Raw genomic sequence first — 61,315 nt, 5'->3', positions numbered from 1 at the left:
GGCATAAATTTATGGACTATTTGAAAAGTAATTGTGATGACCAGATTACATCTGTAGGTTTGCAGGAAGTTTTGTAGGGGGAATAATTTGAATTATTGCATTATTGAATGAAAAGGATGACGTTAGTTATGATGCTTAAAGACAATATGAATTTAAGAATTGCAGGAGAAATTATAAAAATGGGAGATCATCAGAGGTGCTGATGGAAGTCCAAAAGATTGTATAAGAGATGAAAATTTGTGGAATGTATGACAATTTATATGTTTTAAAATGAATAAAAATTATTATAAAAAAGAGATAGAAGATAAATTGGGCTCAATCAGTAGTTGTGCCACTACAAGGAATTTTAATTGGGATCAACTGATTCTATCGATAGGTCGTAACAGATGTTAACTGTTATGCTGATCTAAAACGTCAAATTAACAGCAATATTGTAATTATTTGACTGAGAGTCTTTTCTTTTGCAGCTGCAATGCAGATGTGGTGAGTGGATGGAAACACCCCTTTTTCAGTTGGGGAGCTGGCAATACTTGAAGTGGATAAAGTTTGCTTTCCCTTCTTTTATAAATCCATAGTACATACCACTCCAATTCCTTTTGTCATTGGCGTAAACATGGAAAATGGGGTCTGGAAATGACTACATGATATTGTTTGTACATAGCTTTGATCTGCTAAAAATATACATAATGATAGTGTGGCATTTGCCTCCTAGGTGGGTCATAAGGAAAGGGTTCAATGAGTGTGAAGTGATTGGCCAGTGGGAACCCAAGGGGAAGAGTTAGAGTTAGGGTTGGAGTTGTGTGGAAGTTAGCTGGGAGTTTGGAGTTTGGAGAAGGAAGAGGGAGGATATGTCTGTGGGTTGGACAAGCTGTGTTGTGAGAGACTGAGAGGAACTGTTAGGTGGAGTCAGATAGATAGTTGGGATAATCAGTTTGAAGTTGTTAGGAATGAATAAGTCAGTAAAGAAACTAAGATTAAGAAACTGCCAAGAAAAAATAACTGAAACCATAAACTTGTTCATGCCTAAAAAATAAACTTGATTATTTGTTAATGTTAACAACTGTCTGGACTCCGTGTGTACCCGAGGGAAACAGGTTGGTGGCAGCGAAGAGGCAATCACAGTGGTGGCACAGGGATCAATAGACCGTCAAACGTTTAAGAAATAGTGCAACAATACAGATGCACATCATGGTTCCTCGTTTTTATTATTATTGCTACAGCTAAAGCATTAAAACAAGCAATGTAAAACCATTCCAATGAACACATGGAGAATACTTGAGGAAACCATGCATTCTCATTACACACTCTGGAAATAATGTTTCTATAAATGCCAAACATATAAGATTAATTACTACAACAGATTTGCAAGGTTAACAACAACAACGCTTTAAACCTTGAAGACAGTCAGTCATGTGATATCTACAGTAAATAAAGAAAATCTGTAACAGTCCGGTATAATCCAGGATAACATACTAATTCAAAAAGAAACGTTAACAGAAAATGGTCCGAGTTCTTACGGTGAGGAATTAATGAAATAAATTAAGGGAGATAATAATAATAATAATAATAATAATAATAATAATAATAATAATAATAATTTATTATTTGTACCCCGCCCATCTGGCTGGGTTTCCCCAGCCACTCTGCGCGGCTTCCACAGAAACCAAAAAACACTAAAATATCATACATTAAAAGCTTCCCTGAATAGGGCCGCCTTAAGATGTCTTCTGAATGTCAGGTAGTTGTCCATCACCTTGACATCCAATGGGAGGGCATTCCACAGGGCAGGCGCCACCACCAAAAAGGCCCTCTGCCTGGTTCCCTGTAGCTTCGCTTCTCGCAATGAGGGAACCGCCAGAAGGCCCTCGGCGCTGGACCTCAGTGTCCGGGCAGAACGATGGGGGTGGAGACGCTCCTTCAGGTATACTGGGCCGAAGCCGTTTAGGGCTTTAAAGGTCAACACCAGCACTTTGAATTGTGCTCGGAAACGTACTGGGAGCCAATGTAGGTCTTTCAAGACCGATTAGCAACGCTGCCTCTACCTACTCTGCAGTATTCCTCATTTTTGATGTGAGATCACAATCCAGAGGGACTGCCCAGTTGGAAGATCCTTCAGATCATAATAAACATTCAAAAGATAATTATAACCAAGTGTACCTAAAATGAGATAAAACACATGTAACTGCTAAATGCCTGAATACACTGCTAAAACAAAATTGTTTTAAGCAAGTTCCTTAAGTGCCTCCAAGTTGTAGGTTGTAAGGTACTTAAGAGGGAACACTGATCCTGATCTCATATAATGATTATTGAAGAAAAGTGGGTTTATCTAGTTGTTCGTCATGTTCCGTATTTAGGGTTTGAAGTCCACAGTCAGGCAGGTTCTCCAGATCAATATAAAGTTCGGTCAAAGAGGGATGCCATGTAACAGTGAGATTAAAAGGCTGAAGAAGAGCACAAGGAAGGAAGTTAAATCAAAAGGAACAGAGGCTTTCCATTTCTTTGGTATGTAACTGTAGGTATAAAGGTAAAGGGACCCCTGACCATTAGGTCCAGTCATGACCGACTCTGGGGTTGCAGCACTCATCTTGCTTTATTGGCCGAGGGAGCTGGCATACAGCTTCTGGGTCATGTGGCCAGCATGACTAAGCCGCTTCTGGTGAACCAGAGCAGCACACGGAAATGCCGTTTATCTTCCCGCCAGAGCGGTACCAATTTATCTACTTGCACTTTGACATGCTTTCGAACTGCTAGGTTGGCAGGAAACTGTAGGTATAAATAAGTACAATATCTAAAGTATATATATTGTATGTCTCTTTCAACAACCATTCATTGTAAACCAAAAAAGTAGAGGGGGGATATCCAAACCAATGAGAAAGATTCACTCAAGGGTACCACATGTGGATGAAGGGTTAAACCAGCTCCTCTCTTCCACCCACAACAGATTTTTCAACAAATGTTCCACCATGAACTCTTTCTTCAGTCTCTCGGTGTTCCTCTCCCTGATACTTCTGCTGGCTGATCCAGGTAAGATATGCATGTGTCTGGCAGGATGAAAAAGACTGCTGGGAACCTGCCTCTCAATAGCCCCACAGGGAGGGTTCCAAAGATGACATCTTAGAGCCCAGAGCCTGGTGGTGGGACACTGAGGATAAGTAAGCAGAGGGGACAAGCAGGAGACTTGAGCAGTCAAGGGGGGTCAGGAGAAGGAGGGTCTTCCAGGACAGGATTAGAAGCTGAGAGTCACAGCATGCACACAGACTCTCTCAGTCCTGCTGACTCTCTGACTTTCCTCCTACTCTGACCCACTGCTTGAAGCAGTGAGCCAGATGAGTGCAGAGAAGCAGCTCACCACCCTCAATGCAACCTTCACCTGCTTGGTGGGATCCAGAGTGAGAAGCTAGAGGGAAAAGGCATACCTAGAGCTTAGTTTCAGCAATGCCTTCATTGAGTTACGACGAACCAGGGACATTGCTGTATTGTTGTTTTCCACTAATAAAACACTAATTGCATCCCGTGCTTTCTCTGTGTGAGCCTGCCCTGTGGATGACATGGCTCATTGAGAGCTCCTTGACAGCATGGAATGATGGACTTATGGGGGTAGATGATTCAGAGACATGTAAAAAATAATAAATAAATAAATATAAATAAATAAATAGGACTGGTACAGCAGGAAGATGACCAAATTCTTTAGCAGACATCTGAAGGCAGCCCTGTTTTGGGAAGCTTTTAATGTTTAACAGACCACTGTATTTTAATACTTTGTTGGAAGCTGCCCAGAGTGCGCTGGGGAAACCCAGCCAGATGGGTGGGGTATAAATAATAAATTATTATTATTATTATTATTATTATTATTATTATTATTATTATGGCCCAACCCTTTGGAACCCTGAACATACAAATTCACCCAAAGTCTTTCTTCATTTCTGCAAGGTATACACACACACACACACAGAGAGAGAGAGAGAGAGAGAGAGAGAGAGAGAGAGAAACCAATATCTGGAGCATTCACTTCTGTTTTCTTGGTGGAAGAAGGTGCTGCTTAACACCACTACTGATTGAGGACCATCAGGGTCCTCAAATATATGAAATTCCCTCCTCCCCAACATTCAAGTGAATGTGAGTAACAGGCCACTGTAGATCTTCATCACTTAAAACAGAGGAGGTCAGGGACTGACCAGCTGGGGGCAAAACCCAACAGGACATTGGAAACATCACCTGAATGCATGTATGGGTCCCCATTCATGGGCCGGGCTTCGTGTCTTCTGGCAAATGTGTAGCATGCCTACTCAGAAATCATTTGTCATATTTGTTGCTCTCTACAGGATTCTCTACCATTACGAATGAAAAGCACTGTTATCAAGCCAAAGGACAATGCAAACCACGTGAATGCGATTGGCCCTCTAGTTATTATGGAGGAATGTGTCATATGTATACAATAGTCTGTTGTCTACCCACAAAGTAGAAAAATACTAAGATAGACTTGAAGCATATGTCTTTGTGCAAGACCTATTCTGTATAGGTATTTGCTTGAATCAACTTCAGGGCTGTCAATAGCAGCAAATTGTGGGGCGGCTTTGCCAACCCCAAAATCTAGAGGAGCTCAAATCTCAGCTTGCAATGAAGGTAGATGTAGCTAATATTGCAGCATTAGGGGGGAAATACCAGAATCAAAGAAACCTGAGAAACCTCCATTGCTGTTATGAATAATCTGGAAGAATCTTCTTAACATTTGCTGGTTAACTGACATTTGACATAAACATCTCATATTGGAAGATTTGGTCATAAGGGTCAAGCATCTGACAGCAGGCATTATGCAGCCTCCAGAACTGGACTTCTTAGAATCATAGAATCATAGAGTTGGAATAGACCACAAGGGCCATCGAGTCCAACCCCCTGCCAAGCAGGAAACACCATCAGAGCACTCCTGACATATGGTTGTCAAGCCTCTGCTTAAAGACCTCCAAAGTAGGAGACTCCACCACACTTCTTGGCAGCAAATTCCACTGTCGAACAGCTCTTGCTGTCAGGAAGTTCTTCCTAATGTTTAGGTGGAATCTTCTTCCTTGTAGTTTCGATCCATTGCTCCATGTACGTTGCTGGAGCAGCAGAAAACAACCTTTCTCCCTCCTCTATATGACATTCTTTTATATATTTGAACATGGCTATCATATCACCCCTTAACCTCCTCTTCTCCAGGCTAAACATGCCCAGCTCCCTTAGCCGTTCCTCATAAGGCATCGTTTCCAGGCCTTTGACCATTTTGGTTGCCCTCCTCTGGACACGTTCCAGTTTGTCAGTGTCCTTCTTGAACTGTGGTGCCCAGAACTGGACACAGTACTCCAGGTGAGGTCTGACCAGAGCAGAATACAGTGGCACTATTACTTCCCTTGATCTAGATGCTATACTCCTATCTTTTCAGACAGCAGTTGACTGTATCTGACAGCTGGCATATAGTTGTGGTCTATGCAGCAATCAAAATATCAAATTCTCTGTATTTGTTTTCAAAGTAGTAGCAGAATTCAGTAAATGTCCCCTTAACTAAATTTGGTCAATAAAATTTGTTGATTCTGAATTCTTCAGTCATATTGTTTAAATGTTGTATTTTGTGATTGGCTGGCAATATGAAACACTGGCTTTCACATAAACTGTTGGAAGCCTCGGGGATTTGGGGCATCTTAAAAAGCAGAGACATCACCTTGCCTACAAAGGTCAGTATAGTTAAAGCCATGGTTTTCCCAGTAGTGATGTATGGACCATAAAGAAGGCTGATCGCCGAAGAATTGATGCTTTTGAATTATAGTGCTGGAGGAGACTCTTGAGAGTCCCACGGACTGCAAGAAGATCAAACCTATCCATTCTTAAGGTAATCAGCCCTGAGTGCTCACTGGAAGGACAGATCGTGAAGCTGAGGGTCCAATACTTTGGCGACCTCATGAGAAGAGAAGACTCCCTGGAAAAGACTGTGATGTTGGGAAAGATGGAGGGCACAAGGAGAAGGGGACGACAGAGGGCAAGATGGTTGGACAGTGTTCTCGAAGCCACTAACATGAGTTTGACCAAACTGTGGGAGGCAGTGGAACACAGGAGTGCCTGGCGTGCTCTGGTCCATGAGGTCACGAAGAGTTGGACACGACTAAACGACTAAACAACAACAACATGAAGAAGAGGAGAAGTGGCAAGAACAGGAAAGGAACCGTCAGCTTCTCCACCACCATGGCTGTGGTATAAATCAGCCTCACCCTAAATCAGCTTTTCTTTTAACAAAATAAGGGTTTTGGGGCTTCATTACACACATTTCTATGGTATAGCTGGCTTATGAAATAGCCAGGATTTCAGAAAAGCCAGATCTCTTTATTGATCAGAGATAATATTCAGGCTGGAATATTCAGCTGACCCCCTTTATTTGAGACAAGGAACTCTGCAGGCCAAGACTAATCCTGGCAGGTCAAAGTAAACCTTTCAGAGAAAAGCATGCCGTCCAACATTTCTCTGATGAAAATAGGGACATCCTATTCCATGATGATGATGATACCCCACATATCTGGCCGGGTTGTCCCAGCCACTCTGGACAGCTTCCAACATATATAAAAACATAATAAAACATTAAAAAAACTTCCCTGTACAAGGCTGCCTTCAGATGTCTTCTAAAGGTTGTACAGTTGTACCTCAGGTTAAGTACTTAATTTGTTCCGGAGGTCCGTTCTTAACCTAAAACTGTTCTTAACCTGAAGCACCACTTTAGCTAATGGGGCCTCCTGCTGCTGCCTGAGCATGATTTCTGTTCTTATCCTGAAGCAAAGTTCTTAATCTGAAGCACTATTTCTGGGTTAGCGGAGTGTGTAACCTGAAGCGTATGTAACCTGAAGCGTATGTAACCCGAGGTACCACTGTATAGTTACTTATCTTCTTGGTTCAGGGGTTGCATGACTCTATATCCTCCAACATTTTTTCAATGATAATAGGGACGTCCTAAGGAAAAGCGGAACATTTCAGAATCAAATCAGAAAAAGGTAAATCCGGTACTGTTCCTGGAAAACAGGGACACTTGGAGGGTCTTTGAAAAGTCCCTATCAAAATGGTGCGATTTCTGTTTCTGCTAAACCCTCACCCTGACACAGAGACAATAGGATAAGTTTTGCCCAAATATTGTTGTGTGCAGATGTGGCAGAATGAAAAGCTTCAAATATTTGAATGGCAAGTTGAGAAACGCAGTGAAACCATGAACCTCAGGCCTATGCAGCCTATGATTCAGAATCATTGTGATGCCCATTAGGAACCCTGACAGAAAACATGCACTGGATGCCCTGTTAAAATAATGGGACAATCCCTCCCATTTAGCAGGAGATTCTGTTATTCAATGGTCATGCTACTAGGTATTTTTAAAAGGTACTTACCTTTACTACTAGGTGAAATTCGTTTTGCAGGTGGGTAACAGGAACTGGCTCTTTCCGTGGGCAGCAATACATTTTAACTATCTGGTAATTCAAATCTCCCAAAGTATCAGTGAAATTGGAATTCTAGAACTGGATTCATAGGAGCCAATCGTAGGGACTGAGGAGCCAGTTCTAGGGGCCGAGGTCCCTTTGACTCCCATAATGAAATATTTGAAGCGGCCATGCCCCCGCAATGTTGAGCATTGGCATTCAAGCGTTGTACATGTGCCATGTGATGTGATTGATTATGTGGGGTGGGGTTTACCTGCCCCCCTCATATTTTATTCAAGTTGGTATCCCCGACTGGATGAGCCATTGCATCTGGCATGAAGTTGGGCATTTGAGTGGAAACATGCGTCTTAGATCATAGGCTTGGTGATATGTCCAGTTTACCATTGAAACACCACTCCAAAGCTCACTGCTGCTGAGATCTGGAAATGGCAGTGGGGAAAGATTCTACATGAACTGATCTGGATTGTACCTAGCACTAATCTGCTAGGAACAAACACTGAGTTAAGCAGTTTGAGTGGGTTACATAGTTCACCTTTACCTACCTATGTCTAGATGCAAAATGACTATCACTGCTGCAGAAATAACACTTGACTTATATTTTCAGGCAACAGACTGGTTGCAAACCCTCTTCACTAAATCTGTTACAATAATCTAAGCTGGATATACTTGGTGCATGAATGAGCACAGTCAGATTCAATTTAATAATAATAATAATTTTATTATTTATACCCCACCCATCTGGCTGGGTTTCCCATGCTGAAAGGAATAGAACTGGCAAAAGAATCAAAGTTCCTGGAAATGTTTCCTGTCTGTTGCTTTCCCTCCTTTCCAACTAATCAACTTGGAAATACCCTTGGACTTATTTCTTTACACACACACACACACACACACACACACACACACACACACGGAGCATAAATTTCTCTTTGCTTGGAGCATGCTACTATTTCCTCAAATGATTTAGAATGATTAGGATCCTCAAATGGACCTGACGTTTCACTCATATTCCATGGAATGTGAGTAGCAGGGCACCAGAGATATCTGTCACTCAAAACATGGGAGGTCACGGACTGAGCAGGTGAGGCAGCATGCAGAAAGTGACTGGGAGCCAGCATGACCCCGTCTCCATCCATGGATTGGTCTTTGTGTTTTAAGGCAAATGCCTTCTCAGAATTTGTCTACCACTTTTTCTTTTCTTTTCTACAGGATTCTCCTGGGTATTTACTGCAGTGGAGTGTGATATAGCAGGAGGGCAATGCCAAGAGACTAACTGTTATGAGCCCCGGCAAAATTATGGGGGAGTGTGTGGTGGTCAAAGGATGCACTGCTGCCTCCCCAAACCTATAAAAATGCCCCCCTTTTTGCCACCATATAGAGGTCTTCAAATCTCTGCTTGCAATGAACGTGGCTGCAACTGGTAATGTGATCGTGTACAGATGGTCCAAGTGCTGGAAGAAAAGAAACTTGAAATAACTTGGGCATATCACGTATATGTCAGCATTTGATTTCTACAACTGTGTGATAAACCTGGAGGAATTTTTTTGGGGGGGGATTGTGGGCCCCAACTTTACTGGGGAATATGTGGTGATGGTACCAACACAAACTTTAAAAATGAATGCTGAAGAGCAGTATACAAACGTAAACCAACCAAACAACCAAGAAATAAAATAAAATTGAACCAATTTTGCACTTTCTGAAACAATACAAGAACCAAAACAGATCCATCTTTTGAAATAGCCAACCCTCCAAATTTTACACCACACTTCTCCAATTAAACATTTGCAACAAGGCAGAAAATGTGCAGAAAATGAATATATTTATGTAAGCAGCATGCAAACAAATCAATATGCATTCTATTACGGTAGAGGTGCCAGCTTCTCCAGAGGAATGGCAGGGGGTGACACAGCATCCCACAACAACCTGACATCGTGTGCACAACATCCTGAGTAGCCAGGGGCGGAGCCAAATGCCCTCTGAAAATTGTAAGAAACTGAATCTGCCCCTTGGAGTCAGTGCCTATGCATTGGGACAATTCTGTTTGTTAGATTAAACCACTGGCAAATGTGTGCTTATAATGAGAAATTTGCACTAAGACGCTGATGAAATTTCACAAGAGTTTTTTTTAACAAAATGTAAATTAGTGCAGAAATGTGGAGAACTGCATGCCACATTAGAAAGCTGAAAAAGCAGATATTGACATATCTATCCAATGTTGCAGTAATGGGATATGTTTAACTCTTTTAAGGAGGCCATGGGTGACACAAAAGAGATAAAGGAGGGGCGAGCCTTATTGTGATCAGAAATGGCAGAATGAAAAGCTTCTCCTGTGCAAATTGCACCTTCAAAATGTGGAGAAACTATGAATCTCAGTCTCACAAGGATGGAGTTCTTGTTGCAGATAGTTCAAGTGGAACTAAGTACTCTCAAAGCTAAAGGAGGGATGGGAGAGGACATATAGGGAATGAATAACCAATATAACCAAGATGCACCAATATAAAATGGGGGACACCTGGCTTGCTGGCAGCACATGTGAAAATGTTGTAGAGGCCTTAGAAAACCACAAGCTTAACAAGTCCAGATCAAAGGAGATTCCGGCTAAACATCAAGAATAACTATATAGCAGTAAGTTGACAGTGTAACAGACTCTCTCAGGAGGTTGAGGACACTGCTTCACTGAAGTGCTTCACTGAAGTTTTTAAAGCAGAGGTTGGGTGGCCATCTTGGATGCTTTAGTTGAGATTCCTGTATTTCACATCACTTGGGAAGACAGGCGAACTAGTATCAGTGTACTGGAAGAAGCAAAGATCACCAGTGTTGAAGCAATGACTCTTCAACATCAATTTTGTTGGACTGGTCATGTTGTGCGGATGACTGATGATCCTCTTCCAAAGCAAGTACTCTATTCTGAACTGAAAAATTGAAAGCGTAATGCTGGTAGTCAATAAATGAGGTTTAAAGACTGTCTCAAGCAAATCTTTAAAAAAGGTAGTATAAACAGACAACAGGGAAACACTGGCCTGCAAGTGTTCAAGTTTACCAAAGGTGTCATGGGCTTTGAAGACACTCAAACTCAGGACGCAAGGGAGAAACGTACTAAGAGGAAGGCACTCTTGGCAAATCCACACTGTGATCAACTCCCGCCCAGAAACCAATGTCCAAACTGTGGAAGGTCGTGAGGATTCAGAATTGGCCTCCACAGTCGCTTATGGACTCATTGTTAAAACCGTGTATATGGAAGACAATCTTACTCGGCTACGAGTGATCACTAAAGAAGAAGAAGATTGCAGGAGGTTGGACTAGATGACCTTTGGGGTAGCTTCCAACTCTATGGTTCTAGGACCAGGGTTCAAATTCTCACTTGATATAAAGCCCACAGGGTGACATAGGGCCAGTCACTGCCACTCAGCTTCATATAACTCACAGGGTTGTTGCGCAGATCAGATGTGCACCTCATAAAGCAATCAGAGGACAATCCATTCCTCAATGGGAAAGTTAGCTTTAGCTCTTTCAGTATTTAGTTAAAGCAGTTATCTCAATGCCAACTGGATTTTTTTGTAAACTGTCACATGTACACTGCATTTCAGATGGTGGTGGTGATGGCAGTTGAATGAAATAACTGGATGTATTTATTAGAAATGAAATTTTGCCCTTTCACAGAAAGAAGACCTATCAGGGCAAGTTGAGAGACTGGGGTTAAATGTCCAGTTCTTGTTTACCTTCCTACCAGGTGCAGGACATATGGTACTTAGTGGGTACACTACGTTCTTGGTAAATTTAGCTCTGATCTGCTAACACAAATGCATAATGATAGTTTAAGAAATCTGGAGGGCACTGCCCAGGTGGAAGATCCAGCAGATAATCATAAATTGTTTAGGCAAAGAGGCACATCTATTAATAGCGTAGTTAAAAGACTAAAGAAGAGCATAAGAAACGAAATTGGAAAGCAACAGAGGCGTCCTATCTCTTTGGTAAGTAGCTGCAGGCAACTATTTCATTACAATCATTTGAAATATATTTGCATTAGGATTGAAACAGCATATTTCCTTCCATTGACTTATTGCCTATTGATACAATGAAGGTGGGGGATAATTGGAGTTAAATTTGTGCTCTGCACATCTGCTTTGTTTCAAGGTTTCTAGTAAAGAAAGCTGTCATATTTAAATTGTTCAGCAAGGCCATCCTTCAACTCTATGTGCTGCCCTGGGCAGAACAGAGGAGGATTGCAGCTAAACTCAGTTCCCATTTGCCATCTCTAGCTGGCAATAGACATCACTCAGATGATCTAATAAGGGTTCTATGGATATAGCTCCTAGCGTGCAGATGGGAAATGCACAACCAGCAGCCATCATGTTGAATTTCTTGATCAAAGGAGCATGTATAGGTGTAGCCAATCCAGAATTAGATCACTGGTCCATCAACCTGAGTATTGTCTATAATGACTCACAAGGATTCAGAAAACAGATTTCATGCACATATGTGCTTCTTATTACTGGAATAGATAAAAGATGTGATGGCACTGAATTTTGTAAAATGATATTTAACACAGTAAGGATAATAGTTCAGTGACAAGAGCATCTGATTTGCATGCAGAGAGTTGTGGGTTCAACCCTTGGCATCTCCAACTAGTTTTGGGGCTGTCCACTGTCCGGCATCCTGGAGATTCATTGCAAAAAGTGTAGGCAATGCTGAACTAAATGGACTAGTGGTCTGACTGGTAAGTGAATTTCCTGTATTTTTAAAAGCTGCCTTATATTGAGCCACATCCTTCATACAGATGAAGCTCAGTATGATCTCCAGAATCTTTTTTGGCTACTTCATTATTGCATACAAAGATATGCTTCTCTTTATGCTGCTCTACTAAAAAAAAGCAAAAAAAAAAAAAAGCTGCTGGATTTAGTACAAAATTCAGAGATAGGTTTTATTTTCCATGGATATCCTTATGGTATAGACTGAATGCTTAAATTCATTTAAAATTAATGGGACTTTGTTCAACTAGCATAAATGAGTGGAGTGCAAATAAGACTTCCATTGGGGCAGGAGTTAAGTCAACTCCATATTTTTTGTCAACACAGAACTTCAGCCCAATTTCCAACCATGAAGACTCTCCACCATTTCTCAGTCCTCGTCTTTTCAGTGCTGCTGCTTGTTGATCCAGGTAAGATGTGTTTAAATGTTCTTTGATATGTGCATATATCAATTAAGATTATGAAAATAATCTTAAGAATGGCCTTGGGCATAGGAGTTGATCAATGAACTTGGTTTCCTGAGATGCACCCAGGACTCCGTTCCTTCAAACCAAGTTGAGTTGGAGTTAATTCAGGTCTAGCGATGAAGGACAATATGATTCAGTTTGCATGTAAAGGTGAACTTGCCAAATTAACACAATCTGAAATCATGTGAGAAGCAAAGATTAGTCATCCGTTGAAATTTGTATTTGCATTTCAGCCAAGCATTATATACAAAAATATATTTACTAAAGTGTGCTTATAAATGCATATACTAGTGAAAATAACATACAAAATTCATTATATCAGGGGGAGGTGCTTTGCAAACTCATGTATATTAGGGCAAATTGTAAAGAAATTGGAACAACAATCCTGGTGAATTCTCATTATTTCTATAAAATGGAATGCGAACTGATGTGCAAATATGGACAAGTGAATTTAAGACACAATGTCTGATTGCGCTGGACTATTCTATTTATCTATTTTGTATTTCTTTATTTTTGTAAAGTATATAAACCCTGCCTTGCAACAAAATATTAAAGCTGACCTATAATAAGATAATCAATTTCCTATTATCAATAGGACAAGGTATATTAACAATATCATGATGACCAAAACATATTTTTTTTGTATGACTAAAGCAGGCATATCTGAATTTCTATTTGGTACTCTCAGTTCTTCCCCAATCTATTTTTTTTCCCCTGCAGGATTTAGTATAGAAATTTCGAAGAGAAAGGATTGTATGAGAGCCAGAGGTCGTTGCTTTCCATTTGTTTGTCCCTGGCCCCTAGGATACTATATTGGAGAATGCTTTTGGCCCATTAGGCGGTGCTGCATGTTTTGACATCAAGTCAACATGGTGGAGGCTCCATCATATACCAAGAAGAACAACCCAAAGATGTGTCATCCGTTGGTTTTTGCAAGAGTCTCTGTTCTTTGGAATAATCCTCCAGGTTCCTGAGACAGGCAGATGGTGCCCCAACCTTCCACTCCTTTGCCAACCCAAGATTTGGTGCATGCCATGAAGACAGTCACACCTTGTAGAAGATTGTAAGATATGTTTAAGGTCAATAGATAAGGTTGGGCAGGCAGCAGGGAGGAGGGAGAATTAGCCCATCACCGATGTAAGGAAGGGAAGTCGCCAAGATAAATAAATAGATTCTGGTGTAAATTGTATGTTATGTGATCTTAATGTAAATGACTGTAAAATAATAAACATGTTTTGAAGGAGGAGGAGGAGATGATAGCTGCAACTTGCAAGGCAGTAGCAGTCAGTGGTGCAGCAGTGGTGGAGCATCACTGTTCTCCTAACTTCAAAATAGAGTCTCACTGGCACTTGCCAAAGATGCAGAGGGAGGAGGGAGGCACCAGGTATTGTGCAGTTCTGCAGTGGGAAGAGAGGTGGATTGGCTTCATTGCACTGCACTGTGTCCTTTGATCAGAGGCAGCAGAAAGAAATGAAATATAATTTATTATAGGTACGGTTGTGTCACAACTCTTTTTTCCAATATTGTTCTGTCAGTAGCTAACTCAATTTAAACGCTTTAAATAAATAGATAAACAAAACATTGTATGCCATGCCAAAAGACTCATTGATGTTTTTCTTAGTGCCCCCTCCATGGGTGATCCAGAGAGTGGAAACATAGGAATGGGCCTTTCCAGGGGTGGCTCCCTGCTGGTGGAATCCTCACCCAACATAATCTTTATATATTTTTAGGCACCATGCAAAAACATTGTGTTTTATTTGGGCTTTTGGACCTGAATTTGAAAGGTCGAATATACTTTCTACCCCATGATATGCACAGAGCAGACATTCTGGACATGTCCAAGCAAAGGAACTATTTCCAAGGGTCCAGGATCTCTTTGACGCCCCCAATGAAATATCTGAGGGGACAGGGCTTCTCTAAAGTCGATGGGCATTGTCATTCAAATGGTGCGTGGGCCTAAAACAAACATTCAGGCCTCCTCCAAACTACTATGGGGCAGCCCCTCTGCCTCCTCTTCCAGGCTGATTTATGTAAGTGTGGAATAGGTCAGTCTAAGTGTCATGCTTCAGCTCTAGTTAATGCATTAAGGGGTTAAGAACATAGTGTAAGCTGTTTTGCCAGACTGAACTAGGTCACACCTCCTCATGCCCCTTTCTTTTCTTCCAGCACTTGGGTCATTCGTACATGATAACATTACCAGCAGCAGCCACGTTCATTGCAAGCAGAGATTTGAAGTCCTCTATATGGTGACAAAAAGAGGAGCATTCTTATAGGTTTGGGGAGGCGGCAGCACATCCTTTGACCCTCACACGCACACCCATAATTTTGCTGGGGCTCATAACAGTTGGTCTCTTGGCATTGCCCTCCTGCTATATCACACTCCTCTGCAGTAAATACCCAGGAGAATCCTGTAGAAAAGAAAAGAAAAACTGGTAGACAAATTCTGAGGAGGCATTTGCCTTAAAACACAAAGACCAATCCATGGATGGAGACGGGGGCATGCTAGCCCCTAGTCACTTTGTGCATGTTGCCTCACCTGTTCAGTCCCCTATTTTGAGTGACAAATATATCTACTGCCCTGGTACTCATATTCCATGGAATGAGTGGAACATCAGGTGCATTGAACTGATCATTCTAAATCATTTGAGGAAATAGTAGCACATTCCAAAGAAAGAGAAGTTTATGCTTCAAGGTGTGTGTGTGTGTGTGTGTGTGTGTGTGTGTAAACAAATAAGTTCAAGGGTATTTGTGCTAGGCATTTCCAGGTTGATTAGTACGAAAGGAGGGGAAGCAATGGACAGGAAACATTTCCAGGAACTTTGATTCTTTTGCCAGTTCTATGCCTTCCACCAGAATTTGAATTCTGCAGCACCTCTTACTTGCCTTTCACAAAAGCACCCTCCCTTGTCTTCAGCTGAAATTCAGAGACTTTGATGACTGACCCTGCCACTAGCCGTAGCTGCTCTAGTTTCAAGATATGCCTATACATTGGAATTGGAATTGGTTCACCATCCTGATACTCCGGCTTCCTGGAATAAGCATTCTCTCTTTGACTCTGACTGCCGGACACATAATGCACTCTAAAGTCGAATCTGGCAAAGAACTGCACCCAATGAATCTGCCGTTGATTGAGACGTCGCATCTGCCAATACTTCAGATTCCGATGGTCAGTGCGCACTTCCACCTGGTGTTGCGCCCCCTCTAAGAAATGTCTCCACACTTCAAAGTCTTCTCAGATAGCCAAAAGCTCCTTCTCCCAAATGATACAGTTCTGCTCGAAATGAGTCAGCTTCCTAGAGTTGAAAGCACAAGGGTGTAGGTTGCCATTTTGGTTCTCTTGCAGCAGTACCGCCCCCACTGCCCTGTCAGAGGTGTCTGTTTCCATGACAAGTGGCTGGTGAGGGTCAGCATTAACTAGGTATTCCTCTGAGGAGAACATGGTTTTGAGCTGCTCAAACACCTGTCATGCTTCAACTGTTCAATGGAAGGCCTTCTTGCCCCTCAAGCAATCCATGAGAGGTGTTGTGAGTCTTGAATAGGCTAGCACAAACTTGTGGTAGTAGTTGGCAAACCCCAAGAACTGCTGCAGGTCTTTATTTGTCTTGGGTTCCTGCCATGACACTATGCCCTGCACCATAGCCAGATCCATGTGCAGCCCTTCCTGTGTAAGACGGTAACCCAGGAAATCTACCATAGAAACATGGAATTGGCATTTCTTGAATTTTGTGTAAAGTGAGTGTTCTCTCAGCCTCTGCAGCACCTCTGTCACATGCCGCATGTGCTCTTCCTGGCTTTCAGAGTAAATCAAAAGATCATCAAGGTAACTGATCACGAACTTATCCATCAGGTCACTGAGGTCGTGGTTGATGAAGGCTTGAAACTTTGCTGTCCCTGACTGAAGTCCAAAGGGCATGACCAGGTATTTAAAGCTGCCATACCTGGTGAAGAACGCTGTTTTCTACCCATCTCCCTCCCTCACATGGATCAAGTTATAAGCCTCCCTTAAGTCCAGCTTCATGAAAATCTTCATGAAAATCCCCAATACGTGGTGGGGGGTAGCAATTGGGTACCATGAGGCTTTTGATTTTTCAGTAATCTGTGCATAATCTAAGTTCATTAGCATTCTTTTTATACACGAGCAGCAGTGGAGAGCCTCCTGGTGCCTTGGAAGGTCTGATGAAGCCTATAAACTCTCTCAAAGCCTCCAGCTCTGTCTTGTACATCAACATCAAATTGTGGGCAGCCAAGCACTCAGCAAGAGGTATATCTTACACTCATAAGAACTATGGGGAGGCAACTTGTCTCCTTCCTTCTCGCAGAATACATCTCGGTAGGAATAGTATTCTGTGGGCAATTGGCTTTCCTCACCAGTTAGAGGTCCCAATAGCACTGCTACTACTGGGGTTTTGTCATCTAGGCAGTGGAGATGACAATATACTGACACAAATGTTATGGATCGCTGCCCCTACACTATAACCGGGTCATGTCTGGACAACTGCAACATCCCCAGAACTAGTGGATACATGGGTAGCTTTGCTAAGTGGAAGGTGGCTTGCTCTCTGTGGCCAGGCAGCTCCATGGTCAAAGGTACTGTGGTGTGAGAGACCTTCCCCAACACCAGGGGTCTCCCAACTATAGTCTGCACTCCAACAGGGTCAACAGTCTCTGCATGTGTATGACACTGTTCCTTTTCTAGGGAATAAATTGGACATATTACATATATGCCAGCATTTGATTTCTACCACAGACAACTGTGATAAACCTGGAGGAAAGTTTTTTTTGGGGTGGGTGGGAGATTGTTGGCCCCAACTTTACTGGGGAATATGTGGCGATGGTACCAACACAAACATTAAAAATGAATGAACAAATTAACCAACCAACAAATAAAATAAAGTTGAACCAATTTTGCACTTTCTGAAACAATACAAGAACCAAAACAGCTCCGTCTTTTGAAATATCCAACCCTCCAAATTTTACACCACACTTCTCCAATGAAACATTTACAAAAAGGCATATATAGGCAGAAAATGTGCCTAAAATGAATATATTTATATAAGCAGCATACAAACATATCAATATGCATTCTATTAGGGTAGAGGTGCCAGCTTCTCCAGAGGAATGGCAGGGGGTGACACAGCATCCCACAACAACCTGACATCGTGTGCACAACATCCTGAGTAGCCAGGGGGCGGAGCCAAATGCCCTCTGAAAATTATGGGAAATTGAAACTGCCTTGGCCCCTTGGTGTCAGTTCCTATACATTGGGACAATTCTGTTTGTTAGATTAAACCACAGGCAAATGTGTGCTTATGAAGAGAAATTTGCACTAAGACGCTGGTGAAATTTCACAAGAGTTTTTTTTAACAAAATGTAAATTGGTGCAGAAATGTGGAGAACTGCATGCCACATTAGAAAGCTGAAAAAGCAGATATTGACATATCTATCCAATGTTGCAGTAATGGGATATGTTTAACTCTTTTAAGGAGGCCGTGGGTGACACAAAAGAGATAAAGGAGGGGCAAGCCTTATTGTGATCAGAAGTGGCAGAATGAAAAGCTTCTGCTGTGCAAATTCACCATCAAAATGTGGAGGAACTATGAATCTCAGTCTACAAGGATTAAGATTATGTTGCAGCCAGTTCTGAATGACAATTCAAAATGCAAGTGGTTACTGTCAAATTGGGTGCTCTCCTCTTAAAGACAGGGGAGGGTGAAGTAGTTGTCTAAAAGAGAAATGCCAGAGAACATATAGGAAGGAATAACCAGATGCACCAGTACAAAATGGGGGACACCTGGCTTGCTAGCAGTACATGTGGTAATGTTGTAGAGGCCTTAGAAAACAAAAAGCTTAACAAGTCCACATCAAATGATATTCCAGCTAAACATCAAGAACAACTTTCAAGTAGTAAGAGCTGCTTGATGGTGTAACATGTCCCATTAAACTTTAATTAGTTTAATGCTTATCAAATGTCCAGTGCGCTTCCGATGCGACAACGTTCCATTACAGCAGAGCTTTTCGCACAGCGGCTCAAGAAGGGCTGGAGAGTCAGCATCTTTTCAATAAAGGAATCTTGGAGCAAGCGGTTTGGAACTCAAATAAAAGGTTTCTTTACACAAAACAAAAACTGGTGAAGAATCACACATTTCAGCAAACACGCCCCAAAAGAAAAGGAAGGAGGAAGGGGGTGGCAAACACACGAGTGAGTTGACTATTTATACAAACTCACATTCCTGGAAGCCTAACTACCTCCAGCTGCTCAGTGATTAGAGCGTCTTGATTAGAGCTTCTTAACCCTTTAATACCCACACCCCCTCTCGCTCGTAACACTGAGCTGTACCAACCTTAATTCAAATTTAAACCTGAACAGAAACATTTATGAGATTGCGGACTCAAAGCTTTTGTAAAACCGTCTGCGAGATTTTCTTGGCTTGGACAATACTTTAGTTCAATTAAACCTTGTTTTACACTGTGGCATACATTTTGATAACGGATATCCAAGTGTTTTGTGTGTGCCTTGAATTGACCTGATTTAGCTAGTTTAATACAAGGTTGATTGTCTTCCCACACTGCGATAGGTAGGGAACATTCTCCAAACAATTCTTGTACCAGTTGCTTATAAAATTCCAGTTCTCTACATACATCTGATAATGCATTGAACTCAGATTCAGTTGAACTTAAAGCTATAAGTGATTGTTTTCTTGATCTCCAACCAATTAGTGCATTTCCAAATTTTATCGCCATTCCTGACACTGATTTTCTATCTGGTCCAGCATCAGCCCAACTGCTGTCAGCTCAACATTCAAGTTGTGTGCTGCCCTCTGCTGATAGTTTTAAGCGAAACCTTTTGGTAGTTTGGAGATACCTTAAAACTCTTTTTACTCCTTGCCAAGCATGCATTGATGGTTTTTCAGCTTGTCTACACAGCATGTTGACAGCATATGTTATATCGGGCCGAGTCCACTGTGCAATGTGGAGTAGACTGCCTATCGCTGACTGATAAACCCCGGGATTACAGAACTCTGCCTGTTGCTCAGTTTGAGCATCCTTTGTGTAACTTAACTCCATTGGGGTTTTAACACCGGCACAGTTGTCCATTTTAAACCTTTCCAGCAACTTCTGGATCTTAGCTTCTTGGCTAAGCCAATAGTTCCCATTTTCATCTTGCTGAATTTTAACTCCTAGATAAACAGATACATTGCCTAGTGATTTTATCTGAAACCTTTCTCCAAGCTTTGTGGCAAATTGTTGTGCAAGTTTATCGTCCTTTCCACTGTATAATAAATCGTCAACAAATATAAAAACTGCTTCTTGTTCACATTCCGAGCCTTTTAGATAAAGACACGCATCTGCTGCGCTCTTTCTGAACCCCATGCTCTCTAGAGCATCGTTTAAGCAGGAATTCCAATTATGGGCGGACTGTTTCAACCCATAAATGGATTTGTGTAAGCGCCAGACCTGGTTTGGCTTGTCTCCTTCAAAACCTGGTGGTGGCGTCATATAGACTTCCTCCTGTAAGTCTGCATTTAAATAAGCCACATTGACATCAAAATGAAACAGCTTATTTTCCTTCTTAGCTGAAGAGGTTAAAAGCATTCTTAATGACTCCGATCTTGAAATAGGGGCATAGATTTGAGAATAGTGAACTCCTTTGCGCTGCGAAAACCCTTTTGCAACTAGTCGGGCTTTATATTGCAACTCCTCAGTAGTTGTGGGCTTTAAACGATATACCCATCGACAACCTACAGCTTGTTGCCCTTTTGGAAGCTCTGTACTTGTAAACACACCGAGAGACTTCATTGAAGCCATCTCTTTTTCCATTGCTTCCTGCCACTTTGCGGCTTCTGAGCTTGGAAGCTGTTGTACCTCTATATAGCTATGTGGCTCACACTGTGCCATATTTACGTATACACTTGTCACCTTAAACCGCTCTGGCGGCTTGCCCTTTGTGGCACGTTTTGACCTGCGCAATTGCTCCTCTTGTGCCCCCTCTGACTGTTGGCTGTCAGAATCTGTCTCAGACTTTATGTCTGGACGTGCCTCTAGGGATAAAGACCTCCGTTTAGATACCTCCCTTGGGCTTGGTGTTGCAGGCGACCTGCTTTGCTTTTGCTGTCTGCTAGGCCTACTGACTGGCGGTGTTGGAACACTCTTAGATTCTGGCTTTCCTACCTTAGGAGAAGAACCTTGTGCCTGGTCAGAATCTGCATCTGAACCATGTGCACCGTCCCCTTCTGGCTCATCACCCTCTGGACTTTCTTTCTCAGCATAAATGCCTAAATCATCTCTCAAAATGTCAGGGTTAGCATGTAAGTGAGTCCATCCGGATTGCTCACAAAATTCAGCGCTCCTACTGAGGACCACTCTTGTAGTATCCCCATCTGGGTTCACGAACCTCCAAGATTTGGCGTGTGGTTCGTACCCACAAAAGATGAGTTTCCTAGCCCTTGGACTTCCCCTTTTCCTTAACGCTTTTGGGATAAGTACATAGGCTTGAGATCCAAACACACGAAAGTAATTAACTTTGGGCTTCTTCCCATATAAAGCAAAATATGGCGTAGTATCAATTACCGAATTATATACTCGGTTCAGAACATGAGTAGCCGTCTGCCAGGCTTCCGCCCAGTAACTTTGAGGAAGTTTAGCATCAAACAACATAGAGTTTGCCAACTCTTGCAAAACCCTGTTTTTACGTTCGGCCACGCCTCCCTCTTGGGGGGAATAAGGTGTAGACAGACGATGCTTAATTCCCTTTTTCTTGAAGAAATTCTGTAACACAGACCCGGTAAATTCTGACCCTCTGTCTGTTTGAAAAGCAAGTACTCTAGTAGCGAATTCAAGTTCTACTGCATGAACCCAATTTTTAACTGTTTCTGCAGTATCTGCTTTTGTTTTGAGAGGAAAAAACCATGTAACCTTTGTTTTGTCATCTGAGAGACACAGTGCATACCTCGAACCTCCCATGCTAGCAACAGGCATTGGGCCACATAGGTCCATATGCACAAGTTGGAATACTTTGTCAGATTTCCTATTTGAACTGGGATAGCTGCATCTATGAACCTTCGCCCTTTTGCATGCAGTACAATCCAAATACTTAGTACATTTGTTCAATTTGCACCCTTCTGATAATTCAGGTTGTCTTTTAACATACTGAAAATTAATATGTCCCAAACGGCGATGCCATAAATGAACACAAGAATTATGGGTAGGCGAGTTCACACAACCAGCATGAACCTGTTCAACTTCATCTGGACTTGTCTCAAAATAATATAACCCATCTCTGCATTCCACCTGCAAAAGAGATACATTATTCTTTGAAATAGTGCAAACCCCATTTTCAAACACAGTTTTAAACCCATTTCTATCAAGTTTTGACACAGACAAAATACACCCCTTCATTCCCTTTAGCACGTAGGCATCAATTTCTGTTTGCAAACACTTCAAAAACACTGTGCCTACAGTCTCTAAGGAACGTTTAGTTGAATCTGCCATTGTCACAACTTTAAGGGTTTGCAAATGTCTGCAATTCTGCAAACGGACACTAGATGGCACCACCAGGTGGTGAGATGCACCACTGTCGATCAACCAGCGTAGATTGCTGCCTTGGCCACGCCCTTGCATCAACGCCATTGCTGAAGCCATGTGCTGTGTGCTGTGGGAGTAGCCACGACCTCCTCCTCTTCTTCGACGTCCCCTGGAACTCCTTGTCTGGTAACTAGGGGCAACGGCCTTGGTGCTATCTTGACCAGGTTCACGTGTACAATTCCTGATTAAATGGGAAGAGGAACCACAGCGAAAACAGTGTCTAGCTGCGAAAGCATTTACTGTGTTCTCAAACCCAGCATCCCCACTCTTAGGCACAGCATAACTCCCCTTTGAAGACAAACCTCTTTCTCTTTGCCTTTTATCCTGTTCATCAGCAAGTCGAGAAGAAATGTATTCAAGGGTTAATTCAGATGAAGGCATAGCTTCCAAAGTTAAAGCTAGAGTCTCATAGCTTTTATCAAGAGAAGACAACAAAATGTATGACTGCTGCTCCATAGAGAAAGGAATGCCCAGCTGTCTTAGTTGATTAAAGGCAGACACCATTTTGGCAATATGTTCCTTCACACACGCTCCCGGTTGGAGACGTAAATCAAACAAATATCTTGTAGCATGGATCTTGGCCCCCGCAGTGTTTCTGGAATTTAACTGCTGCAGAACCGTCCAGACCTCATGCGTGTTCTTTAACTCAGAAACATAAGGCATTTGCTCTGGTCCCACTGCCAAAACTAGTAGACCTTGGGCTTTCCTGTCGCGTTTCTGAGAAACTGCCGCTGCTGCTTTGTCTTCTGCAGACGCGTCTGCAGCTGCCTGTAAAGGCGGTGCTTCAGTACAACTCCACAACTCTTTTGCTTGCAACCAAACCCTTACTCTAGCCTTCCAATCTTGCCAATTTTTCCCATTGAGTCGCGTAAAGGGGACAGTAAAACTTTCCTGGGACTCTGCCATCCTCCTTGGGGCTTAGGAACGATACTCACAGACCTGTAGACCGTCTCCCAGCTGCTGAGGGGGCTCCTCGAGGAATAAGGCGTCTTCCAGCGAGTACAAACTGCGCAGTGCCTCTTTAAAACTTTTCCTAGGCACGTTGCAGGACTCAAGCTGCTTTGAAGGCTTTCGTTGTCGGCAACCGCTTCTGTCTTCGCTCCAGTCCTTGCATAAATCACTCTTAACTGCACTCCTTATCTCCTTCTTGACGTACAAACATCCATAACCTGTCCCATTAAACTTTAGTTTAATGCTTATCAAATGTCCAGTGCGCTTCCGATGCGACAACGTTCCATTACAGCAGAGCTTTTCGCACAGCGGCTCAAGAAGGGCTGGAGAGTCAGCATCTTTTCAATAAAGGAATCTTGGAGCAAGCGGTTTGGAACTCAAATAAAAGGTTTATTTACACAAAACAAAAACTGGTGAAGAATCACACATTTAAGCAAACACGCCCCAAAAGAAAAGGAAGGGGGAAGGGGGCGGCAAACACACGAGTGAGTTGACTATTTATACAAACTCACATTCCTGGAAGCCTAACTACCTCCAGCTGCTCAGTGATTAGAGCGTCTTGATTAGAGCTTCTTAACCCTTTAATACCAACATAACAGACTCCCTCAGGAGGTTGTGGGGACGCCTTCACTGAGGTTTCTTAAGCAGAGCTTGGGTGGCCATCTGTCTTGGATGCTTTAGTTGAGATTCCTGCATTGCAGGAGGTTGAACTACATGGCCTTTGTAGTACCTTCCAACTCTATGATTCTAGGACCAGGGTTCAAATCCTCACTTGATATAAAGCTCACTGGGTGACATAGGGCCAGTCACTGCCACTCAGCCGCCTCATATATCTCACAGTGTTGTTGTGCAGATCCAATGTCACATGTACACTGCATTTCAGATGGTGGTGGTGATGGCAGTTGAATGAAATAACTGGATGTATCTATTAGAAGAAGACCTATCAGGACAAGTTGAGAGACTGGGGTTAAATGTCCAGATCTTGTTCACCTTCCTACCAGGTGCAGGACATATGGTACTTAGCGGGAACACTCTGTTCTTGGTAAATTTAGCTCTGATCTGCTAACACAAATGCATAATGATGGTTTAAGAAATCTTGAGGTCACTGCTCAGGTGGAAGATCCAGCAGATAATCATAAATCGTTTAGGCAAAGAGGCACATCTATTAATAGCGTAGTTAAAAGACTAAAGAAGAGCATAAGAAACAAAATTGGAAAGCAACAGAGGCTTCTCATCTCTTTGGTAAGTAGCTGCAGGCAACTATTTCATTATAATCATTTGAAATATATTTGCATTAGGATTGAAACAGCATATTTCTTTCCATTGAATTATTGCCTATTGATACATCATAGAGCAAAAAAGAAGTTTCAGGGAAGGGGTGGAATAGAGTTAAATTTCTGCTCTACACATCTGCATTGTTTCAAGGTTTCTAGTAAAGGAAGCTGTCATATTTAAGTTGTTTAGCAAGGCCATCCTTCAGCCCTATGTTCATGAAGCAGCTACCCTGGGCAGAGAGAACAGAGGAGGTTTGCAGCTAAATTCTTGATCAAAGGAACATGTATAGGTGTAGCCAATCCACAATTATATCACTGGTCCATCATCCTGAGTATTGTCTATAATGACTGACAGGGATTCAGAAAACAGCTTCCATGCACACATGTGCTGCTAATTACTGGAATAGGCCAAGAGACGTGATGGCACTGAATTTTGTAAAATGATATTTAACACAGGAAGGCTCATAGTTCAGTGACAAGAGCATCTGATTTGTATGCAGAGGGTTGTGGGTTCAACCCTTGGCATCTCCAACTAGTATTGGAGCTATCCACTGTCTGACATCCCAGAGATTTATTGCAAAAACTGTAGGCAATGCTGAACTAAATGGACTAGTGGTCTGACTGGTAAGTGAATTTCCTGTGTTTTTAAAAGCTGCCTTATATTGAGCCACATCCTTCATACAGATGAAGCTCAGTATGATCTCCAAAATCTTTTTTAGCTACTTCATTATTGCATACAAGGATATGCTTCTCTTTATGCTGTTCTACTCAAAAAAACACAGCTGTTGGATTTAGTACAAAATTCAGAGATAGGTTTTATTTTCCATGGATATCCTTATGGTATAGACATGCAGCTGAATGCTTAAATTCAATTAAAACTAATGAGACTTAGGACACCATGTAGCCAGAGTCGAGCAGTTTTGTTCAACTAGCATAAATGGAGTGCAAATAAGACTTCCATTGGGGCAGGAGTTAAGTCAACTCCATATTTTTAGTCAACACAGAGCTTTCAGCCCAATTTCCAACCATGAAGACTCTCCACCATTTCTCAGTCCTCGTCTTCTCGGTGCTGCTGCTTGTTGATCCAGGTAAGATGTGTATAAATGTTCATTGATATGTGCAGGGTTATGAAAATAAACTTAAAAGTGGCTTTGGGAATATGAGTTGATCAATGAGCTTGATTTGCTGCGAAGCAGTTAGGACTCTATTCCTTCAAACCAAGCTGAGCTGGGGTTAATTCACGTTTAGCGATGCAGCAGAATTTGATTCAGTTTGCATGTAAAGGTGAACTTGCCAAATTCACACCTTCTGAATTCATATGAGAAGCAAAGTACAGTCATCCATTGAAATTTGTATTTGCTTTCTCCGAATGTTGCAGTGTAGTTTTCCAGCCAAGTACTGTGTACAAAAATACATTTACTAAAGTGTGCATATAAATGTATACACCAGTGAAAATAACATACAAAATTCATTATATCAGGGGGAAGTGCTTTGCAAAGTCATGTATATTAGAGCAAATTGCATAGAAATTGGAAAAACAATTCTGGTGAATTTTCATAATTTCTATAAAAAGGAATGCGAACTGATGTGGAGATATGGAGGATTACGTAGGCCCTCCTAAATTCTCTCAAAGACTTTCTATGTATCCTACCTTTTCCTGTGAAGACTCAGGCGATGTCTTCCTATCAGAGTGCATTGGGAAAACATTTTTCAATGGCAAATGGCTCATTTTAATGCCCTCTCAGGTGTTGTCCCCCCTACTTGACAATGACACATTTTATTATAAAGGGATAGATGACAAGGGGAGTGGAGCTAAGTTTAGTGGTGGCTGGTGCCCACTGCACCTATAGGGCAGGAGGCAGGCAGCCCTACAGAAGTTAGGCCATTGACCAGAGCCAATGACCAGCAGAGACAGCTAATTCACCCTCCTCTGTCTTGCAGCTGTAAGTAAAAAGGAAGGGTTGGAGGAATCAATACTTATAATAATAAAAATTTTATTATTTAAACCCCACCCATCTGGCAGGGCAGTCTTTTATGTGCATTTTAATTTTTTTGCCCTAAAAACTGATTTTTAAAATGCCGTTTGCACTCACAGTGGTGATTCATTCTTTAAGACAGTTTTTAAAAGCCTGGCATCATTTCCTGGTATGGCCATGTGACATCAGTTGGTGACATGTTCAGGAAGATTACATCTCTAAATAGCACTTCTGGGGGCCAATAATGGTGGTGCTAACTTCTTGCTGTGTTTTGAGTTTCTAAGAGGGTAGCCATTGCCAGACACGGGATACTGACTAAATCAACTTTTGATGAAGCCCATAAAGACTCTCCTTTATTTTGTAGGACTGAAGCCGACATATCTGAATTTCTGCTTGGTACTCTCCCTTCTTCCCCAATCTATCCCCCTCCCCCTTACAGGATTTAGTAGAGGCATTTTGAAGAAAACAGATTGTCACAGCTCCAGTGGAAGTTGCTTTCCAATAACTTGCCCCTGGCCCTTTGCAAGCCATATCGGAGAATGCATTTGGCCCATTTTGCGGTGCTGCTTGTATAACAGCAGGTCAACATGATGGAGGCTCCACGATATACCAAGAAAAACAACCCAAAGAATAATTTGTAAATGTACCGTCTGTTGGCTTTTGCCAGAGTCTCTGTTCTTTGGAATAATCCTCCAGGTTTCTGAGACAGGCAGATGGTGCCCCAACCCGTACTCTTTTGCCAACCCAAGACTTGGTGCATGCCATGAAGACAGTCACACCTTGTAAAAGATTGTAAGAAAGGGTTTACGTCAATGGATAAGGTTGGGCAGGCAGCGGGGGGGGGGGAGGGAGAATTAGACCATCACCGATGTAAGGAAGTGAAGTCGCCAAGATAAATAAATAGATTCTGATGTAAATTGTATGTTATGTGATCTTAATGTAAGTGAATGTAAAATAATAAACATGTTTTGGAGGAGGAGGAGGAGGAGGAGATACAGTACAGTGGTACCTCGGGTTAAGTACTTAATTTGTTCTGGAGGTCCTTTCTTAACCTGAAACTGTTCTTAACCTGAAGCACCACTTTAGCTACTGGGGCCTCCTGCTGCCGCCGCGCTGCCGGAGCACGATTTCTGTCTTATCCTGAAGCAAAGTTCTTAACCTGAAGCACTATTTCTGGGTTAGTGGAGTATGCAACCTGAAGCGTATGTACCCTGAAGCATATGTAACCTGAGGTACCACTGTAGCTGCATCTTGCAAGGCGGCAGCAGTCAGTGGCACAGCAGTGGTGGAGCACAACTCTTCTCTCAACTTCAAAACGGAGTCTCACTGGCACTTGCCAAAGATGCAGAGGGAGGAGGGAGGCACCAGGTGTTGTGCAGTTGTGCAGTGGGATTAGTGGTGGATTGGCGTCATTGAACTGCACTGTATCCTTTGATCAGAGGCAGCAGAAAGAAATGAAATGAAATTTATTATAGGTACGGTTGTATCACAATTCTTTTCCCTCTTGTTCTATCAGTACTTAACTCCATGTAGGGCAGCACTAAAGCATTTAAACGCTTTTAATGAATAGATAAACAAAACACTGCATGCCAAAAAAATCATTGATGTTTTTCTGAGTGCCCCCTCCATGGGTGATACAGAGAGTGGAAACATAAGAAAAGGGCCTTTCCAGTAGCTTTATCTTTATCTATTTTAGGCACCATGCGAAAAGTACTTTGAAAGTATTTTGTGCTCCCTGATGTGCACAGACTAGGCATTCTGGACATGTCAAAGCATATGGGGTGGGGGTCCCTTCGACACTCCCAATAAAATATCTGAGGGGACAGGGCACCCCTAAAGTCAGTGGGAATTGCCTTTCAAATGGTGTGCATGTGCCGTGTCCTGTGGTTATGCAGAGTGAGGCTTACCTGCCCCCCTTCCCAATTTTTTTCAAGTTCTCCAAGTACACACAGCGCAATAGATGTGTTCAGGCAGAACTCACAGGTACAAGAGCCTCAGCATCAGCTCAGACTACGTGGCGTGGCAACCTTTTTGTCAGAGGTGGGCAGTCTTCTTTGCTTGAATGTCTCATTGTCTCGTGAGCCAAGGGTGAGGCTGCGTGTTAGTGCCTGGTATGGCCAGAGGCAAAGGTTGGTGGAGTAACAGATGTCTCGCTTAGCGTGTGATGCTCATAACGCCAAGGTTGCAGGTTTGATCCCTATACGGAACAGCTTCATATTTCTGCATAGCAGTGGGTTGGACTAGATGATCCTCAAGGCCTCTTCTAACTCTGCAATTCTATGATTCTTTGAAAGAACACGTGACTGAGCATACTCCATTACTGTGGGCAGAACGGTGGGTGCTATCAGTTGATAGGCCCTCTTAATTATGAGGATAACAGCAAGGGTTGCACATGGTTGGCAGAAAGAAGGAGGGATAAAGGTAAGGTAGGTAGGTAGGTAGGTAAGAAGGCCTAGAGAGAGGTACAAATAGACAGAGGGGCCCATTGTGTCAGAGCCATGGTATGGAAGCATTCACACATGCTTCAGCAAATCACTTTGACAGACTGGGCATCAGGACAGTAAAGAAGCTTATCTTTCGATGAATGATTTGATATAATGAAGTTCTTTGATGGCCACCCTTCCAAAGACAATAACTGCAGATGAAGCAGAGAACTTATCCCAAGTTAGTAGATTTCACAGAGTAATGTCGCTGTAGAAAGAAAGCACACACACACACAGAGAGAGAGAGAGAGAGAGCGCACACACACAAATTAGGCAAATGTTCTCAACTTGCATGATCTGTGGAGACCACAGAATTCAATAGGGGTGGGAATGGGCAGAATTTGGCATGCTGTTCTGTTTTTAGTACACAGGTAGCCTTGCATATATTCACTCTCAGAGCAGTTCTGCATGTGAGTAGGCATGCAAAGTCACCCACATAAGCTTTTGGACCATGTCAGCCACGGGCATAGCCTTCTTCCAAGGATCATGATGTTCTGCATTGAACAACCAGCTTTCTTCTCTGTGAAATTCTGCCTATGTGGTATATAAAAAGTATCTTCTGTCACAACTCCAATAAATAGCCTCTGTGTCTTTGGATAACATTCAAGCTTGGGAATCATTCCATGATAGTCCTGCTAAGGTTCTCCAAATCAAGGAAGATCCTTTTCCCTTTCCTTGGTTTTGTGTGTGTGTGTGTGTGTGCGTGCGCGCTCTTGCATGCTCCATGTATAGTGGATTTGTAAATGAACTGCTGTTAACTAGTGGATTTTCATGTGTCCCTTACCTGCATGACTGCCCATGCCACAAATTTATTTTCAGGAATAAACTGGGACTTTATCTGCATTTGAGAGTTCCTTGGTTCCCTAAAGTACTTGGTGCATATTTCCTCATTAGCTTATTCATGATGTACAACAAGGCTTCCTGACTGTGTCTCTCTGTGTGGGGGGAAGGTGGATTTACTCTCTACTTTTAATATTTACAGTTCCTTTGTAGGAGAACACATTAGCGATTGTGCTATCTCCATTTACTATGGAGGGAAGGGATGTCTAGTGTTGTCCTTCCTCTCTGGATCATTTCTATTGCTTTTTTGTGATCTATTTCCTTTCTGTTTAGCCTGTTTCATAAGGTTTCACCCTAGAAATGGAATAATGGCCAAACACAACAAAATTTTGAAGAGCAAAACTGCTCAACTATGGGACTGTGTTCTTAGGCAAAATTAACATATTACACCAGACCAAAGGAAAGAAGACAGAACTGGAATGAATTTATTGAAATCTGGGAAAGTTTTATTGAATGCCTTCATGCATTAATTTGTTTGCTTAATTTCCATACCGCCCTTCATCCAGGGATCACAGGGCAGTTGACAATATAAAAACACAAAAACATGGCAATTTAATCGATTTGGATGGCAATATTTGTGAAGAGCTTTTCCTCTTTGTTTTGTATTTAAAGAGACTGCTATGTTTGTTTTGTATTTAAAGAGAATACCATGTGAGTCCATGTGGAGATAACTACCACCAACTTGGAGAACGTGATCCAGGAAACCCTTGCTGTAACATGTAAACCAGAGCACCACTTGTGCAGTTATTCATAGGTATTGAACTATTCTAATGAGTTCTGTGAGCTCCACCTGGTCCACTAGTGAGCTGGACTGTGTTCCCTTGCCTATTTCAGTCTCCTGGAGTGCATTTCCTGCTGTTCCTGTTGCCTTAGAGCCTGTTGTGTCCAAAGAGACAGGAACACCTCCGTTTCTGGTTATGTGCTCCCCTTCCCTGGATCCCCTGAACTGTTGGCTGCCCCTAAAGCATCCTCTGGTTCCAGGTCATGAGCATCCAGACCCTGAGAGTTGAAACCTGAGACCTAGGGAAGGCTTCGATCTTTTTGTGTGACACAGTACCTATTTTTCGGAACCCTTAGCCTTTTAATATTAGAAATGTAGAGCACTGAATTCAAGCTTGGGGAAAAAAAGAGAGAAACAGATTAAACCACACTGACAGATCCATCTATCTCTACTGGCAGGAGAACAAAGAGACTGCATTTTAATTTTCATTTCATTGTAAAATAAATTCCATATATGCTATCTCACACAGGGCGGGAAATGTATTGAACCTATTTTATGGGTAAATATTGCCTTCAGTGTGGGACGCGGGTGGTGCTGTGGGTTAAACAACAGAGCCCAAGACTTGCCGATCAGAAGGTTGGTGGTTTGAATCCCCACGATGGGGTGAGCTCCCGTTGCTCGGTCCCTGCTCCTGCCAACCTAGCAGTTCGAAAGCATGTCAAAGTGCAAGTAGATAATAGGTACTGCTCTGGTGGGAAGGTAAATGGCGTTTCTGTGCACTGCTCTGGTTCACCAGAAGCGGCTTAGTCATGCTGGCCACATGACCTGGGAGCTGTATGTCGGCTCTCTCGGCCAATAAAGTGAGATGAGTGCCGCAACCCCAGAGTCTGCCACGACTGGACCTAATGGTCAGGGGTCCCTTTACCTTTTATTGCCTTCAGTGATGCATATTAAGAAGGGACAGCATGGCTGGGCCCCTCAGCATTTGCTGCATCCTCACAAGTTATCATGTGGCAATTATCAGGGGTGACACAAAGAGGCAGAAATGACAGGTGGAAGAACCAGAGCTCAGTGGAAGAGCATCTTGTTTATTCCTTGGCATCTGCAGGTAGAATGGTGGGGGGAATCCACTACCTGAAACCTTGGAGAGTCACAGACCGTCAGTGGCGACTATGCTGAGATTAGTGGACCAATGACTTAACAAAGTGGAATTCCTGTTTCCTGTGCTTCCAGACTTTCTGTTCTCCCATCCTGCAAACAACAAATAAAATGCTACCTTCTTCCCAGTCTCATAAAGTTTAGAAAGACAATGAAAATCTCAGTGGTCTAGTATCTGGTTTGCATGCAGAAGGTCCCAGTTCAATTTCTGACATCTCCACTTAAGGCTGGGAGAGAAGCCTGTCTGAAACCCCAGACAGCTTCTGCTGTTGGTGTAAAGGTAAAGTACCCCTGACCATTAGGTCCAATCGCGGAGGATGCAGGAGAAGTCCACCACAGGACTTTAGGCTCCATCAGGTCTTTATTTTTTTTCCATACAGCAAAGAGTGACTTTCTTATTATATGGTTGGTAAAATTTTTATGAATTTTTGCTTTTCCATATATTAGGTAGGCGTGCCATCCCCAACGGTTGTCAAAGCCTTCTAGGTCCAGGAGGTCCGGATCCTGCAACGTGCACCAATCTTTTAGCCAGGTGAAACAGGCTGCCTCGTAGTAAAGTTTTAGGTCAGGTAGGGAAAAGCCTCCTCTCTCTTTTATGTCTATTAAGATCAGGTGTTTAATCCTAGGCTGCTTCCCTTCCCACAGGAATTTGGAAATTTCTCTTTGCCATATCTTGAGACAACCTGCTTCGCCCAGTATTGGAATCATTTGAAATAAAAAGATTAATTTTGGAAGCACATTCATCTTTATAATGGAAATCCTACCCAGGAATGTTAATTTTAGTTAACTCCAGGTTGCCAAGTTTTTTCTAATCTCTAACCAGGTTTTGGTGTAATTATCCTGAAATAAGTTTATGTTCTTGGGGGTGATCCAAATACCCAGGTATTTCACTTTTGAAGAGATTTTCAATATTCCAATATTTTTTCCTAAGTCGTCCTTTTCTTCTGTGGTTACATTTTTAACAAGCATTTTTGTTTTTGTTATATTCAGCTTAAAGCTTGCCACTTCTCCAAATTCTTTAATCAATTCCAGCACTCTTTTCAGACTTTCTTTAGGGTTTTCAGTCATAACAAGTAAATCGTCCGCAAAAGCTTTAATTTTATATGTTTTGTTTCCCAGAGTGATACCTTTAACAAGCTGATCTTTTCTTATTTGATTGTTCAAGACTTCCATCACCAAGATAAATATCAGTGGTGACAGTGGGCAGCCCTGTCTGGTTCCCTTGTTTATTTTGCACTCCTCAGTAATTCTTCCGTTGATGATCAATTTTGCATATTGTTCCGAATAGATGGCATTTATTCCTTTACAAATATTTTCTCCCAGTCCACTTTCTTCCATTAATTTTTTCATAAACTTCCAGGACACGTTGTCAAAAGCCTTTTCAGCGTCCACCAACATAATAGCTGCTGGTTTATCAATTTTAATGTCCAAATATTCTAATACATTAATCACACATCTAATATTGGATTGCATAAATCGTCTGGGAAGAAATCCGGTTTGGTCTTTATGAATTATCTCTTTCAGCACCATTTTTAATCTATTTGCAAGAATGTCTGCGAATATCTTGTAATCGTTATTTAGCAGTGCAATGGGTCTGTAATTGACCATGTTTGAGGCATCTGTTCCCTGTTTGTGGATAAGAGTAATAAAGCTGTCCTTCCAGGTTTTCAGTAGCTTTCCATTTGCCAGAATATTATTCATTAGGTCTTTCATGGGAAGAAATAATGCTTGTTCTAACTTTTTATAGTAATTAGCTGGGAGACCATCTGGTCCCAGTGTCTTTCCTAATTTTGATCCCAGTATAGCTTGTTGCACCTCCATAGCTGTTATTGGTGAATTCAAGATTTCAGTTTTTTCCTTAGGTATTATTGGTAGTTTATTTTTGCCCAAATAATCAATTATTTTTTCTAGAGTCTCTGGACCTTCTTTATATAGTTTTCCAAAAAAACTAGCAAAGTTTTTACTAATTCCTTTCGGTTCTTGAATCCATTTGTCTTCAATTTTAATTTTATTGATAATTCTATCTTCCTTTTTCTTCTTTAATTGCCAGGCCAGAAGTTTGACAGGTTTATTTGCAAACTCAAAATTTCTATGTCTCAACCATTTTATCTTCCATTCTATCTCTTCATTTATTATCATGGAGAATTGTGTCTGTAAATTTTTTATACTTTGCTTAATTAGTTCATCATCTGGTTTTTGGAAAAGGATCCTTTCCTTTTTTTCTAATTTCCTCCCAGATCTCCATTTTCTTCTTCTCCTTTATTTTCCTTTGGAATGAGTTTTGTTGGATAAAGAAGCCTCTTATGACGGCTTTACCCTCGTCCCAAACCGTCTCTAGATCTACTCCTTGATTTAAGTTAAACTTAAAATATTCTTCTAAGATTTGCTTGGCCTTCTGTACAGTTTTTTCATCGTTTAGCATACTCTCATTAAGTTGCCACCTTTTAACCTTTTCTTCTTTTCCTTTAAAGTTAACCCAGACTGCGCTGTGGTCTGAAATTGTCCTTGGATGGGTTTCTCTGTTGGATTCTTTTTTCTCTGTTGGATTCTTAAACCTCAAGCGTCAAACAAATTCAGGAGTTCTATTAATTGGAAAAATGTAGTTGGGAGTTTGTTCTGCCTCTTTTCTTTCTTCTTTATTGTTCTGTCCATGTTTGGATTTACTACTCCATTAAAATCTCCTAATAATATAATTCCCCCGCCCCTAAATATTCTATGACTTTTTCTTCTAGGAATTGATAGAATTCGGATTTTCTTTCATTTGGTGCATAAATTCCAATAACTATCACTTTTTCATTATTGATCTTAACCTCTATAATCACTGTTCAACCTTTTTCATCATTGTAAAGCAGTTTTGGCTCCAGATGAGGTTTTACATACCACCCCTCTCTTTTTTTCTTTACTTGATGCAAATAAACTCAAGCCCCAATCTTTTATTTATTAATACTCTTTTATGTTTTTCCGCCACATGGGTTTCTTGCAGACAGATTAGATCATATTTTTGCTGTTGTGTGCTCATCTCGCTTTATAGGCCGAGGGAGCTGGCATTTGTCCACAGACAGCTTCTGGATCATGTGGCCAGCATGACTAAGCCGCTTCTAGCAAACCAGAGTAGCACACGGAAACACCATTTACCTTCCCTGCCAGAGCAGTACCTATTTATCTACTTGCACTTTGACGTGCTTTAGAACTGCTAGGTTGGCAGGAGCAGAGACCGAGCAACGGGAGCTCACCCTGTCGTGGGGATTCGAACCGCTGACCTTCTGATTGGCAAGTCCTAGGCTCTGTGGTTTAACCCACAGCTCCACCCGCGTCCCTTTTGCTGTTGGTGTAGGTGATGCCAAATCAAGCGGATCAGTTGTGTGACCTAATGCCAGGCAGTTTCCCATCCTAGGCTCCAGCCTCTGAGAAACAATGGAGTGTTTCAGACTCTGTTGCTATTTCAGTTTCTTAGATGTTTTCTAAGATGTTAAAAATTCTAGAGCTGACTGTTTTTAATTCTTGTGCATCTCTTACATGGTTTCTACATTAGACTGCCAAACACAAAAGAATTAAAAATAAAGGCATGCACCAATCAATCTCAGAGCAACAACACTCACCCCAATATAAAATGTCTATCTTAACCAGCAGCAAACTATTAAAATTCCCAGAAGAAAATTTCTAGGAGAAGTTGGTGCAAGTTTGGTTCACTACAGGAAGCATTTCACAAATTAGAGAGGAGGGGCCACAACTGAAAAGGCTGTCTCTTATGTAAAGACCCTTCAATCTTCTCTGGTCTTGAATTAAAATTCATTAATTTGGATCCAGTCTGAATTGGCTTATTTTAAGCTCTTGCATCCCTACCCTAATCCCCCAATTCTTACATAAACCAGTTCTAGTTAAGCAGCTGACATTTAGCGAATGGGACAGTTGTGTTGGGACATCTTCTTTCTTTCTTTCTTTCTGCAAATATATATGCACCTAGAAAATGTGTACTTGGAAGAAGCCACTCAGTGCCACACCAATAAACATTTTCTTCCGAAAAATCAGAAGGTCTCACTGATTAGCTCCCAAAGTATCTTGTCACAACAGAAGAGAGTCCCTGTAGCATAAATTTAATATTTGTTTTCCATTCAAGTGGACTGGACTAGATGGCCTCTGAGATTCCTTCCAACTCTTTGATTCTATGACTCGGTTCTTAATAAACACATAATGGGATTCTGTAAACTGTAGTGTGCGTGCATTAGAGCTGTGATGGGCCCTTTCCCCGAGATGTCATTTGTGGGTCCAATCTGTAAATCTAGATCTAACTGGGATTTTACAGATCTCTAGAAACTCCATCAAGTTGCATTGTGGAATGAAAATGGATATAATATCCTTGTTTTTTGAGATGGGACATGGCATTTGGGGACATGGTAGTCCTAATGCGTGGGATTAACTCTGACAAATTTTAGGGTTTTCCACACTGGGGAAAACTTTGATAGACAGAGTGGTTGGTTGAGAGAGTTGGTTAAAGTGGGTTGGAATAGAGGTTGGAGAGGTCTGGAGAGAGGTAGGGAGACAGATTCAGGTAGAAAGAGTGAATGTGAGAAAGAGTTGGTTCTGGGGGGGGGGGACAACTTCCACTCTGAGTTTATTGTGAAGGACAGAGTGTGGTGTCCTGTAGGAAGAATAGACCAGATTTTTACTGGGAGGCAGAGGTTGAGCCAGGACAAGTAGTAGCTGGAAAGGAACAGCCTACTTGGGACTAGAATCTAGTCTGGAAGGGAGAGATTCTTCCAGAAGCTCCCAAAGAAGAAGCTCCCAAATTCAGTGAAGGGAGGGGGTGTGGAGAGCCCTTTGGTCTATTGCTTAAGGTACCTCAGGAGCAGGATTGTTAGAGGGGGTGGATAACGGAAAGAAAGTATCACCATATAAAGGAACCAAACCTATAATGCATAAACAACTGAGGACGAATTAAAGTGTAATTGTACTTTATGCCTGAAGTAACCTAAGTTTAATCTATTTGTGTTATGTACTATCTTGCCTTAAATAAATCTTTATTGTTTATTTAAAGAAAACCCGTATGAGACTCCAATTTACTAAATATCCCCTCAAAAAGGTCCCCCGCAGGATACTCTGGGTTAGAATTTTAAGAGGAAAGGAAAAGAAACCTTTGGGTAAAGGGTTGTTCAGTGAGGTGGGGGCAATTTATCTAAGTGAGAGCAGGCCAGACGGTGTGAGAAGAAAAAGTGCCATTGTGCTCATCTCACCTGGTAGCCCCTATAGAAGGGATTAACTCTGCCAAATACCAAATAGGTAACTTCAGACATTTTCATCCAAGCCACTTTAAAATGTGTTTAGAAAGGATTATGTACTTATTTGTTTTTGACCATCATTCTGAAACAGTTTCAAGAGAAGGACAAAACCAATAATTGGGTAGGAGAGCGGGGGGGGGGGTCACACCTGGCAACCAATACACCCCTTTGGTTTCAGATAGTACATGGGTAGACCAGTCCAAAAAGCTCAGGATGTCAGGAAAAAGCAGCAATGCGAAAGCCAGCTGCAAGTTGCTGGAATGCAAAACAGGATGTTGATGTTTGGAACTGTACTATTGGAACAAAGGGGCAGTCTATTCACTGTACTGAGCACCGGATGTTAGCTCAGAGTGTCATCTGACCTGTACTGGAAGTACAGGGGTGGAGTTTATCTCTCTCTACTGCTGGAGACTGGAGAGTGCAGACCTGTTTCTCTGTACTGCTGGAAATAAAGACATGTAAATAGATTTCTGTCTGTCTCTTTTCCCCTCCCTGAGGGAAGCAGGGAGGAGGGAGGAGAGGTGTGTCCCTCTCACACTGATAGGGATCGCCGAAAGAGACCTCGCCTGTATCCTGCCGGGAGACACAGACGGGGAGGTCAACAGGATCTCAGCCAAGTGCCTGGAGAAAGGCCAGTTACCTCTGACTAAGGCTAAAGATCCGACCCATATTTTCATGACCCTCTAGTGACCATGGTGGCTCATTTACCAGAAGTAATGTATTTAGTGACCAAACTAAGCCTTCTAGAGCACAATATGCACAATGAGGCTTTAAACCTGCCTTCTGCACAAGTTCTAGCCTGTCAACAGACTGTCCTTAAATTGTGTTGCCCAGAATTGGCACAGTATTCCAGGTGTGGTCTGACCAAGGCAAAATAGATTGGTACTATTACTTCCCTTGATCTGGGCAAACCTGCAAAAGAGGTGACCTCCTGTAAGGTCAATTTGACATCTGCATCTAGGATTTGTGGGTTGCATTTTTGGTGCAATCAATAATTTCAAAGAATCTGAAAGCTAACCTAGAACAGACTGGTAATAATGGTGAGTTCTGGCAGGAAAATGCATTGTAATATCAGCACAAAGTTTACTATACATTTTGTAAATAAACATGGAATGCCTCATGGTTTCCATAACTTCAGAAATGGAAAGAAAGATTTTTTTAACTTCACAAATTCTCCACAGCAGGGGCTCCACATCTCACAAGCACACATGCCCACATCCATTTTCCAGCAACATATCACATATTTATTTGAAACATTATTATTTCCTTCAAAATATCCACCCCACACAGGTATTTTCTGGTGGCCAAATAACAGCAGATTAATATCGTTGTTTGGGAAATATTAGTTGCTGGAATCCGCAGACAATTCTCTTCTGCTTACGTCTGTAAGCATTCTGAAGAAAGAAAATGGATTTATTTTGTGAGTCTTTTGTTTGTCTACAAAGACAAGACAGATAATATTATTTGAGATAGGCTCCCAAAACATTTGCTTCACATAAATGCCAGTGACCTGGAATTTATTAATTGTAATCATTTAAGACAGTAGTATTCCATCATTCATATGAAAATTATAAATGAGTAAACCTGACTCCAACTAATACTTAGCATCAAGCTGGAACTTGAAAACACATGTAACAAATTGAGGATGAAAACAGTAAAATGTAGAACCATGAATCTACCTGAGAGCTGAGCTACAAAAAAAAGGGGGTGGGTTAAAACAATGTCCATCTATTCCTCTATAAGTAACAAACCCAGAGGGTAATGTTTGAGTGGTAGAACTCCACCACTCAGAAAGACTTCTCTCTGGTTACTGTGTGCCATACGGGGGGATTTTGCAATGACATTCAGAAAATAACATCTGAAAATGGCTCTGATATGGATGCAAGCGACTCTTTAGGTAGCAGGGTCCCAATCCATGAAGGGCTTTCAAGATCATAATGACTACTTTGGAATGTGCCTGGAAATGGACCAAAAGCCAGTGGTCCATTGACTGCCGAGGTCATCTCCTGAGGTCATCACCACTCCTCCATGGGCGACGTGCCACGCCACCAGGAAGCACAACACGCCCCGTGGTGCGGTGTGCCACACCCCCAGGACATGTGCAATGCCCCCTGGGACATGCGCCAGCCACGCCCCCACCTGCTTTCCGTCCCCGGTGCCGGGGCATGCAGCTTTGCCACTGTGTGGAAGGTGGGGGTTATTGCTTTGAAGAGGGAGTTTATTGCTTCATCATGCATTTTTTGTTCTCATTTTGCATTTGTATGTTGCGAACCACCCTGTGATGTTCGGATGGAAGGTGGTATACAAATTTTAAAAAATGAATGAAATAGATAAAAGTAAACGGCTTAGAGACTATGAATCATTAAGCCCTATATGAAACCTGCTAAATAATTCTATTAAATTTATCCATTGATTAAATGTTATGCGGTTGTTTGGGTTCTGTATTTCCCACTGTTATTTTTATTTTTTACATATAGTAGACTTGGGGGAAACCTATGTGTCAGGGGTTCAGGAGCAGAGGCACAGGAAAGGGAGGAAACAGAGAGCGAGGGGGAGGAATCCGAAGGTAATATGAGCGACGACAGCGGACCGAGATCTCCGAGTCTTTCCAGTGAGTCGGAAGATTCTCAGAAAGGGGCGCCAGTGGTCAGAGCAAGGGGGGCGCCTAGGGGGACACCCCAGGAAGAAGGGACCAGAGGGGACTCAGAGAGCAGCAGTTGGAAATCGGGACCAGCGTCCCCACCAGAGCGCAGTAGGGGGGAGGAGTCCCAGGTATCGGGATCTGGCGGCTCGCCGCAAGAGGGAGGACAGGAGTTAGGATTGGCCACACCTCCATCAGGGAGCAAGGAAACGGTCAAGAGGAAGGTTGAAGGCTGCGCGCGCGCGCCAAGTTCAAATGCACAGGAAGGCGGCACAGTAAGCAGCCCGGATAGAGAGCCAGGTCCTAAAGCCCGCCGCAAGGAGGGAGAAGAGTCGGGGGGTCAGCGTCAGAAGAGTCCAGGAAGGAAGAGACCACGGGGGGTAGAGGGACCCAGAGGAGAAAGGAAAGACGGAAGAGGTGGAGTAAGGCTAGAGTATTAAGTTGGTGTACAGGAGGCGGAGACTCAGACGGAGTTTCGCCGGTCTAGCTTCTAAGACGTAGAGCTGCGCGCTGCGGCTTTGAAATGGAAACTGTAACTCAATAAAGACTTTTGTACAGTACTGCCGGCTAGCGTGGTCCTCTGTGAGCTGGGACCTGGAAGCGGCTCTGACACTATGTATGCCGCTTTGACCCATGTGGGTGAAATGTGTTATATGAGCACAAATGAATAAATAAAAATGTTACCATGCACGTTTGAATGTCAGGACAGCAAAATCCTCTCCACTGTAAATTGAAGAGTGGCTTCTAAGAGCATTTCTTCAAATTTTAGCATGGGGGGGGGAAAGAGATATGAAAATTGAGGGACATGTTTGAGCTCCTGGATTGGAAAAAGAAAAAGGAAGTATCTTACGGTAGACAACATAAGATGCCTTCTTCACATATCCCCATGGATGGGACGGGAGGAGAGTCTGGAGTAAGGAAACATTTTTTTGCAGAAATGCACTCCCCCCCATCCTTCACGCAGGACTCAGCACTCTCTATTACCTCTTCTGTTATCAAGGCATATCCTAGAGAAAGAGAACATGGTTTGGTTAAGGTATCCCTGCATTCTGCCCCAAAGTTCATGGTTCACTTGTTTCCACTTCTTTGGAATGGCATGGAATATTCTTTGCCCTGGCAGATGCATTCTGTGACCCATGTGAGCCGTGACATTACAGGAGCAGGGGCATCAGGTGTTCAGTGAAGTTGCATGGCAATTGGCCAAGTATCAGTTCTTTATCCCATTCAGCCTTTGCTGGTGGGGTGGGATCTATTGGCATATTGTGCGGATGCCTGATGATCGTCTTCCAAAGCAACTACTCTATTCTGAACTTAAAAATGGAAAGCGTAATGCTGGTGGTCAACAAAAGAGGTTTATAGACTGTCTCAAGGCAAAACTTTAAAAAAATGTAGTATAAACAGTATAAACACTGACAACTGGGAAACACTGGCCTGCAAGTGCTCCAGTTGGAGAACAGCCTTTCCCAAAGGTGTCATGGGCTTTGAAGACACTCAAACTCAGGATGCAAGGGAGAAACGTGCTAAGAGGAAGGCACGCTTGGCAAATCCACACCGGGATCAACTCCCGCCCGGAAAACAATGTCCCCACTGTGGAAGAACATGTTGATCCAGAATTGGCCTTCACTGTCACTTATGGACTCATTGTTAAAACTGCGTTTATGGAAGACAATCTTATCAACTACAAGTGATCGCAGCAGAAGAAGAAGAAGAAGAAGAAGAAGAAGAAGAAGAAGAAGAAGAAGAAGATTGGGGTTGGTAAATGCCAAGCCTCTTCCATGGGTGTCACCCAGAGTTGAACCCGGGGGTGTGGTGCAAGCCAAGCCTCCTGAGTTCAGCTGGATGACCAGGGTGAGGATTCTAAGCAGGCAAAGACACCAACCTGATCTGAGGGCATTCAATGACTAATCCTCCCCTCAGGACTCTTATGTTCTTGATTCCCATTTTCAGCATCATTCTGTCTTTCTTTATGCCTGGAGATTTCTAATTTTGAAGAATGCCTTACCTGGGCAAGCTAACAGCATCCATGAAAGGGCAACAATGATAAGGATGTCCGCTTGCATTGCTGAAGTTTGACCAGGAATCTCAAGTCAAGAGGCAGGCAAGAGAGGGAGACCAAGAGTGCTCTTGATTCCCGTGTCCTCCAAAAGGCTGTGTGCTCACTTATTTATAGGTCTCCCAAAGACACTTACACATCAGTGTCTGCTCAGCCCGCCAGGGCTTCGGGATAGAGGCAGCTCTGCGCAAGCCGTGGGAGGGCTCCCGCAGCTTGCGCAGAGCTCCCCGAAGCCTGGGCGTGACTGCTCAGCCAGCCCGGGCTTTGGGATAGAGGCAGCTCTGCACAAGCCGTGGGAGGGCCCCGCGGCTTGCACAGAGGTACCCGAAGCCCGGGCGCGACTGCTCAGCGCACCCAGGCTTCGGGCTGCAGGCAGCTCTCCGCAAGCTGTGGGAGCTCAGCGGAAACTCCCGCGGGCTCCCAAGGCTTGCGGATAGCTTCCTGAAGCCTGGAGAGCAAGCCTGCACTCACCCCATAGGACGCACACACATTTCCCCTTCATTTTTGGAAGGGAGAAAGTGCATCCTATAGGGCGAAAAATACGGTAATAATGTATAGATCAAGGGAAACAAGAATGAAGAATGAAGTGTTGAGAGTAGGTGCAGAAGGAGAGAAAGAGAGAGGTCTAGAAAGAGAGAGGAGAGGGAGCATCATAGATCAAGCCATATGGCTTTCATATTAGCCTTGAAGGAAAAGTCTTTAGCAGAAGTGGAGGAGAAAGCCATGCTAGTTAACGAATCCCAATTTTCACATTATGTCTGAACATTCTGATTTTGATCTATGCCTTACCTGGAGAAGCTAAGAGCATCCCTGAAAGAGCAATGATGTAAAAGATGCTGATCTGCATTGCTGAAGTTTGACTGGGAATGCCAAGTTGAAAACCAAAGAAGGGAGACCAAGAGTGCTCTTGATTTCCTGTGTCATCCAAAAGATTGCACGCTCACGTATTTATAGGTCTGCAAACGGCACTTACACATCAGCCCTAGGATTTGGTGTCCTAAAAATACTGGATGCGATAGCAGGAAGTCCTGTATTATTACTCCTAAAAGAATAGATATGGTAGCAGGAAGTCCAGTGCTCCTCATGAAGTCACAGTTTACCAAAAAGAAGTAAAGTACATTCAGCTGAAGACATCTTCAGGGTCCACTGGGCTGGAAATATGTTTTTTTTTCATTTTTTCCAATTAAATGGTCTGCATTAGGTTCCCTGTCTCCAACTGTTATACTCCAATGATAAAGTAATGACATAGCAGTACTTGCTAGTTGGAAAATAAGCATTTTAGATCATTTTCTCTTGAAGAGTGTTCTGTTCTGTTTTGTTTTTTTAAAGAGTAAGGCCACATTTAATTAAAATGCACCAGGGTTGGAATCCTTAATCCTAAATTTTGCTCCACCTGGGCAAAATTTGCAGATTAACTTGGTATTCTAATAGGTTTAGATGGTTTCCTGGCAGTCCCCAGGTTTCGGGCAGCATTGTTGTCAGATGTGGTAAGAAAATAAGAACATAAAGATATTCTCGCTACATCAGACCAAAGGGTCATCACACCCAGAATCCTGTTCTGATGGTGGGCAGCCCAATGCCTATGGAAAGTCCACTAGAGGACAGACCACAACCATGTTTTTTTTCCAAAAATGCAATATTCAGGAGCTCTAATTATCCTTTCCCAATGCACACCAAAGAAGAGTCAAAACATTACCTTTGGAAATTATTATTTTATTATTATTGTAAATTATTATTTTATTATTATTGTAAATTATTATTATTATTATTGAATAAATAAAGCCAACTGGAGGTTCTGCAAGACACCAACTCAACCGTGGTCCAAGCATCCAGAGTTCATACTGATGTATCCGCCAGAACCAGGTGGGGGCATTGTTAGAATTCCAACTGTACAGCATTTTATCATATTCCTTAAAAAAGAAAGAAGAAAATCTCTTCAAGAGAAAATGATCTAAAGTGCTCACTGTCCTAATTTGCATGCACTGCTCAGTCATTTGTTTTGGCAATGGACTATAGCGGTTGGAGACCGGGAACAAAATGCAGACAATTTGAGGGGGGAAAGCTTTGAAAACAATAAAAACCATGTTTCCAGCCCACTGAACCACTGAATATGGAATATGTCCTCACCTTAATGTAGCTTACTTCTTTCTGGTACACTGTGACTTCATGAGGAGCACTGGACCCAGACTTCCTGCTATAAAATCCATTCTTTTATGGGGTTGATGTGTAAGTGACTTCTTTACTGTCCATATTTTTAGTTAATAGTTTCATCTTAGTTTTATTGAGTTTAAAACCTGCTTGTTGCCCATATTCTTCTATCTTGTCCAGTGCTTCTGCTGCCCTGGACATTGGTTGTTCTAAAGTCAATACCACATCATCAGCAAAAGCCTTAAACTTATACTCTTTAGAGCCAATCCCAATACCTTTTATTTCTTTTTTTTGCTTCTATTTTCTTCAACAAGACCTCCAATATTGTTATAAATTATAATGGCGATAGCAACACCCCTGCCTGGTCCCTTTCGTTATCTCTATTTTTTCCGTAAGATTATTATTAATTATCAATTTGGCATGTCGATCAGAATATATAGCCTTAACTCCATTTAAGAACTTCATTCCCATATCCATAATTTCCAAATTTCTTTTCATAAAATACCAAGACACATTATCAAATGCCTTTTCGGTGTCCAAAAACATTAATACCACTTGTTTATCCCTCCGGGAATCCAGATATTCAATTATATTGATTATATTTCTAACATTATCCTTCAGCTGTCTACCAGGTAGAAATCGAGTTTGATTCTTTTCAATCTCCTCTCCCAATACTTCTTTAAGCCTATTGGTAAAATACTAGCAAATATTTTATAGCCATTATTTAGGAGCGAGATTGGTCTATAATTTTTAACTTGGGTTAAATCTGTGTCTTGTTTAGGTATCAACGTGATATGGGCCTCTCTCCAAGTCTACAGAATTTTATTTCCCCCTAAGATATTATTCATCACTTCCATTAAAGGGGCTAACAGTTGCACCAAACATTTCTTATAGTATTTGGCTGTCAAGCCATCTGGTCCTGGTGCCTTTCCAATTATTGCTTGTTTTATTGCTGTTATATTGGTATTGAGCTGGGTTTTTTTCTCGTTGGGAATTTCCTGCAGCCTATTCATTTCCAGAAATTCTTCAATTTTTTCCTCATCTTCTTTTTCTTTTTTATATAATTGTTTATAAAACTTTGAAAGTTCTTCCTTATTACACCTGGATTTTCTACTGTTTTCCCTTCCACTATAAGTTTTGTTATCGTATTCTGCTTTTGTCTCTTCCTTAGCTGCCAGGCTAACAGTTTACCTGGTTTATTTGCAAACTCAAAGCTCGTTTGATTTAATAATTTAATTTTCCATTCAATCTCTTGGTTTTTCAGTATCGAGAATTGTATTTGTAGCATTTTTATATTATGTTTAGCTTGACTGTCTTTAGGATTACTTGCTAGTTTCTTTTCATTGCATATTATTTGTTTTAATATCTCTTCCTTTTTTCTCTCTCTTAATCTTTTTTGAATTGAGTTCTGTTGTATCCAAAATCCTCTTATTACTGCCTTTGAGCCATCCTATACTGTATTTATATCCACTCCTTTATTCAAGTTAAGCTCAAAATAATCCTTCAATGTCTTTTGTGCCTTTTCCAATATTACTTGATTGTCCAATATTCCTTCATTCTCCACCTAAATATAGTTTCTTCTCTTCCTTTAATTTCCATTGTTAATGCATTGTGGTCTGAAACAGTTTTAGGAAGAATTTCTGTTTTTGTTACTCTCGTTGCCAACTCTCTAGAAATCCAGATGTAATCAAGCCGTCCAGCACTCTGATTTGATTCTGAGAAGTAACTGAATTGTTTCTCTAGTGGATGTTTTAATCTCCAAATGTCTATCAAGTCATTATTTTCCACCAGTGTAAAAAAACGTTTTGGGCAGTTTCCCTTGATTTGTTACCTTTTCCCTTTCCATTCTATCCACCTCTAGGGAAACTACCCCATTAAAATCTCCCATTAATATTATTCTTTGGTCCATAAATGCAAACAATTTCTCCTCTAATTCTTTATAAAAACCCACTTTTTATCATTTGGTGCGTAAATTCCCACTTTGATCAATTTTTTGCCTTGTGCTACCATTTCAACTGCTATTATCCTTCCTTTTTCATCTTTGAAAATCTGGCTCGATTCATATTTTTCCTTTATGTACATAGCCAACCCTCTTTTCTTACTGTCATCTGCTGAGATATACTCTTTCCCTAATATTTTATTTTTCAGAATTATTTCGGGGTTTTTTGCAACATGTGTTTCTTGTATACACATTATGTCCAGATTCTCTTTTAATAATATGTGTTCAATTTTATACCGCTTCACTTTATTATTTAAACCATTCACATTCCATGATATCATTTTCAAACCCATTGTTATCAGCAATTAAATACCAAGTCTTTATTCCTTAAATTTCTTTCTCTTCTTCTTCCAGTGGTGTGTCTTCTTCCTTCTTCCCCAACTCTTTACCATATCTTCTCATGAATTTCCCTATCTCCTGAGTAGATTTAATCTTAATTCCTTGTAAAAAAAGGAAATCCCCTCCGGAAATTCCCACTTGTACCAAATTTCATTCTTTCTCAGGATTAGGGTAATGTCTTTATATTCTTCTCTATGTTTCAGAAATCTTTTGGGTGTTTCCTTATAAATTATAATGAATTTTTCATTTATACACAGCTTCCTTTCTCTGTTTGTTCTTAAAATCAAATCTTTCATTTCTCTTGAATTCAAAAAGACAAGGCAATCACCTGGAAGTTTTTTTTTACCTCTTTCTATCTTGTATTTAATCCTGAAAGCCTTATCAATTGTCTTTCCAACTTCTTCTTCATCCAGTCCAAGCCAATTTGCTATTCCCATTATTAATCTTTCCTTTATGTTCTCTCCTTCCTGTTCTATTATGCCTCTGAAGCAGACAACTTGCAGGCATGTGCATGTGACATTGCAGGTCCGTGTTGTGGTGGGCAGCGACAGTGGCCCCTCTTCTTCCTCCTCTCTGCAGCTAGCAAGGCACCCTTTTCTGTGGGGAGGGGCTCAGACTTGGAGGCACTCTGCATCTGAGCCCCCGCTGAAGAGGTTGCCTCATTCAGTGGCTGCAGAGGGTGGAGCTGAACTGCTTCTTTCTCGGAGGCACCTGACAGCTTTTCTCACTGACCTTGTGCATGCTCATGCACCCACTACCCCCTTGAGTTGGCTCCTATGAGAAAGAGATAGTAGTCAGCTCAACTGCAAAGCAGGTAAAACTTTTGCTACCATCTTCCTGCATTGCTTTGCTACTGCTCACCCATGAAGCTTCCTGACCATCCCTAGGGGACTCTGGACTCACCCAATACGATGTGCAAGCACTGATCTTTGCACCAGGCTACTGGATGGGGTGGAGAGGTTACAGGTGAAAAAATGTCGGTTTGATGGGAATAATTTTTGGACTGGGGGAGGTTGATATTTTTGCTTATTTTTACTTATTTGTTAATTAATGGGTGTTATTATTGCTTTCTTTTTTTGAATATGTTTTCATGATATATGAAATATATCATGAAATATATTATGATATATGAAATAATAAAGTATTATATGATTCCCCAAACTTTTTCCCGCTAGGGCAGTATGTATTTTATATATTTTCTGATGTTGTAAATCGCTTGGAGACCTTCGGGTGACAGGCGACTACCAAGTTTAATAAATGAAATGAAAATGAAATAATCAGAGAGGATTATTAATCCTGTATTTTAAATTGTGACAAACACAATGACATTGCAGTGATGAGTGGGTACAGAAAAAGGGCCTGCTGGATGAGGCCAATGGCCCCTCTAGTCCAGTTTCCTGTTATGGAAGTTTGATCATGCTGAAGGGCTTTTGGGTTAAGAATTCATAAAACATTTGTTATTAGCTTGCAACACTTTCCAGCTTCCTTTGTTAGTACAGGGAAGCATACGTGGCACCAGCATTGGAATAGTGATCTGTTGGGAGTTTGTGAAGCCTAAGATAGAAAAAAGATGGAGTACTGAGAAGCTTAGAATCTCATATGCATTCACTCCAGCCATGGTGAAGGCATGGAGAAGATGTAAGCAGCAGTTTGTCATGTTCCTGGAAGCCGGTGAGGCTGTGGAGAAGGCTAAAGAAGAGTAAGTAGATCCTTTGCCCTTTCAGGTGCATCCTGTGATGATGAAGTGTAGCAAATAACAGGAACGGGGCACCAGGTGTTGAATGAAAATAAGGCCCAATCTTTATTGCAAGCAGGAGGGAAGGCAGAGTTGGCGTGGCAATAAGGGCAGGATCAGAGCCTCAGCTGGCATACACCCTGCCCTGGACACAGAATCATCTTGCGCCTCCATAGACAGCTGTGTGTCCAAAATAACCCCAAGGGAGGGATTAATTTTTGCCAGGCTTTTCTGGTTCACTTCTGAACCTAGCAGCAAAAGTCTCATAGCATACATCATTCTTCAAATAAACAAGGTGTACCAAGGCTAAATACTGTACAGGGCTAAGGAGAGATAATGGTTAGGGTTGCCATACATCTGGACATATATGGAATATCTAGACATTTCCAGAATACTGCAGTTGGAAGCAGTGTCTGGATGAAAATCGCAAAAATGTCTTGGAAAATCCAGATGCATGCCAGCCTATGGCAACCAGTGTCAGCAGTTTCATTCTGGTGATTTTAGGTGGGGGGGGGTTTAATAAAAAAGCTCAAAAACTTTCACTGTTAGAAATATGGCAACCCTAATCATGGTTTCCATAACTTCAGAAATGGAATTTTTTTTTTCTAACTTCGCAAATTGTCGATAGCAGGAGATCTCACAAGCACACATGCCCACATCCATTTTCCAGCAACATATCACATATTTATTTGAAACATTATTGTTTCCTTCCCTTCAAAATATCCACCCCACGCAGGTATTTTCTGGTTTGCCAAATAGCAGCAGATTAATGTCATTGTTTGGGAAATATTAGTTGCTGGAATCCGCAGACAATTCTCTTCTGTTTACTCTTCAACCATTCTGAATAAAGAAAATGGATTTATTTTGTGAGTCTTTTTATCTGTTGACAGAGACAGGAGACATAATATTCTTTGAGATAAACTCCCTATGGAAAAAAAACACACCCTTGCATTTCACAAAAACGCCACTGACCTGGAATTTATTAATTTTAATCATTTAAGGCAGTAGTATTCCATAATTCATATTATACGTGAGTAAACCTGACTGGATATTCAACTAATACTCAGCATCAAACTTGAATTTCAAAACACATGTAACAAATTGAGGAACAAAACAAAACTGTAGAACCATGAATCCACCTGAGAGCTGAGCTACAAAATCAAAATGGAGAAACAGAACAATGTCTATCTAGTTCTCAACATACCCAAGGGTAATGCTTGATAGGTGGGACTCCACCACTCCGAAAGTCTTCTCTTTGGCTGCTAAGTGCTGCACCTCACTTGGCATGAACATTTAGAGAAGAACATCTAAAAAGGAGGCACTCAGCCATGAGTTTTGTAAATGTCAACAGTATTTATCATTTCAGATGCTTGGCAGGCATATCCTAGAGAAAGGGAACATGGTTTGATTAAGGCATCCCTCTATTTTGGCCCAATGTTCACTTGTTTCCACTTCTTTGGAATGGCGTGGCACATACTTTGTCCTGGTAGGTGCATTCTGGGACTTGTGTGAGCAGTGACATTACAGGAGAAGGGGCAACAGGTGTACAATGAAGTTGCATGGCAATCAGGCAAGTAGCAGTTCCTCATCCCACTCAGCCCCTGCTGGTGGGGTGGGATCTATTGGGGTTGGGAAATGCCAAGCCCCTTCCATGGGAGTTGACCAGAGTTGAACCCTTGTGTGGTGCAAGCCAAGCCTCCAGGGTTCCACGGGATGACCATGGTGAGGACTCCAACCAGGCAGAGACCCCAACCTGAGCTTAGGGCTTCCAATAGCTTATCCGCCTCTCACGACTCCTATGGGGGCCCCCTTAGCTATGCTCATCCTGCCCAATGCCATTTCCACCTCGATACAAATGAACTTACAAGGAGCTTGCAAATGTAAGCCATAATTTCAGTGAGGGAAAGGCAGAAAGCCCACAACCCAGGGCCAATCAAAGAAGAGAGAGAAATTTCTTTTCTGGTCCTGTCAACCAGTGATGCAAGTAGTTCAGTGATGGCTCTAAACTGAGGGTGGGTTGGTGGGAAGCTCAGAAGACAAAATGGCCCTCAGCCTACTGGGAGAAGACTTTTATAGCCTCTGCTCCCACCCACCCCCTCTCTCAAGACCCACAAGAGGCATTTCCTCCTCTGGGCACTTCCTCCCTCCCTCCTTCACCATTCTCTGAGCCACACACTGTCGGGGAAGGTCATCCCCTGAAGAATATACCTGGAACGAGGCTTAACCTTCCAACAACAACACAAGGCAACTCAGTACATCTTGTACATTCAAATGTTCAAATGCAGAATTTTTAAGACAGATGACAATTACTATCTCTGCACTGAGGCTTTGGGAAGGCGCTGTGAGTAAATGGATTGCCTGTTTACAACTAGTGAGCTCTTGAGACAGATAGGACTGGAGAGAAATTAATGTGGGACACAAATCTAATGCAAACTGCCTGATTTTGCACTTCCTGAGTCAGTGATTGAATGCAACACGGAAATCCTATGCAGTTCACATGTCTCCAATTCTTGCAATTCAGTTTTCCAGTAGAAGTGGGGGGCATCAAATTGTGAACTGCTGAAACTCACCTGGGAACCTCAAGGTGAAGGATGAATAACAAATCCTCATCAACATAGTAAGGGGGAAACAAACACAAGAATGCAGATCTTAGGGAATAGCTATGTATGGAACTTTTTAAAAAAGAATCAGAATTTGGGTAACCAGAACATACGATTGAAAAATGGAGAGAAACCAAACAGTGATAGATTCATTCATCCCAAAGATGATGCCAAAGAATTCTTCTGCTTCCACTTCCTCTGCCCTAAAGATGGACTGTTCTTTAATTCCTTTATTCTTTCTTTCCTCCCCTCTTACAGAATTTATCCTATGTGTCTTGTTTTGATACATGTTGGCCAACACAAGCCACTTTGCATTTCATATGATATTAAAAGCTGGGTGTCGATCAATGTGAGAGGAGCATATAATAGGTTACTGCCTCTCGGGTTCAAATGCATCTGCAATCACCCTTATAAACCCATGGAAGACTACAAGATAAAGAGATGGATTGAGAAGGATAGGCTGATAGGGCAGATAGAGCAGTCTGAGGAGCATTGGCGTCTCAATTTTCAACAGCACCCTTTATGTTATCAAAATTGGGCACCCCAGCCTTGCGCATTCTATTCTAAATCATAGTTGTGGGATCATTGTGACGTCCCCATGGGTCAGTGTCCAGTGCAACTAAAATGCAACTCCATAGGAGGACAGCAACATTATCAATGGATCAAGTGAAAGAAGAATGAAGGAGAGTAGTGTTGGGACAAGTGTCAGATGGGAGAGGTATAAAAAGGAGGATGAGAGAGAGCAGTATAGATCAGAGCATATGGTTTTCATTTGAATCTTGAAGGAAATGTCTTCAGAATTGGTGGAGAAGGCCATGCTAGTTCCTGATCCCCAGTTTCTTTATGCCTGGGCATGCCTGATTTTGCTGAATGCCTTATCTGGAGAAGCTAAGAACAGCCACGATAGGACAACAATGTTGAGGATTTCTGCTTGCATTGCTGAAGTTTGGCTGGGAATCTCAAGCCAAGAAGAAAGAGAGGGAGATCAAGAGTGCTCTTGATCTCCCATGTCCTCCAAAAGACTGTGTGCTCACATATATATAGGTCTTCACGAGACACTTACACATCAGCCCCATAACATAATATTTCTAAAGGAATGGATTTTATAGCAGGAAGTCTGGGTCCAGTGCTCCTCATGAAGTCACAGTATACCACAAAGAAGTAAACTACATTAAGGTGAGGACATATTCAGGGCCCAGTGGGCTGGAAACATGGTTTTTATTGTTTTCAAAGCTTTCGCCCCTCATATTGTCTGCATTTTGTTCCCTGTCTCCAACTGCTTTAGTTCATTGCCAAAACTAATGACTGAGCAGTGCTTGCAAATTAGGACAGTGAGTACTTTAGGCCTTTTTGTCTTGAAATGACAAGTGGCAATCTACTTAACCCCAATTATATTTTATTAAGTTTCAGCATCTTTAACATATATAGTCAAAACACAATTTCATCTTTTCTCTTATTTTTGTCAACTTCCTACATCTTCTTCAATGGAGTTGTTGTTTCTCTCCTTCTGCTGCACCCTATCAAATCATAACCACAATATTATAATCTAATTACTTCCTTTTGCTCAAATCCTGTTCACAAGTTCCCTAAATTATAATATATATTAAAATAGCCCCGAAGAGGCATCCATTCTTCAACAAAACACTCATCATTAGATTCTCTTAATTTTGCTGTTCATTTTGCCAGTTGTGCATACTCCATTATCTTACTTGTCCATTCTGTTTTGGATAGAACTTCTTCTTCCTTTCATTTCTGCACATATAAGATACCGGCTGTTGCTGTTTCATACATAAACAACATTTTAGGGGATTACCTCAAGCGGCACTCTCATAAGGGTAGCAGATTTGCCTCTGGGTGCTGCTCTCAACATCCAGCCTACTGTGTCCTTGGTCACAAAAGTGACACCTCAGTATCCTTGGGACCATTTCTTCATGAATGAAGGAAATCTTTACCACTCCCCCTCTCCCCATTCCTTCTCCAGTTTCTCCTCTTTGGTTTCTGGCTTTCTTGATTTCTGTCCTCTTCCCTTCCACCCCATTTTCATTCTCCAGTTAGTCCTCCTTGCTTCCTGCATTCCTGCGTTCCCTCTCCTCCCAAGAGAAGTGCAAAAAGAAGAATCAAGGTGGGAAGTGTTGGGAGAAGTGTGTGTGGGGGGGATATAAATAAAGAAATCTAGAAAAGGGAGAGGAAAGATAGCATGGTATATCAAGGCAAATGGTTTTCATCTTAATCTTGAAGGAAAAGTCTTCAACAGAATTGGAGGAGAAGGCGATGCTGGTTAATGAACCCCAATTTTCGCATTATGTCTGAACATTCTGATTTTGATGTATACCTTACCTGGAGAAACTAAGAGCATCCCTGAAAGGGCAATGATGTAAAAGATGCCCATCTGCATTGCTTAAATTTGACTGGGAATTTCAAGTCAGAAACCAAGGAAGGGAGATCAAAGGGAGATCAATAGTGCTCTTGATTTCCTGCATGCTGACATATTTATAGGTCTGCAAATGGAACTTAAACATCAGCCCTAGGATTTAATACTCCTAAAGTAATGGACGCGATAGCAGGAAGTCTTGATTCAGTTCTCCTCATGAAGTCTTGGTACACCAAAAAAAACAACAACACCAAAAAAAAAACACCAAACAAAAAAACCACACTAACTTGTACATTCAGAGTTCAGCCAGCTGGAAACATCATTTTTATTGTTTTCAATTTTTAAAAAATTAAATTACCCATATTTTATTTCCTCTTTCCGGCTGCTATCATTCATGGCTAAAATCAATGAACTGAACTGAACATTGCATACAAATTAGTACAGTGGACAGTTTGTTTTTAAGAAAAGAGTGGTGTTTGGCCCTGTCAGGTTCATCGGGGTGAACATTGGTCAACAGGGCCACAACGCTCATGTCAAGTTCATGTACCCAAGGAGCATACAGTGAGGAGGAAGGAGTTTCCTCAGACCTTGCTGCGTGATCATAGTGTGCAGCTTGCAGCTGGTTCAGGAGCTGGGAGAGTTGCATCGTCAATGCACCTCACCAACTAAACCTCATTGGTTTAGGTTAATTTCATTGAATTATTCTGATTGCAGATTCTATAGCTGTTGCATTTCAATAAATATCACCTGTTACCCATCTATCTTGTCTCAAGTTTTCTTCAGTGTGTTGGCAATGAACTTTCTGGAGCTCAAGCATCAACTGCAGGACTGTATTTTAGGACATCCATGGCCCTTTGTGTCAAGAAAACAAGGTATACCAAATGGAAATACTGTAAATCCATTAACCCAAAGATAGATTAATGGTTTACTGGATAGGGAAATGTGCTTTGCATTTCAGCATTTCAGCATTTCAGCATTTCAGCATTTCAGCTTTTTGTTGCAGCATAGAGGTTCACAGAAGCTTCACATTAGCCACCAACTCTCGAATCAGGATGCCCAGATACCCTTTTAATTTTTTTTAATTAATTTATTATTTATACCCCACCCATCTAGCTGAGTTTCCCCAGCCACTCTGGGGAAATTAATTAATTTAATTAATTAATATTAAATTAAATATTAAAATCTTCCCTAAAGAGGGCTGCCTTCAGATGTCTTCTAAAAGTCAGATAGTTGTTTATTTCCTTGACATCTAATGGGAGGGCATTCCACAGGGCAGGTGCTACTACCGAGAAGGCCCTCTGCCTGGTTCCCTGTAACCTCACTTCTCACAATGAGGGAACTGCCAAAAGGCCCTCAGCACTGGATCTCAGTGTCTGGGCTGAACGATGGGGGTGGAGACGGTCCTTCAGGTATACAGGACCAAGGAGAATTGGGATCTCTACAGGTTATCATGAATTTGTCACTCACAAAAGAATGTGAAATAGATGGCCTCCTCTAAGGTGAGTTCTACACCTCAATTAAGGAAGTTCCAATGCATCTGGGATTTGTGCATTGCAGTTATAGTAGGATAAAATAATTGCAAGGAACCCAAAAGGTTGCGTAGACCAGCCACCGGCCAAGATAGGAAATCTACTAATATAACATCTGTGATAGGAATCCATCAGCCTCTGCCCCACTAATGAAAGACAGCTTAACAGCTTTGGTAACAGTCTGTTGTTTTGTAAACTAGGTAATCCCATCAGAAGGTTCTTCCTAATATCTTGGTGAAACGTATTAATATTGATTGAAAGGGTTCCTGTGATCTGATAGCCAAATGACATTAAAATCAGATTGGCAGCATTTGCAATGTTTGGCAGGAAAGTGTGATTTAATTTCAGCACAATTTTTGGTATACAGTGGTACCTCAGGTTAAGTACCGTCTTTTTTGCCCCATAGGGCGCACCTAGTTTTTCTTTTTTTGGAGGGGGGAAATAAAGAAAAAAAATATTCCCCTCCCCAGGCGCGGGGCTGGGGCGGGGGAAGCCTGAGCTTCCCCTGACCCCAGCCCCCAGAACAGGCTGCTATCCGCAAGCCATGGGAGCCTGGTGGGACTTCCTGTCGGGCTCCCACGGCTTGCGGAGAGCTACACAAAGCCTGGGGCATGACTGCTCAACGCGCCCTGGGCTTCAGGATGCAGACAGCTCTCCGCAAGCCGTGGGAGCCCTCCCACGAGCTACCTGAAGCCCGGGGTGCATCTGCTCAGCGTGCCCCAGGCTTCGGGTTGCAGGCAGCTCTCCGCAAGCCGTGGGAGCCCGGCAGGAACTCCCGCGGGCTCCCAAGGGTTGCGGACAGCTTCCTGAAGCCTGGAGAGCGAGACCAACCCCTCTCGCTCTCCAGGCTTCAGCGAAAGCCTGTATTTGCCCCATAGGACGCACACACATTTCCCCTTCATTTTTGGAGGGGAAAAAGTGCGTCCTATAGGGCAAATAATACAGTATTTAATTCATTCCGGAGGTCCTTTCTTAACCTGAAACTGTTCTTAACCTGAAGCACCACTTTAGCTAATGGGGCCTCCTGCTGCCGCTGCGCTGCCGGAGCCCGATTTCTGTTCTTATCCTGAAGCAAAGTTCTTAACCTGAAGCACTATTTCTGGGTTAGCGGAGTGTGTAACCTGAAACGTATTTAACCTGAAGCATATGTAACCGAGGTACCACTGTATGTGTAAAATAAAAATGGTATAATTGATGTTTTCCTTAACTTTACAAGTAGAGTGGTACCTCGGGTTACATACACTTCAGGTTACATACGCTTCAGATTACAGACTCCACTAACCCAGAAATAGCACCTCGGGTTAAGAACTTTGCTTCAGGATGAGAACAGAAATCGTGCTCCAGCAGAGCGGCAGAAGCAGGAGGCCCCAGCTAAAGTGGTGCTTCAGGTTAAGAACAGACCTCCGGAATGAATTAAGTACTTAACCTGAGGTACCAGTGTAAAAAGATTTTTGCAGCTTTACAAGTTGTCCACCATCCTGTTGGAAGGTGAGTAATGGAAGAAAACCATGGTACATCATTCTTAAAGAGTTTTGCTCCATATTTGGTGAGCCATGTCTCACAAGGACACAAGACCCCACTCATTACCCAGGAACATGTTAAATATTTTTTATTATTATTATATTATCATACTATAGCCCCCCCCCCCCCGAAAAAAAATCATTCCATTGAAGTATTGTTTGGAGGCCAATAACAGATTTATTGAGTTGCCTGGGTTTTGACAGTTGCTGAAAGAAGCAGATGTTTCTCTCCACTTTAACTAACCCTGAAAAAAGAAAAGAGATTTCTTTCATAATTTCCAGGTTTTCGTTTTCACAAAGACATTACACATAATGTTCCGGGGGTGTGGGAATAAGCAAAGCAGCTCTATTCTAGCATTCAAGTGAAAATTTACAAAGGAATGAATTTGACTGAACATCCAATGAATATTGTACATGAAATGTGAGCTTCAAAACATACAAAATAAAATTAAAAACAATAGAGCGAAACCATCTGAGATCTGAGCTTAAAAAATGAAACAGGAAAATAGAAGGAAGTCCTCCTAGTGTCGATAAGATAAGAATGTGTAGCCAGTGGAATGGGGGGGGGGGTGTCACAGGGGCAGTTGCTCTAGGCACAAAAATTGTTAGGCACACAACATTTCAACATCCAGTGCTGCTTCAGTTATAGCTGTCCACTTCCATCACTCGGCTCTGTTGAAAACAGCTTCTCCACATGAACCAGGAAGCGACCTTTCCAGACAAACCCTCCGCATGCCCCTGGGCACTGGCAACCCACACTACACCACTGTGTGAAGTCACCCTAGGGAAGTGAACCCAAAGGGAGAACATTGTTCTTGCTTCTATTGTGTTTTTTTGTATTTTTATCTTGTAATTTTATATTCTGATTTTCACTTGAAGAATATAAAATGTAACAATAATAATAATAATAATACTGCTTAAATATTATGAATGATTAAGCAGTATAAAAATCCTGTTAAATCAATCAAATGAACCAATTGATTGAAAATTCTGCAGTTGATTTGATTTTGTATTTCCCACTGATTTTTTATAAAAATTAGAAATAAATAAATAAATAAATAAATAAATAAATAAATAGAGGTGAGGGAGAACTATGCACACCCTCCCGAGCTGTGTGGAAGAAACATGGGATATAAGCACAAACAAATGAACAAGTAAAAATTTCACCAAAAATATTGGAAAGATGGGACAGTAAACGCCTTCCCACTCCAAGTTGAAGAGTGGGCTGGGAGCACTTTAGATAATAACATTGGGAATAGGGATATAAAATCTGAGTGCATAAGTTGAATTTCATGAATTTGAAAAAGGAGGGGGGAGAACTTACATTGCACAGCAAAATCTGCCTATATCACATTTTATGTTCTGACGGTCGGGGGCAGGGCATTTATCCTTGGTAGTGCAGACTGCACCCTTACCTTTGCAAGCTTTTTCATTCTTAGGTGGATCTTTTCCACAGGGGTATCCTAGAGAGAGAAGTTTGTTTGATGAAGGCATTCCTATATTCTGACATATCTGGCCCCATCATCATTAGTCAATGGCTACCAATTCTTTGAAACAGAATGGAATACCCTTTAATCTAAATATAGTGTTATTAGTTTGAGGGAAGAGGAAGTAGGCTGCATGCAAGATATTTCCATCCCCTAAATCCAGCATGTGATAAAATATAAAACAGGCTAGTCTCTCTCTCTCATTCTCTCTCTATCTCTTGGGGGAAAAAAATATTTTGATGTGTTGGTGACACTGGTCAGTAAAGCCTTTGATGTAAAGCCTGGCATTTTTGTCTTTGGATGTAGAATCGCTCATAGTTGAGCCTGTATTATCCTAACAGGGCACAGCATCTATAAAATACCGTATTTTCTGCTCTATAAGACTCACTTTTTCCCTCCTAAAAAGTAAGGGGAAATGTGTGTGCGTCTTATGGAGTGAATGCAGGCTGCGCAGGTATCCCAGAAGCCAGAACAGCAAGAGGGATTGCTGATTTCACTGTGCAGCGATCCCTCTTGCTGTTCTGGCTTCTGAGATTCAGAATATTTTTTTTCTTGTTTTCCTCCTCCAAAAACTAGGTGCGTCTTCTGGTCTGGTGCGTCTTATAGAGCGGAAAATACGGTACCTAGTTTCTTAGCATGTCAGTTGGGAGCTCTGCATAGGCTGGGGGTAACTTTGCCACTTCGCCACAGGGCTTCCCAGTGGCTGATTGCAGTGCGCGCTTGGTAATGTATATACTGCTTACTGTTTGGAATAAAATCTGTAATCTTCTCAACCACTTGCGTTTGTATTGATTCTGAATCTAATCTTAAAAGAACCATCTTGCATTTGGCAAGACAGAAGGAAGACAGGGAGATGTATACACACATACAAAAGTCAGAATTATTCTTGTTGCCACACCCACATTTGTCTCTGACTCCATCAACCAATGGGATGGGGCCCTTGGAAGGATGCTCAAAAGGAAATATGGCTCTTGGATTTTTAAAAACATCTCACTAAACATGGCCTCAATGTACTGCAGACCCTCCATGCGTCCCTATTTTCCCGGGACAGTCCCAGATTCACAGAAGCTTTCGCAGTTTCAGATTTGATTCAGCAATGTCCCACTTTTTCTGAGGACATCCCTATTCTGAGGACATCTCTATTTTCATTAGAGGGTATGGGATTATGTGACCCACAAGTCAAGGAGATAAGTAACTATACAACCTTGAGAAGATACCAGAAGTCAGCCCTTTATAAAGAAGTCTAAATTTCAAGACTAATTTCTTTAAGCATTTTATTTTATCAATACTTTAAGAAACATGTTCCATTTGAGTTCCATGGAAGAACTAGGAAGAGAACTTACTGTGCACAGCACACGCCTGTAAGACAAGTTGCATCACTCATGACCTTCTCGCATTTAGACTTGCAAATCCCATCAACCTCGAAGCATGTACGAGTACCCCCTGCATGGACAAATCCTAGATAGAGAGATTTTATTTTATTTTATGAAGGCATTTCCACATTCTGACATTCCTGACCCCAGCATCACCCACCATTGCAGCTGCTTCTTTGAGCTGCAGTGGACTACCTTTAACCATCTCATAAGAATACCAGAGATCAACATGTATTGACATTTTGAATTTTCAGATGATTTCAATTCAGTTTTCATAAGGTAGGTGTTACGAGGTCTGCACTGAGCTTTCCATTTCGGGAGTGACACTGGAACGTAATGGATTACATGTTTCCTCCAGTGAACAGGGCCAAACCTCTGGAGAGGCAGTTGCCACAAGTTGCAATTTGGAAGGGGTAGCAGATTTGCCTCTGGCTGCTTCCCTCACCTTCCTGCCTCCTTGGCCACAGCAGTGACACCTCCTCATCCCTGGGACAGTTTCTTCAGGAATGCAGGAAAGCTTTCCTTCTTCCACTCTTCCCATTCCTTCTCCAGTTCCTCCTCTATCCTTTCTGACTCTCCAGATTTTCTGGTCTGAAATCCTCACTTGGCTTGGGTGCTTGGCTTGTAGTATTCAAGGTTTCAATGCTGCATGACTTGCAGGGAAGGGGCTTAGTACTTCCCAACAGCTTGTACCCCATCAGTAAGTGCTGATGAAGTGGAATGAAGAGCTGAACATTGCCCTACTGCCATGTCAACCATGCCTTGCCTACTGCAGTCAATAAAGTTTTGGTCTGATTTAAACCAATGTCTGGTGTCTTGTCTTTGTTATTTCAGGGTGGTCACAGAATCACCTTCCAGGGCAAACCCTTTTCCTGCTTGACCTTGCTTGTTCTTCAATATTTTCCCGCAATGAACTTTATTTGGACACATCAGACTTTGCACTTCATATGGCAGTAAAAGGCAAATATTTATGAATGTCAGACAATCTTTTATATTAGAAATCCTAATCTCATGTTCAAAGCACATTTACACACACCCTCATAAATCTGGAAAATGCAGCATAGCAAAGAGATGGTGTGAACAGGATTGGATGATGGAGGAGAGTGTGAGAAGGGCGACAGTATAGATCAAGGGAAACAAAAATGAAGGAGGGCAGTGTTGAGAGTAGGTGCAGAAGGAGAGAAAGAGAGAGGTTTAGAAAGAGAGAGGAGAGGGAGCATCATAGATCAAGCCATATAGCTTTCATATTAACCTTGAGGGAAAAGTCTTTAGCAGAAGTGAAGGAGAAAACCATGCTAGTTAACGAATCCCAATTTTTACATTATGTCTGAACATTCTGATTTTGATCTATGCCTTACCTGGAGAAGCTAAGAGCATCGCTGGATAATTGATTCAGGTGCCAGTCATCACCTGATTGGAGCGCCACCTAAACTGACCAAATGTTTTCTCTGCAAGGTCAAAATGGAAAAGCCTCCCCATTGTCTTTTCCTTCACATATCCTGCCTTAAGGGTATGTCTGTGTTTGCATGAGGGTGTGAACCTGTGACCTGGCCCAGGAACTATTTATCACTACAAAAGACTGGCCAGGCTCCGCAGGCAATCCAATCAAGTAACCTGCCAGACAGGAAATAAACAAGAGTAAGAGAAAAACAATATTGAAATTTCTGTTTTTTAAGACCACCTTTTCTGTGATGTATCTGAGGGGTGGTCTTAGGTTACACCCCTTCCGTGATGTATGTATAATGTTTCTGGGGGTGGTCTTGATCTACAGGATGGGAATTTCAAAAGTCTTTATAAGCCCTTGCACAACATTTTTGGGGGTCCTCCTCCTTTCCTGCATGTGAGGGGAGAACCCTGTTGCAACAGATCAATAAAGATCAGGCTTACTAGCTGCTTTGCTTCTCAATAGTCTCTGGCTGGTGTCTGTTATTCTCTCCTACCAATAGGGAACCTATGTAAGGACTCTATATGGGCTCTTGGATACCCCATAAGGGAAAAGGACATGTTTTTATTTACAACAGAGCACCAAAAAGAATTAAAATACACTAACTTGAACATTCAGAGTCCAGCCAGATGGAAACATTATTTTTATTGTTTTCAATGTCTATTTAAAAAAAAATTAATTGCCTGTATTTTCTTTCCAATTTCTGGCTGTAATGGCCCATTGCTAAAACTAATGAACTGAACTGAAGAGTGCATGCAGATTTGTACAGTGAGCCCTCTGTACTAATCGCAAAACAAGTTGCTATTTGGTTTTTGTTAATTTAAAGAATGAGGCCACATTTAGCAACACACAGCACTGCAAAAACCTCCTGCTGGGCAAATCTCTGGCTTAGGTTGGTATGCACTTTGGGTTAATGGGCAGGTCGGTTTCCTGGCAGTCCTCAGTGTCAGGAGCCCAGGCTATCATCTTGATAACACAGCACGCAAGTCGTATTTAGCTTGAAGATTTAACACACAATTAGCCTCGGAAGTCTAACCGAATGTCTGTGGCTTACGAATCAGTTGACCCTTCTGAAGAATGCTTCCTGGTTCTGCAGAACATCCTGAACCTATAACCCTTACCTTTCTGGGTTTGCTTCCTGTCTAATACATTCTCCAT

At 42.0% G+C, this 61,315-nt stretch overlaps 2 long non-coding RNA genes across 4 annotated transcripts; both read left to right on the top strand.

The window, feature by feature from the left end:
- The first annotated feature begins 2,383 nt into the window (after positions 1-2,383).
- Positions 2,384-4,831, top strand: LOC309528901. The gene is made up of 3 exons (XR_014217972.1): positions 2,384-2,502; positions 2,942-3,024; positions 4,323-4,831. It is a non-coding gene; the product is annotated as an uncharacterized lncRNA (long non-coding RNA).
- A 6,482-nt stretch (positions 4,832-11,313) lies between these two features.
- Positions 11,314-27,592, top strand: LOC309527834. Of its 3 annotated transcripts, none has more exons than XR_014217388.1 (3): positions 11,314-11,413; positions 25,460-25,552; positions 26,880-27,592. It is a non-coding gene; the product is annotated as an uncharacterized lncRNA (long non-coding RNA). The 3 variants fall into 3 exon arrangements; XR_014217389.1 differs by lacking the exon at positions 11,314-11,413 and adding an exon at positions 24,328-24,432; XR_014217390.1 differs by lacking the exon at positions 11,314-11,413 and adding an exon at positions 25,003-25,088 and having other exon boundaries at positions 26,880-27,590.
- The last annotated feature ends 33,723 nt before the right edge of the window (positions 27,593-61,315 follow it).

The sequence above is a fragment of the Podarcis vaucheri genome (genome assembly GCF_965113315.1).
Source record: "Podarcis vaucheri genome assembly, chromosome: 3".
Lineage (NCBI taxonomy): Eukaryota > Metazoa > Chordata > Lepidosauria > Squamata > Lacertidae > Podarcis > Podarcis vaucheri.
Note: the sequence above shows the minus strand (reverse complement) of the source record. Positions and strands in the feature narration are given on the sequence as shown.